The sequence below is a fragment of the Sminthopsis crassicaudata genome, chromosome 3 (genome assembly GCF_048593235.1).
Source record: "Sminthopsis crassicaudata isolate SCR6 chromosome 3, ASM4859323v1, whole genome shotgun sequence".
Lineage (NCBI taxonomy): Eukaryota > Metazoa > Chordata > Mammalia > Dasyuromorphia > Dasyuridae > Sminthopsis > Sminthopsis crassicaudata.
This window is the reverse complement of record NC_133619.1, coordinates 503,093,011-503,165,099: the sequence shown is the minus strand read 5'-3', so window position 1 is coordinate 503,165,099 and position 72,089 is coordinate 503,093,011. Positions and strand designations below refer to the sequence as shown.

The following is a 72,089-nucleotide window of genomic DNA, read 5'->3' as shown; positions in this document are numbered from 1 at the left end:
AATAATGAATAACTGTAAACATTTAAAAATAAATATTGTAAGACGAAGGGAAATATCTGGAATCATTTATGACATAGAAAGTTGTGAATCCACAATAATGAGTATTCCTCAAAAAGAAAGGGAATTGATTGATAATATAAATATCGGTAAAGTGAAGGACAATCTGGGGGAATGGAAATATAATTAAGTAAAGGATGATCTTTAAGATAAGAAGTAAAAATATTAAACTAAATTTCTTAAAAAACATAATCTTGACACTAGCCAAATGCATTGATCTCAAGTACAGGATGTATAGGTACAATTGAAATTTTGCAAACTTTCTAGAATTAAGTTGCAAGTCAAAAAAATGTGAACAAAATATTTTATGTTTTTAGGAAAACAATCTATACTACAAACTCCAAAAAATTAGTAATTAAATTAAACAATTCCAATAACAAATTCTTGAGAATACCAGGAGAAACATCTTCTGTTTTAATATTATGCCTGCAGATTAATTTGCTTGAGCTCTTGGTGGTTTTTTTTAAATTTTTTTCTTGCTGAGATTTTTGGTGGCTTAAATTGTTTTTCTTCTCCCTAAAAGTATCTATTCACTCACATTCTGCCTCTCTTTTGATGGAAAGCTTTTGAGTCAAGGTATCAAACTTTCTCAGCATCCTTGCAGATTGTGAAATTTCTTTTTAGCCAACTTGAATCCCTGTCCCAAGTGACTTTTGGGGAGAATAAAACTAGTTCAAGCCAAATACCAAACCCTTTTCTTCAAATCTAGTGAATTTCTACATTGATGTTGGTGTACTATCCCTTCTGTTCCATAGTTCTTTGGCAGAATATCATTGCCCCAGGCAAAATATTCCCACATTTTCATGCCACTATCACTGCTTTGAAAGTAGATGCCTGTTGCTAAGAAATAGTGGAATAAGGGAAAGATAGGGTGAGCTGGCAGAAATGGCAACCACAGCCAGGAAATTGTTAATCATATATTAGATCACAATTTAGGGGTGTCCAGTTGTTCCTTCTATGAGAGCATGGAGGTGGATGAAAATTGCAGGAATCAGTGTTCTCTGTTGTTACTTCATAAGAATTGTTCCTTGTTAGACTTCTAATTTAGGTTTGCAGAGACAACTATAATTGCTCTCCTTTTTGCACATGATTTCTTTTAGAGTTTTTAAGAATTATTGAGCACTGATGCTAGCTTGTTCAGCTAGCATCATATGGCTGTTTATTATATCTTAAGCTTGAAGATAATAGGATTTTTTAAAAAATCTTTGTTATAAAGGTTAACTTTCTGGAAGTGGAGGAGAGAAAAATATGGGGAACAATTAGATGATATTAAAACAAATACTGCTAAATCTTTTTCTTTAATTTTTCACATTAATTCCCTTGATACTCTTGATCTTTTGTTCTTCCAAATTATTTTGTTATTATTTATAGATCAATAAAATAAGTTTTTTTAGTAATTTGATTGGAATAGCATGGAATAAATAGATTAATTTAGGAAAAATAGTTTACAAATACATATGAATAAGCTATATGCAGGAAAAACAAATAATAAAGGAAAACACTAAAATTAAGAGACAGGAACATGGGGAATTAGACGCTTCATCTAGAATTAAGAAGAGTTGGAAAATATTTCTTGTAGAAAATGGAATTTTAGTTGGGACTTAAAGAAAGTCGGGGATGCCAAAAGGCAGATATGAGGGAGAGTATTTAAGGCATGGGAGACAGCCAGAGAAAATGCCCAGAGCTGAGAGATCTGATACTTATCCAAACAGAAATAATGCCAGTGTCATTGACTACAAGAATGTGATTTGGAGAAGGTGTAAGATATAAAAAAGAAAATGGGGAGTTGAAGATTGTCATAAATTAAAATTAAAAAATGTTAGTTTATACATGTACATTCATTTTTTACATATTTCCCGATAGAAGAGAAAAATCAGAACAAAAAGGAAAAACCAAGAGAAAGACAAAAATAGAAGGGAAAAAAGGTGTAAAGCATATGCTTGGATCTAAATTCAATCTCCATTGTTCTCTCTCTGGATGTTGCATGGCATTTTCCAACAAAAGTTTATTGAAATCGCCTTGGATCATTGAATTGTTTAGAAGAGCTAAGTCTAAGATAGTTGATCATCATACAATCTTGCTGTTGCTCTGTACAATGTCTTTCTGGTTCTGCTCACCACAAAGGGTTTTGAATGCCAAAAAGAATTTACTGAGTTAGATTAGGGAAAAGGGTGAAATGGTTGGACAGGGAGTTTTGAGAAATCATTTTGGCAGCTAAATGGATATTGAATTAGCATGGCGAGAAATTTAATCATTTAACATTTCATTTGGCACAAACCAGGTGCTAATCACTGCTTATGATTGATCAATTATTTGGTAAAAGTCATTGCTCCTAATACATTCTTTCAAAGTATTATAAAGCTGGATTTTATGTTTATGGGTAGACATACTAAGCTCCCACTATCTTAAATATTTATGCAAATCCATATATAGTTATATGTACATATTATTTTGTTTTTTTATAGAAATGCAGTTTTATCTATTTTATACTATACTATCATTTCTGTTTCCTGTTTCTTCAACAGAATCCATGCTTCTTTTCTATTAAATGTTTGAGAATACATTCATGTTTTGAGAATACTTCAACCTGAAGATCTGTAATCATTTACAGGATAAAACTTTGGTGGATTTTTTTGGGGGGGGGAAGAGGAATTAGGGGAGTAAAGAGAACACATTTATATATATAGAGATCCAGTTCTGAGTCACAATACCTATGTGGGTAATAATTTAAATGACTATTACTCCTGGTTGCTATTTAAGACTAGAAATTTCAGGTAAACTGATGATTAAAAATGAGGAATTTCCCAGTGGAAACTCCATACATCAAAAAAAAAATCACAGAAAAATATACACCCACATATACATATGTACTTACACACACACACACACACACACACACACACATATATATATATATATACATATATATGTATATACATAGATACATATGTAAACTTGCATGACACAACATAAATGTATGTGTGAGTGCAAACATACTCATATTCATATATAAGCATATGGTACAATATTAATTGTCCTAATAACTATAAACTTGAAGTTACAGGACCCTAGTTTTAAATGCAGGTAATGCATTGGGCAGAGATTAGATGTAGTGTTAGGAAGACTGAATTTTAAATTAGTGCTAGATATTTACTAAATGTGACCCTAACCAAGTCATTTAACCTCTGCTGCTTCAGTTTCTTCACCTGAAAATAATACCATCTATGTCAAAGACTTGTTATGAAGATTAAATGAAACAAGATAACATAAGTTAAATGCTATATAAAAGTTACTCACTCTAATTACTACCATTAATTATTAGTAGTAATAGTATCAGCTTTTCCACTTACTGTGTGAACCAAATCAAGTCATTTAATCTCTCAGTTTGTTCATGTGAAAATAGGGATAGTAACTGCATTGACTTCAAATGATTTTTATAAAGATGAGAGAAGACATGATAACATTTGAAATATTTTAAAGATATTAAAAATTCTACAGAAATACTAGCCACTGTTGTGAGTGTTGGTGTTATACATCCATGAATTTTGATATTAATTTCAAATATTGAACAACTGATACTTTGCCAAAATGTGAGTTGTAGAGAAATAAAGACAAAAAAAATAATTAAAATAAAAATTATAATTTTACTGTTATGTCTGAGATTTCACCTGAGACTTGTAATAATAAGGATTTTTATTTTTCCTTTTAATCAACAGGTTCTTGCCTTCTTTACTCTCCAAAAAAATGGCTACATCAAATTACTCGCTACTGACTGACTTTGTCCTCACAGGACTCACAGACCATCCAGAACTCCAGCTGCCCCTCTTCCTCCTATTCCTGAGCATATAAATAGTCACTGTGTGTGCGAACCTGGGCATGATCATATTGATTAGACTCAGTTCCAATCTCCATACCCCCATGTACTATTTCCTCTGCAGTTTGTCCTTCATTGATCTCTGTCAATCAACTATCATTACTCCCAAAATGCTAGTGAACTTTGTGTCAGAGAGAAACACTATTTCCTACCTTGAGTGCATGACTCAATTCTATTTTTTTGTCATTTTTGTAATTTCTGAATGCCAAATGTTAGCTGTGATGCCTTATGACCACTATGCAGCTATATGTCATCCCCTTCGTTATAGTATTATGATATCCTATTAGGTGTGCTCTTGGTTGGTAAGTGGAGTCTTTGCATTTGGCCTGGTAGGGGCCATAGCTCATACAGGCTGCTTACTTAGAGTACTCTTCTGTCAGGAAAATGTCATCAATCATTCCTTCTGTGATATTCTTCCACTCTTGAAGCTTTCTTGTTCAAGTACCTATGTCAACGAAATGGTGAATCTGGCCTTCAGTACATTTAATGTCCTTTGCCCAACCCTGATCATTATTTGCTCTTATGTTTTGATCATTGCTAGCCTTTTAAAAATTCAATCCACAGAAGGCAGATCAAAAGCCTTTAAGACCTGTAGCTCTCATATTTCAGCAGTTGGCATTTTCTTTGATTCTGGTACATTCATGTATCTGCAGCCATCTTCAGTCAACTCTATAGATCAGGGGAAAGTGTCTTATCTCTTTTACACTATTAGTGTGCCCATGCTAAATCCCCTCATCTACAGTCTAAGAAATAAGGATGTTAAAATTGCCTTGAACAAAGTGATAGAAAAGACATTTTAGTGAAAGGAGAAAAATTAGAATAATGGGTTAATAGGTTTAATGTGTACTGAGAAGGGGAAAGAGAGACAGACAAACAGGCAGACAGAGAGAAACTTTGCTTTGTACCAATCAGATCTCTATAATAAAACCTGTAATGACAAAGAAGTCCAACTGAGAGCTGCTTTGAAAACATTTCTCAAACCAGCTAAGGCTGGGTTTCTATTCCTACTTTTGTCTTACTATTTACCACTTTTCTAGCTTGTATTCCAAATAAATAGAATAGCTATGGATAGCTATGGAAGTTGATATTGATTAACCTGCTTCTGCTCTTTAAAGAGATAACTTTTCTAATTTCAAAATCTGTGTGGAAATTATTTCTTCTTTGTGACCTTCTTTGGGTCCCTCACTAATACAAATAGTAGTTAAATTCACATATTTTAACAAAATAAATAATGAGAATTTTGAGTGAGAAATTTTACAGTTGTCTAACTCGAACCCACTTGTTTCTCAGTTGAAGAAAGCTGTAGACTCAAAAAGATAAATTACCTGCCCAAAATAACAGAAAAAGTTGATCACAAAATCAGATCAAGAACAAAAATCTTTTGGATTAATGTGACAGTTTACCCAAGATTTAATTCAGAGAAGAGCAGCATTTTGCCTTTGATGCAATATCCTAAATAATAATAACAAACACTATAATATACAGGTTGAATGTTGTTAGAAACCACACTGAATAGAAGCTTGTGAACTATAATTTGAAGAGTACAGACCCACAGATTTGTGTGGGAATATCAGCCCTAAAGGCATGAAATCCATTCGTGTGAGTACCCACTTATAGATGGCCATATCTCTGAAAAAGTATACTTGAATCTAGGTCAGCAAGGTATTTATTGTTAAGCATATACTTAGTATTTAGTATGGTGATGTAATGGTTGTGCACACTCAGTGTGTTGTAGTGATATAATCATACTGAGGTATTTAAGGGAGTCTCAGACACAGAAAACTCTCTCTCAGCCACAGCTCTCAGCCACAGACACAGAGAAGAATTTAGACTCCAGACTTCAGGTGCCAGACTTCATCTTTGACCAGCCTGGTGGTGGCTCTCCTGCCTCATTCACTTCTACACTAAGACTGAGCACTCAGGCTGATCCCAAGGTCCTCCTAAGAGCTAGTCTGGACATTACACCCATTGAAGGGATAAAGCTGCCAATATATAAAAATAGCTGAAACATTTTAAAAATAAATATTATAAGGTGATGGGAATTAAACCTATAATTGATAAGATTAAAAAAAAAACACTAGAGGCAGCTAGGTGGCACAGTGGATAGAGCACCAGCCCTGAAGTCAGGAGGACCTAAGTTCAAATCTGGCCTCAGACACCTAAAGCTTCCTAGCTATATGACCTTAGGCAAGTCATTTAACCCCAATTTCTTCAGCAAAAGACAGATAGATCGACAGATAGATAGATAGATAGATAGATAGATAGATAGATAGATAGATAAAAAACTATATGGATTCCTAAGAAAGCATAAAGCTGTATTACAGAATATATCCAACTACCTTGTAAAAGAGACCAAAGCATTTAAAGAAATTGAACAGAACTGACAAAATGTATGGCCTGCATAGAAGAAATAAATTATCTAGAAAGACTTGAATCCACAAAAATGAATCTTCTCACAAAAGAGAAGGAATTGATTAGGTTTACAAATACATGTGAAGTGAAAGAATGTAAATATACTTTAAAAAATCTTGAAAACAAAACGAAGTGAAGTAAAAAATAACACATAATCTCTATACAAGCAAAGAATATTGATCTTGAGGAAAGAATGGACAGGAATAATTGAAATTCCACAAGCCTTCTAGAACAATATGACAAATTAAAAAGCCTGAATACCATATAATGCAAGAAATAATACAAGAATTATGTTCAAAATTTATGAATATCAAAAATATGACAACTTTAAATTGCTACAAGTCACTTCCACAGGGAGATAATAAAACTTATACTAAAAACTTCATGAAATACAATAACTAAATTCAACCATTCTAATAATAACAAATTGCTTGAGAATACCAGTGGAATTGGAAAGACATTCAGTGCTCTTGGATAGCCCGAGCAAATATAATAAAGATGACAATACTCCCCAAACTAATCTATTTATTTAGTGCTATACCAATCAGACTCCCAAGAAACTATTTTAATGACCTAGAAAAAATAACAACAAAATTCATATGGAAGAATAAAAGGTCGAGAATTGCAAGGGAACTAATGAAAAAAAAGTCAGAGGAAGGTGGTCTAGGTGTACCTAATCTAAAGCTATATTATATAGCAGCAGTCACCAAAACCATTTGGTACTGGCTAAGAAATAGACCAGTCGATCAGTGGAACAGATTAGGTACAAAGGACAAAAAAGGGTACATCTATAGCAATCTAGTCTTTGACAAACCCAAAAATACCAACAATAGGGATAAAAATTCATTATTTGGAAAAAACTGTTGGGAAAACTGGAAATTAGTATGGAAATTAGATATGGATCCACACTTAACACCATATACCAAGATAAGATCAAAATGGGTCCATGATTTAGGCATAAAGAATGAGATCATAAATAGATTAGAGGAACAGAGAATAGTCTACCTCTCAGACCTGTGGAGGAGGAAGGAATTTATGACCAGAGGAGAACTAGAGATCATTATTGATCACAAAATAGAAGATTTTGATTACATCAAACTAAAAAGTTTCTGTACAAACAATACTAATGCAAACAAGATTAGAAGGGAAGTAACAAATTGGGAAAATATTTTTAGAGTTAAAGGTTCTGATAAAGGTCTCATTTCCAAAATACATAGAGAATTGACCCTAATTTATAAGAAATCAAACCATTCTCCAATTGATAAATGGTCAAAGGATATGAACAGACAATTCTCAGATGATGAAATTGAAATTATATCCACTCATATGAAAGAGTGTTCCAAATCACTACTGATCAGAGAAATGCAAATTAAGGCACCTCTGAGATACCACTACACATCTGTCAGATTGGCTAAGATGACAGGAACAAATAATGATGAATGTTGGAGGGGATGTGGGAAAACTGGGACACTAATACATTATTGGTGGAGTTGTGAAAGAATCTGGCCATTCTGGAGAGTAATTTGGAACTATGCCCAAAAAGTTATCAAACTGTGCATACCCTTTGATCCAGCAGTACTACTACTGGGCTTATATCCCAAAGAAATACTAAAGACGGGAAAGGGACCTGTATGTGCCAAAATGTTTGTGGCAGCCCTTTTTGTATTGGCTAGAAACTGGAAGATGAATGGATGTCCATCAATTGGAGAATGGTTGGGTAAATTGTGGTATATGAATGTTATGGAATATTATTGCTCTGTAAGAAATGACCACCAGGAGGAATACAGAGAGGCTTGGAGAGACTTACATCAACTGATGTTGAGTGAAATGAATAGAACCAGAAAATCGCTGTATACTTCAATGTTGTATGAAGATGCATTCTGATGGAAGTGGATATCTTCAACATAAAGAAGATCCAACTCACTTCCAGTTGATCAATGATGGACAGAAACAACTATACCCAGAGAAGGAACACTGGGAAGTGAATGTAAATTGTTAGCACTACTGTCTATCTATGCAGGTTACTTACACCTTTGGAATCTAATACTTAACGTACAACAAGAAAATGGGATTTACACACATATATTGTATCTAGGTTATAATGTAACACATGTAAAATGTATGGGATTGCCTATCATCTAGGGAAGGGAGTAGAGGGAGGGAGGGGATAATTTGGAAAAATGAATACAAGGGATAATGTTATAAAAAAATTACTCATGCATATATACTGTCAAAAAATTATAATTATAAAATAAAAAAGAGAATACCAGTGGAAACATAACATGTTCTGTTTTAATATGGTTCCTGTTGATTTATCTGTTTCTAATCTTGGTTTGTTATTGTTTTCTTCCTGAAATCTTTGTGTAGTTAGTTTTTCTCATTCAACAAATGTGTATTTAGTTTCTACTATGTGGAAGGCACCATACTAGCTACTCAAACTAAAAAAGACCAAAAAAAAGCAGTATCCACCCTCAAATGTCTTATATTCTACAAAGGAATTAAAATCATACAACCTGTCAATAAGCACACATCAACCAGATAAATGAATTCGGTTTCTTGTTCTTCTTCCACTTTTTCCTTTGATATTGTCATTTTTAAAAAATTAAATGTATTTAATGTCTTATTTGCCCCAGATCTTTTGACAATTTTTAACATTTTTGAAAACTTTGAGTTCCAGATTCCCTCCCTTCTTCCATACCAACTATCTTCTCTGTCCACTTCACCCCATCTCACTGAAAAGGTAAGCAGTATGATATAGCTTATACATATGTAGTCATACAAAACATTTACTTAATATTCATGTTGTGAAAGAAAAAACACGAAGAAAAGTAAGTTTAAAAATGTATGCTTTAATCTGTATTCACACACTACCAGTTCTTTCTCTAGTTATGGGCAGAATTTTTCATCGTAATACTCTCAGAGCTGTCTTGAAGGATCATTGTGTTGCTGAGAATAGTTAAATTATTCACAAATGATAATCTTATAGTATTTCTGTTACTTTGTACATAATTTATTTCACTTTATATACATATGGAAATCATTCCAAGTTGTTCTGAAAGAATCTTGCTCATCATTTCTTATAGACAACAATATTCCATAATCACATACCACAATTTGTTTAGCATTTCCTCAATTGATAGGCATCCCTTTAATTTACAGTTCTTTGTCGCCAGATAGTAACTGATATAAATATTTTTATACATATAGGTACTTTTCTTTTATGTTTTCAATGTCTTTTGGGATACAGAACTAATAGTGGCATTGCTAGGTCAAAAAGCATATGTTGTTTTACAGTTTTTTGTGAATAGTTCCAAATTGCTCTACAGAATGGTTGAATCAGTACACAACTCCATCAATAATGCATTACATTTTTCCCACATCCCCGCCATTTGTCATTTTCCTTTTCTGTTATATTAGCCAATTTAATAGGTATGAGGAAACATCTCAAAATTGTTTTAATTTGCATTTCTCCAATCAATAATGAGTAATGGATTTTTTTTCATATCCTTATAGATAGCTTTGATTACTTCATCTGAAAATTTAATATCTTTTGATTATCAATTGGGGAATGGTTTTTATTTTTTATAAATTTGACTCAATTCTCTCAGTTTATAAATTTGACTATGTTTGAGAAATGAGGATTTTATCAGAGAAAAACTTGCTTCAAAAATTTGTTTACAATTACTATTGCTAACTGTAGTTCTATCTGATTTCCTCCCCATTTATTCTATTCTCTTTTCTTTCACCCTTCCTTCCTCAAAACTGGTTTGCTTCTGACTACTCCCTCCTTCAATATGTCTTTTTTTCTATCACACACACTCACGTGTGCACACACACACACACACACATGTTAGGATTACTAAGTGAGAACTCGGGTTGTCTGGATAGTGACACAAGGTGAGAATTCAGGTTGGACAATTACAAGGTGAGAACTCATGTTGACTTGATGGAAGGAGCAGGCTCATTGGCTGAGGTGGTTCTTCCCAGAAGCCCTTGCATTATCCCACGCCCATTCTCTGGGAGAATAAAAGAGAGAACAGTGGGCCTGGAAAGTGAGTCTGCCTGGAGAAGGATAAGAGCTGGAGGAGATTCAGAGCCAGGATTCAAGGAGAAGACTCTGCATTGCATCAGGCTTGACGGGGCTCCCTGCGGAAGGGACACAGCAGATCTCTTCCCAGAGAGTGATCCGGCAGCTTCTAGAGACGACAGCTCGTTACACACACACACACACACACACACACACACACTTCTCTTATCCCCTTCCTCTCCTACTCTTTCTCATTTACCTGTGAACTACAGAATATGGCTATTCCTAGAAGATTATATTCCTGGGAGTTTTGTTTTGGGATAATTTTCAGGAGGTGACCAGTAGTTTCTTTCAATTTCTATTTTATTCTATAGTTGTAAAATATCAGAGCAATTTTCCTTGACAAGTTCTTGAAAAATGATGTGTAGGTTCTTTTTTGGATCATGAATTTCAGGTAGTCCAATAATTTTTAAAGTCTATTCATATATCTATTTTCCAGGTTAGTTGCTTTTCCATTTGGGTATTTCATATTGTACTCTATTTTTTCACTCTTTTGGTTTTGTTTTATTGTTTCTTGATTAATCACAAAGCTATTACTTCCATTTGCTTAATTCTAATTTTTATTATAGCTTTTTATTTACAAAACATATTAATGGGTAACTTTTCAACATTGATCCTTGCAAAAACTTATGTTCCAACTTTTCCCCTCCTTCCCTCTACCCCCTCCCCTAGATGGCAGGTAGTCCCATACATGTTAAATATGTTAAAATATATGTTAAATACAATAGATGCATCCATATTTATATAGTTGTCTTGCTACACAAGAAAAATCGGATTTAAAAAGAAGGTAAAAATAACTGGGAAGAAAAACAAAAATGCAAGCAAACAATAACAGAAAAAGTATAAATGCTATATTATGGTCCACACTCATTTCCCAGTGTTCTTTCACTGGGTGTAGCTGATTCTGTTCATTACTGATCAATTGGAACTTATTTGGAACCACTCATTATTGAAAATAGCCACTTAAATCAGAATTGATCCTCATATAGTATTTGTTGTTGATGTGTATAATGAGAATGTGTCTAACAGCAACAAAAAGAGTGAAAATGTTATATTGTGGTCCACACTCAGTTCACATAGACCTCTCTGGGTGTAGATGGTTCTCTTCATCACTGAACAATTGGGACTGGTTTGAATCATTTCACTGTTGAAGAGAGCCATGTCAATCAGAATTGATCATCATATAGTTTTGTTGTTGCCATTATAATGATCTCCTGGTTCTGCTCATTTCACTTAGCATCAGTTCATATAAGTTAGAGTTAGTTATTATTTCAGGGTATTTGGAGGGAACTGGGGAAGAGCACAGGCAAGTCCCTGCTTTTACTCTGCTTCCTTGGCTCAGCTTCCAGTTAAATATTTTTTTAATTTCTATTATCTAATCACTCACAATCTAAATTATTAAAGAAAACAGAGTAGACATTTTTTTCCTGGTATGATATGAGGGGTACCTGGGAGAATGAACATTATAAATAAGAATGATGTTTACAATGCTATGCTCAAAGGAGAAACAGAAGATAGTTTTGTAGTGATTCAAAATGATTTCATATATTTGAGTGGAATATCTATACTTTTAAAGTGAGACCTATTGAATTTTTGTTTTTTTCTCTTAATGTCTCAGCTATAAAAGCAAACTCACAAACCTAGAACTTTAATCCATACCTTTTTGGTTTTCCTGGGATCAATTTTTTTCCTGAATAAAAGAGAGTTTTCCCCTTGAATCCACCTTTCTTAAGTGTTTCTCCAAAGTGTTGATTTTAAAATCTCATCACCTAGACTAATCTTCACAAAAGTCTGAATTTTCTTCATTACCCATCAAAAGCCCTTTACTAAAATAATGCAAATACCTAGAAAGTGAAAATATGTCAGGAGTCTGTAAACTAACATTTTTATGGGGATGAATTTATAAGTTCTTTCTAATTTCTGCTCTTATTATAACAACTAACTTAAAGCAACAACCTGCTAAAATGGGATACAAAATAGGAGTCCTGAAAAGAAAGGAAGAACTGCTCCCCCACCTCCAAAGCCAAACTCTGTCTCTTTACCATTTTCTCAGGGGGCATGAATATGTTAGGTACTGAGAGAGATACTTTTTTGTTCTCATTGCTCTCAGAATATAGAAAGATGGATAATTCCTGTCCTCATCCAAGTTCATGGGAAACATGGAAGTAGGTTGGAAAGAAGAGAAATAGAAAATAGACACAAAGAGGAAGACAGAGAAAGTTAGGAATAAAAAGACCCGATTCAATAAAATCTATTAAAATTTATTTGCATATTTTTGAATGTAAGATGCTATATATTATCCACGGAGAATAACGTGACAAAGGAAAAATAACTCTTGCATTCAAAGATGTGTCTAAAATACTCTGGCTGTATCCCATAGTAACAGCAGCCATAGGAACAGGCCTCTTTTCCAACAATAGCTCTGGGATTTTGTTCCATGAAAGAAGAGTCAAAATTATGGCCAAAGTTTCATAATAGATACATTAAAACAGTTGCCATTCAAGCTGATATGTGGACAATAGATGGAGTACAGATAGAGTGGGCTCTGAACATTAACCTTTAGCAAAAGACTGATTTGGGAGGTTTCAGTTTCTGCATCTGTAAAGTGATGGGGTTGAACTGAATGTTCTCTAAAATCTCTTCTATTTCTAAATCTGATGAATCTATGAAAAATATCCTATTTCACTGAATGTGAAACAAAGATATAAGGAAGATAGTGGTTTGGAGCTATTAGAAGTAGAACAAAAGTTGCATTCTCCACCAACTCTATTCAACATTTTTGAGTTTTACTCAAAATTATTTTTTGAGTAAAACCCAAAATTATTGGATGGATTTTCTTAGGAATCAAAAGAAGTATGAAGGACTAAAAAGCAGACTCTTCATCCTTCTTTAATCTACTTTCCTTGCAGTTTTATTAAGTAAAGTTCCTAGGATCATTTAAATAAGGCTCTGTCTAGTGACTTATGCATATTACAGAATTTAGAATGAATTTCAAATAACAAATCAGACAACATTTACATGAAAAGATCACAAAGGTGGAATTGGGAGGAAAGGATTTTAAATAAGAGTATTTGGGACCAAAGTACTGCTGACTTATGCTAGTTGTCTGTGTGTGAGTGCCTATAAATAACCCTAGAATACAAAACCGAACTTTTGCTACAAGGGATAGGCTGTCTAGCTACTGCAATTCATAGAATGGTAACAGAGAGCAGCAATAAAGATAATAGAAGTAAAACAATTCCGTGGAAATACAAAAAAAAAATTCAAAGAAGAATTCGGCAAGGTAGAGATGTCCAGCAGAGATCACAGTAGCCAAAAAAAAAAAAAAAAAAAAAAAAAAAACATAGCAGAAAAGGAATCCAAACTAATGCTCAATGGAGAAAGCAACTTAATTGATAAAATCAACCAAAGACATCAATTATTCTGAAAATGGAAGCAATATGAATCATCCTAGAAATCTATGTACTTTCACCACTCAAGTTCTTGGTGCATCTGCCTAACCTCAAGAACTTCTGAATAATATATATATTCCAATACAGTGTTAATCCTTACGTATCCTCCCATTGGATTCATCATTTCTCAATTTGTAGCTTAGAGCTGTGAGAACAAATGGCCAAATAGATTATGAAGTCTTAAAGAATATTAACCCATAAAGTACATTCTCAGTAGGTTGGGCAGAACTCTGAAAGTATAGCTACACAAATTTATTACATCACAAATTAGTAAAAAATAAATTCTTTCTATAAAATTCCCAACAATTGATGATTTGGTCTTTTCTTCAACAGTTCCAAACATGAGGAATATAAATAAAATATAATATAAAATGATGTAATAGTATCACTATTAATTCTCATCATTACAATGCAAACTATTGTTATTTTGGTGCTATGGTTATAATAATATTTTCATAATTTGTAATTTTTGTCTCTGCTAAAGTCTTATAAGACACTTTCTCTAATTTTTTTTTGTTTAATAATCTTCTATCTAGGCAGAAATAGACAAGAATGCCCAAATGAATACTAGCATACAGACATCAGAGTTTTATCCCAGATTCTGACATGTAGGAAACAAACACTTTTTTATCTTTGATTGCAAAATTGGCTACTCAGCCTTTTTTACTCATTTGCTTAGAAAAAAATAGTGATGCATATGCCAGGGCACACCAGGGAACCTTGACATCCACAGCTCTCTACCACTACACATTTGCAGGAACAAAGTCCTCCTAAGGGACTGCTTGAACAGAAGAATAACGAACTTGATACCAAGATCAATAAATATATTTATCGGACAGAAAAATAGTAAGGAAATGTTTCTAGTCACTGTTAACCAAGCCCTAAGCTAACAGAATTTACCACTTTGCATTTTCATGCAGAAATAATCTTTTTTGGATATCCTTTTCAAATCTTTAAGTGCTTTCTCACCTTCTCACATACAGGATCAAGAAAGGAAGCGGTTTTACTTGGCCTTGCCACATTTATGTATTTAATCTATCCCTGTCACTCAGCCACTTTCTTCTTGAGATCCTTATAATTATCAATTAGATAACTTTAGTTCAATATATCTCTTTCCCAATAAGTTCAACATCTGATTTTCACATTTCTTGTACCCTTTCTTCTTCCTCTCATGAACATTCAGGCCTCTCAGATACCCAATTTCAACTATCATGATCTATGAATTCAGGCTGCTTCAACTATATTTCAACTTCTCTAAGACTTCCAAATATCAATTTAAATAAGTTTTTTTCCAGATGACAAAAATTCTAGATATGATCTAGGAGTGTATACATAGAGTGTGAATGAAATTGAAAGAATCAAGAGGTCAAGGAAAATAATAATGACATTTCCCCAGAAAAGGGAAATCCCTAATGAGACTCTTTGGAAGTCTCTCTAGATTACTAATGAGGCAACAGAGATCTTATAAACAGTCATGAAAATCTTAATATACATCATCAGGGGTTCTGTTGACACTGATGAACACTATTTCTCTATAGCTAAATAAGATACTCTGGATAAAGGCACAATTCTAAATAAACATCCACAAATTTAATTAATTCCCAAAGCATTTTGGAGATTGTTTGTGTCCTAATCCCCATGCACATTAAAAAAGGTTAGAAGTCGGGGGCAGCTAGATGGCACAGTGGATAGAGCACCAGCCTTGAATTCAGGAGGACCAGAGTTCAAATCTGATCTCAGACACTTAACACTTCCTAGCTGTGTGACCCTGGGCAAGTCACTTAACCCCAGCCTCAAAAAAAAAAAAAGGATTAGAAGTCTCTACATCTACACTATATTAATTTTTATACAAGACATTGACTTGGAATGAATATGCTTTTCAGGATAAAGAGGCTCTGATATTCAATGCTAGAAGGTAAGTAGCTGATTAAATTTTTCTTCTAAAAAAAGCACTTTAGGACTTTACAAAATTCTCTTCTATGAATCACTTATAATAGTATGGGGTTAAAGATTAGGAAGTGATAGTTTTAAAAATAGATTTTGGAGGCATGATAAAATACAACTGTATTTTAGAGTTAGAAGAGACTTTCCATCTAGTGCAAGCCATACTCTACAATTTTCCACAATACCCATACACCAGTTGGAATCACCCTACTTCTATTTGAAGATATGATATGAGAGGGTCGCTACTACTGTCAAGGCAACCTGTCTCACTTTGGGTTGTGTCAAGATTTTTATCTTTACATTAAATATAAATTTGCCTCTTTGTTACTTTAAATATTGTTCTTTTTCTGTACTTTGAGACAAACTGAACAAATCTAATCACTTTTCAGCATGAGAGCCCTTGGAATACTTGGAAATAATTATTGTGTTCATTTGATTCTTCCTCTCTCCAGACAAAAATTTCAGAAGTAATTAAAATGATCCTTATAAGGTTTTCATTTCATTCATGACTCTCATTGACCTTTTCTGAATGTTTTCCAACTTGTAAATGTCCATTGTAAACCATGGCAAGCAGAATAGGATAAAATGTTCTATGAATGGTTTGACCAATGTGGAATGTGATAGATCAACAGAGCTAAAATAGAAGCATCTGTCTGTGTATTATTAATGAGATCTGGATTATCTTATAAATAGTCATAAAAGTCTTCAGATGCTTCAAGACAAACTCTACTAATATTAATGAATACTGGAAATTAAGACTATCTTCATGCAGACCAAAATTATAATATTTTTTTTCTGATTGCCACATTATACATCTTAGTTATATTTAATATGCTGTCAAATAAAAACCCTGATCTTTGCCAAACAAAATGACTCTTAAACATATCTTTATACTTTTTGAACAAATGAAACACATTTTAACTGCTGTTCACAATTTTACATTTCTGTCTGTATTAAATTTCATCATAAAAAAATTGATCCCAATTCTTAAACTGGGATGATATTTTTAGATCTTATTTAGGGTCAATTGCAAATTTACAGTAACTCAGTTACTCATTTTGCTAAGCTTTGTACAGTATTTGAATTTGATAAGCATATTATCCATGCTTCCACCCAAGTTATTTAACAACAACAAATCAAACAAGAATTCACAATGTACTCTACTGGATACTACCTTTCAAGATGGTTTTTCAAAAATTAAGATAATTCTTTGTGAGGGCACCAAATTGCAATTCTGAGCAATTCATGTCACTTCATTCTTTCTGATTGAAATATTGAAGAGATGAAAGAATTATACCTTTACCTGAATTGCACCAATATTAGACCTTGGGTGATATACTTATTGAATTTCTTGCCTCCAAAGCTTTTTCACAAAAATATTTTTTCAATTAGTTTAATAATTTTTAAAAATATTATTTAAAATTCAAGATAAAACTACTGTAAATGAGAATCATCAAGTGAAAATAATCTTTAGGTTCTATCTTTTATTCTTATCAGTAATAAGAAATAGAACTTCAATAACATCTCAGATTTTTGCAAATGCGCTATTGATTATGAGTAAAGAACTTTGAAACGATGAATGGTTATAAGAATAAAAATAATTATATTATATGAAGTGGTCAGATATTACTTTCAAACAAGCTGGTATACATGCATTATGTAACTGAAAATTAATGGTCAAAAACCATTTGTAGGAAAATGGAATTATGCAAAAAGATTACAGGATTATACATGATTTTATTATGTCTGAGATCAGTTTTGAAACTTAACAAGGACATCCACTTTATTCTTGTTTTTGTTTATCCTTCATGTTTACAGATTCTTGCCTCCTCCTGCTCTACAATCAAAAGTAATGGAGAAAAGAAATTATTCACTAGTCACTGAGTTCATTCTCACAGGGCTGACAGACCAGCCAGAGCTCCAACTACCTCTCTTATTCTTGTTCCTAGGGATTTATGTGGTCACTAGAGTGGGGAACCTGGGCATGATCATATTGATTAGACTCAGTTCTCATCTTCACACTCCCTATTTCCTGTGCTGTTTGTCCTTCATTGATCTCTGTCAATCAACTGTCATCATACCCAAAATGCTGGTGAACTTTGTGTCAGAGAAAAATATTATCTCCTATCCTTCATGCATTACCCAATTCTGTGTTTTTGCCTTTGTTGCAATTTCTGAATGTTTCATGTTGGCTGTCATGGCATATGACCACTATATCGCCATATGCTATCCCCTTCGTTACAGTCTTATGATGTCTTATTGTGTTCATGGTTGGTGAGTTGGGTCTATGCATTGGCCTAATTGAGGCCACAGTTGATACTAGATGCTTGTTTAGAGCATTCTTCTATAAAGAAAATGCCATCAACAATTACTTCTGTGAATTTCTTTCAATCTTGAAGCTCTCTTGCTCTAGTATCTATATCAATGAAGTGGTGCTTCTGGCCTTCAGCATATTTAATATCATTTTCCCAACATTAATCATTATTTCCTCTTATGTTTTCATCATTGATAGCATTTTAAAAATTCCATCTACTGAAGGCAGATTAAAAGCCTTCAGTACCTGCAGTTCCCATATTGCAGCAGTTGGTGTCTTTTTTGGCTCTGCGGCATTCATGTACCTGCAGCCAGCTTCAGCCAGTTCCATGGATCAGGGGAAAGTGTCCTCTGTGTTTTACACTATTGTTGTACCCATGTTAAATCCCCTCATCTACAGTCTGAGAAATAAGGATGTAAAAATTGCCTTGAAGAAAGTAATAAAAAAAGAACATTTTATTGTAAAGAGCAATATCAGAATAATTAGCTTAAGGAAAATAGAAATTCTGAGGAGAAACAAGGATAGGGATAATAGTGATAGGGAAAGGAATGTAGAAAGGAAAAAAGGAAATTGAGAAATCTTTGTACAAACCACATACATGTCTCACATATAATTAACTTTAAACTCAATCCAGAGATGCTTTGGGAACATATTTTAAACTAGGGTGAGGTGCATTTTTCTTTCGACATTTGCCCTTCTCTTACAACTCTGGCTTGCATTTCAAATTAGTAGAATACCTGTGAAATTCAACTATGGAATTGATCTGCTTCTTATTTTTAAAGAGATGAGTCTTATAATTTAAAAAAGATATATAGAAATGTAATTTTCATGGGTAACCCCTCATGGGACAATGATAGCTGCAACTAAAACTTAAATTTCTAAGGTTTCACAACATGAATCAGAGAATATTAAGGGTAGAGAAGCATTTTTTTAATTTCAGTTGTCACCCACGAGTTTTTTAGTTCAAGAAATTGTACCCAAAATAGGACAAATGATTTTTTTGCATGTTTTCATTAATTACCTGATAGCCTTTACCTTTCCTTCTTTCAGATGAATTTTGTTATTATTTTTTTAGCTCTATTAAATTTGTTGGCACTTTGAAGAATTAAATTTTCCCTAACTCCTATTTTGGCTGCATCCCAATGGTCTCTCATTGTTGTTATACTCTTTAATGAAATTATTGTTTCTCTGATTTGTCCTTTGATCCACTTAATCATAAGGATCAAATTGCTTAATTTCTGAATAATTTTAATCTATATTTCCATGGTGCTTTGTTGAAAAAAGAAGGATATGTTCTTTTTTATTCCAGTTCATTTTTTCCAGAGGTCTGTCAGAGCTAACTTTTCTGAAATTCTATTCACTTTCTTAATTTCTTTGTTGTTTATTTATTTGTTTATTTATCTACTTATGACAGGTGACAACTGAAGTTATTTTTCTATTTCTTCCTTAAGTTTTTTTAAGAAGATGTAGTTACTTTCTTTATTCTTTAATTAGATTTATTTTTGCTTCATCTAAAGTCAGGATTGCTACTCCTGCTTTCTTTTTTACTTCAGGTAAACCATAATCAGGTCTGTTGCAGTCCTTTGCTTTAACTCTGTGTATCTTTCTGCTTCAAGTGTTTTTATTGCAAACATATTGTTAGATTTTAATTTTTGATCCACTTCACTGTCTGCTTTAGTTTTATAGGAAAATTCATCTCATTCATATTCACAGTTATGATTATGAACTGTATATGTCCCTTTATCCTATTTTCCTCCTTTTTGTCCTCTCCTTTCATCATTTCCTTTCTCACTAGTGTTTTGATTCTGACCACAGGCTCCCCCAATCTATTCTCTTTTCTGTCATGCCCCTCTTCTGTTTTCTTTCTCTATTCTTACTTCACTGTGGGTAGGATAGATTTCTATACCCAACTGATTATGTATGTTATACTTTCTTTGAGCCAATTCTAAAGAGAGCAATGTTCAAGTTTCAAAGTTCAAGGTTCAAAGTTCACTCTTTCATCTTCCCCCCACTATAAAAATAGGTCTTTAGTCCCTCTTCATTTGAAATGTTACTCTATTTCCTCTCTCCTTTCCTTATATTTCCAGTATAATCTTCCTTATCGCTTAATATATTTTTTTCATGTCATCCCTTCAAATTTACCATATACCTATAATCTCTATATTAATCGGTTGTTCTTCAATCTTGAAGAGGACCAAAATTATATCACTATGTTAAAATCAAATTAATGTGTCATACAGTGACTAATCATCCAAATACAAATTCTCTGCCCGAAGTTGGATACAAATAATCCCTATAAACATTTGGGATAGATTCTCTTTTGCACATCTCATATATCTTTTGAGCTAATTCAATTCTGTTTTGCTCATAGAACATAGTACCTTATCTCATGAAGGCACACAATGCTGGGTGATTCACCAGTATTTCCCATGTTATACAATCAATCCTAAACTTTTCCAGAGAGATCTTGAAAGGGTCATTGCATTACTTTTTCTGACCACCTTTTGAGCACTTATCTTGTGTGAGTTAGCCATAAAATTATCTTTTTGGTAAGCATACATTTGACATTTGAACCATGTGAACAGCACAGCAGAGTTGCATTCAATGCAGTAGAATTTGAATTCTTAGCAGTTTAGTTTTAGAAAGGACCTCAGGGTCTAGTATCTCAATCTGCCTGGTAATCTTCAGAATCTTCCTAAGACAATTTAAATGTTAGCAACTCAGTTTCCTGGCATGGCACTGGTATACTGTTCAGTTTTACAGACAATGATGTTATCATAATGGTTCTATAGACTTTCATTTTGGCAATCAATCTGATACCTCCCCTCTCCAACATTTTCCTTTGAACCCTCCCAAACACTGGGCTAGCTCTGGCAATGCATATATCAACCTCATTACTGATTTGTATATCTCTGGAATTACCTTGCAAAGGTAAGTAAATTTATCCATAGCATTCAAAACTTCTCCATTTGCAATAACTGCTGATTTCACATATGGATGGTATGGTAGCTGATAGAGTACCTATACTTTCTAGGTGTTAATTTTTAGACCAAAATTAGCATGTCATACTTTGTTGTACCTCAGTTTCAGAGGCTACATTAAGTGTACAATCACCTGTAAACAGAAAATCATGCACCCACATTCCCTCCATTTTAGTATGACACAAAGTGCTAGACTGATCATAGACTTACTGTCTCAAACCTGAATATTCACATTCAACAAAAGGGGCAGCCCCAAGGCAAAAAGACTACCAGAAGAATTAATATCAATACTATTGAGCACTTTACTGAGAACCAGTTTAGTAAACAAGATATCTTGGTATTTTGACTTTTAACTTCAAGAAAGAAAACATAGTATTCCATATTCTAACACAGAAAGGGATCTATAAAAGTAGACAAAAACTCTGGGAAGAAGGTGACATAGAGAAGAGAGCATTTCAATCACATTTTATCTCAAACTTAACAAGCTAGAGATTTCAGAGAAATTCTCTTTGAGCAAGATGTGAGATTCTTTTTCTTGGTTCAGTTGAGACAACTTGCTCTCATTGGGAGAAGTCATTTGTTCAGTGTATTAGTTAATATATTCTCATTCATACATCTTCTCTGATTTCTGTTTGCTATCAGCTGAGATAAATAGATTCCTTACAAATAAAACTCCAAGAAATAAAAGTTCTGGTCATAAAATCCAATTTATTAACATCTAGTCAATGATCAATAAATTAATGGTCACTGATTTCACTCAATAATCCAAGGCAAGGGAAACTCAGAAACATCTTAAATCAGGAGTGTTCCTTCTGAGAAAGAACGCCTAACAAGAGAAACTCAATCCTGGCTGGTGAACACTTAAAGAAGAAGTAGGACAAGAGTCCTCAACTAGGGCAAGTGCCCACAGACAAAAAGGTCCCTGCCCTTTGATATAGTACAGCTCAGGGTATTTCTGGTTAGCACAGCTATGCTTGGCATCCCTCAACAGTGGAAGGCCCTTCAATCTTCTACTCAACCATTAAACCCTCCCCACTATCTCTGAGATAAAATTTCATAGCCTCCAGCAATATAGATGAGGAAAATAATTTGAATCTGGATCTGGCTAATTTTCACCTTCATGAACTAGGTTACCCCAAACTCAAATGAAGAGATCAAGGATATAAGTTTATTCATTCACTGGAGAAATCTCACTTAAACTGGGTCCTGTTTCCAAGAAAATCAAACACAGGTTCTCAGTTGCTGTAGAGCTAAGGGTGATCTTTATTAGTCATGTCTTCCATACACTGATTGACTTTTTCAGGAGTGAAGACTTGACCAAAACAGAAGCAGCAAAAGTATATTGTAAAAAAAATCTATAATTTATTGTCAATATAATAGTAGCATGTTAATTTTTCTCAGGTTTATTTGCAATTCACTGTTGTCTTTAAGTAATTGGCATTTAGATATATAATGGAGTAAATCAGAAAACTTTCAGTTCTCCAAATTTCATCCATTATAAAATAAGAGAGATGGTTCAGAGCAATAGAAATAAACATATGATAAAGCAATTATTCTCCTAAAACAATTTGAGAAAATCCCAGGAAAGACCCAGTCTTCAGGGGCAGAGCCTCAATAAAGAGCAAAAACCTCCAGGCTGAGTCTGCAACTTCAACAAACAACATGCCCTAGGGGCAACTGAGTTCAGAAGAAGTCTAAACCCAAGAAATTTTCATCTCAGAGACAATGGGGAGGGTCTCAAGACTGAGTAAGAGAAGATTGAAGGACCTTCCACTATTAAGGGATGCCAAGAACAACTGTGCTAACCAGCAACACCATGGGCTGTGCTAAACTAGGGAGCAGGGATATTTTTGGCTGTGTGCATGGCAATAGAAATTTTTTTTTCTTTCCTCACTTTGTATTTAATTTTAAAATAAATGTTAAACATTTGTGAAATAGAAAAGGAATAGTGGTCAAGAGTGCAACTTGAACTTTCAAATTATTTCTAGTACACTAACATTATTTAAAATTATATATATATATACACATATATATATATATGTATATATATATATGTGTATATATATATACACACACACAAGCATATATATATATATATATATATATATATATATATACACACACACACAAACATCACAAGCATATATATATACATTAGATCAATATATAATTGTAGCCCAGTGCCTTTTTTCTCAGAAGAGGAAATCTACCAGCATCATAGCCCCAGTCTCATGCTATCCTCCTGGAAGAAAGTAAAGTCTTTTTTAAGGAAGAATGGGAGAAAGATAGATCCACTCTAGGCTCCCTATGAGTCACACCTAGATACACCCATGTGAACACTCAATAACTTACATGAATAATACATACACATATATACAACTACGTGTGGTATATTCCATATGCACAGGAATACAGCAATATTTTTAATCATTAATATTTTTAAGAGTGAGAATGTTGTTGTGATCCACACTCAGTTTCCACAGTCCTTTCTTTGGGTGTAGATATTTCTCTTTATCACAAGATCATTGGAACTGGCATCAACCATCTCATTGTTAGAAAGAGTCACATTCACCAGAATTGATCATCATAGAATATTGATGTTGCCAGGTAAAATGATCTTCTACTTCTGTTCATTTCACTTAGCATTAGTTCATGTAAGTTTATCCAGGTCTCTCTAAAATCATCTTCCTGATCATTTCTTATAGAACAATAATATTCTATAACATTCATATACCATAACTTATTCAGCCATTCTCCAACTGATAGACATTCATTCAGTTTCCCGTTTCTTGCTACTCCAAAAAGGGCTGCCACAAAGGATCCCTTTATTTCCTTTAATATCTCCTTGTGATAGAGCCAAGATGGCGGAGAAGATACACGCCACTGTGTAAGCTCCTTTCTTCCCTCACAACCAACTAGATTTAATCAGCCTCAGAAATAGCGTTGGACTGATAGAATCCACAAGGACTGGAAGCACGACTTACCAGCTGAAGAGAATCTGGAGTCTCAGCAGGAAAGGCCAGCTCCCAGGGGAGGAAAGAAGAGAGGCCAGCGCAGACGGTGGGGTAGTGGCACACTGCGCCGGTCGCGCTGGGGAGGGCTCTGGGATCAGAGAATCCACTGACATAAAAGAATCTGGCACAGGCTGTTAGCTCTTCTTTGCTTATAGTGCAGCAGTTCAGAGGAGAAATCTAAGCCACTTTAAAATTTAAAACTAGATTGGATCTTCCCGGATCCCAAGGGTGACTCAGCAGATCTCGGCACCGGGGGTGTGGCCGACATAGGCAATCCAGGCTTTTGCCTCGAGGTAGTTAAGAGATTGAAGAGTGGGCGAGGCGGTAACTCATAGTGCCTGGCTCGGCTAGCTGGAGGCTGTGGAACGGAAGTCCCAGAGAAGTGGAACCTTTGAACTAGGAACTGTGGTTCTTGGCAGACCCTTCCCAGTTTGAGAGCAGGGGCTTTTCACGTCACCTGCTGCAGACATCCATGCCCCACCCGGACGCATAGGCTAGGCTTTGAGTCGCCTTTATTGTTCAGACTCAACCTCAGGGAAGCCGCTAAAACACAGCGCCCTCAGGGCACAGCAGTGCTAGTCACCTCTGAGGCACTTCCAGGGAAAAAAATTCCAACGAAATTGGGCATTTACAAAAAGAACTAAAAACTGTGAAAGAAGAAAATAACTCCTTAAAAGTCAGGATGGAACAAATAGAAATGAATGATTCACAGAGAACCCAAGATTCAGTCAAACAAAACAAAAAAAAAAAAATGAGAAGTTGGAGAACAACGTCAAATACTTACTGGGAAAATCTATAGACCTGGAAAATAGATCTAGGAGAGATAATCTGAGGATCATTGGACTTCCCGAAAACTATGACCAAAAAAAGAGCCTAGATTCTATTTTACAGGAAATTATCAAAGAGAACTGTCCAGAGATAATAGAAACAGAGGGGAAAGAAGATGTTGAAAGAATTCATCGAACTCCTTCTGAAATAGACCCTAAAAAAAGAACACCACGGAATATTGTGGCTAAGCTGCAGAATTACCACACAAAGGAGAAAATCCTGCAAGCAGCTAGAAAAAAAACAATTTAAATACCAAGGTGCCACAATAAGGGTCACACAAGATCTGGCTGCCTCCACATTAAAAGATAGAAGGGCCGGGAACCTGATCTTTTTCCATGGAAGAAGATGGTCATTCAATGTAATAGAGGAATTCCATATGTTTCTAAGAAAAAAACCAGACTTAAACAAAAAAATTGATCTACATCCACAAGACTGAAGAGAAACAGAAAAAGGTACACAGAACCCTTGAGAACTATATCTCTGTTGTGGGTATATAGAAAGAACGCATGAATAATTTGATTTTACTGATATAAAAGAAAAAAAAAAGAGGGGGTGTAGTAAAGGGAAGGGGGTAGTATCAGAAAAAGGGGAGGGTGTAATAAAAAGAGGGAAACTACATCCCAGGAAGAGGCATAGAAAATACACCATATCTGAGGGAATTTAGAGAGGGGGAGAATCATTGTGTAAATCTTACTCTCATCAGAAGAGGCTCAAAGAGTAAATAATTGTCATATTTGTTTTTCAGAGAATTCTCTCTCACCTCATTAAAAGGGGGGAGAGGAAAACGGAAAAGGAAAAGGAGAATAAGGGAAGGGACGTGGAGGGAGGGGGGAGGGATACTAAAAAAAAAAAGGGAGGGCTGTGCGTCACAAGGGGGGTCTATAAATTAAATATTGGGGAAGGGGTTCAGGGGGGTCAAGGGAAAAAGCATAATCTGGGAATTAGTAATTTTAACTGTAAATGTGAATGGGATGAACGCTCTCATCAAACGGAGACAGATAGCAGACTGGATCAAAAATCAGAACCCTACAATATGTTGTTTACAGGAAACACACTTAAAGCAGGGAGATACATATAGAGTAAAGGTAAAAGGTTGGAGCAGAATCTATTATGCTTCAGGTAAAGCCAAAAAAGCAGGGGTAGCTATCCTTATTCAGATCAAGCAAAAGCAGAAGTTGATCTAATTAAAAGAGATAAGGAAGGAAACTATATCCTGCTGAAAGGTAGCATAAATAATGAAGCCATATCGATACTAAACATATATGCACCAAGTGGTATAGCATCTAACTTTCTAAAGGAAAAGTTCAGAGAGTTGCAAGAAGAAATAGACAGTAAAACTATAATAGTGGGAGATCTCAACCTTGCACTCTCAGATTTAGACAAATCAAACCACAAAACAAACAAGAAAGAAATTTAAAAAGTAAATAAAACATTAGAAAAACTAGGTATGATAGACCTTTGGAGAAAACTGAATGGCAATAGAAAGGAATATACTTTATTCTCAGCAGTTCATAGATCCTATACAAAATTTGACCATATATTAGGACATAAAGATCTCAAAATTAAATGTAGGAAGGCAGAAATCCCTTCTTCTCAGACCACAATGCAATAAAAGCTACATTCAGTAAAAAGTTAGGGATAAATAGACCAAAAAGTAATTGGAAACTGAATAATCTCATTTTAAAGAATGGGTGAAAGAGCAAATTATAGAAACAATTAATAATTTCACCTAAGATAATGACAATGATGAGACATCATACCAAAATCTGTGGGATGCAGCTAAAGCAGTAATAAGGGGAAATTTTATATCTTTAGAGGCTTATTTGAAGAAAATAGAGAAAGAGAAGATTAACAAATTGGGCTTGCAACTTAAAAGGCTAGAAAAAGACCAAATTAAAAACCCCCAACCAAAAATTAAACTTGAAATACAAAAATTAAAAGGAGAAATCAATAATATTGAAAGTAAAAAAACTATTGAATTAATAAATAAAACCAAGAGTTGGTTTTATGAAAAAACCAATAAAATAGATAAACCTTTGGTAAATCTGATCAGAAAAAAGAAAGAGGAAAATCAAATTGTTAGTCTTACAAATGAAAAGGGGGATCTTTCCACCAATGAAGAGGAAATTAGAGAAATAATAAGGAGTTACTTTGCCCAACTTTATGCCAATAAATTTGATAACTTAAGTGAAATGGATGACTTCCTCCAAAAATATAGGCTTCCTAGATTAACAGAGAAGGAAATAAATTGCTTAAATAGTCCCATTTCAGAAAAAGAAATAGAACAAGCTATTAATCAACTCCCCAGGAAAAAATCGCCTGGACCAGATGGATTTACATGTGAATTCTACCAAACATTTAAAGAACAATTAGCCCCAATGCTATATAAACTATTTGAAAAAATAGGAAATGAAGGAGTCCTACCAAACTCCTTTTATGACACAGACATGGTACTGATACCTAAACCAGGTCGATCGAAAACTGAGAAAGAAAATTATAGACCAATTTCCTTAATGAATATTGATGCTAAAATCTTAAATAAGATATTAGCAAAAAGACTTCAGAAAATCATCCCCAGGATAATACACTATGATCAAGTAGGATTCATACCAGGAATGCAGGGCTGGTTTAATATTAGGAAAACTATTAGTATAATTGACCATATTAATAATCAAATTAATAAAAACATATGATCATCTCAATAGATGCAGAAAAAGCATTTGACAAAATCTAACATCCATTCCTACTAAAAACTCTTGAGAGTATAGGAATAAATGGATTATTCCTTAGAATAATCAGGAGCATATATTTAAGACCTTCAGTAAGCATAATATGCAATAGAAATAAACTGCAACCTTTCCCAGTAAGATGAGGAGTGAAACAAGGTTGCCCACTATCACCATTACTATTCAATATAGTACTAGAAATGCTAGCCTCGGCAATAAGAGCCGAGAAAGAGATTCAAGGAATTAGAGTAGGAAATGAGGAAATCAAACTATCACTCTTTGCAGATGACATGATGGTATACTTAGAGAACCCCAAAGACTCTGCTAAAAAGCTATTAGAAATAATTCAGAATTTTAGCAAAGTGGCAGGATACAAAATAAATCCACATAAATCCTCAGCATTCTTATATATCACCAACAAAATGCAACAGCAAGAAATACAAAGAGAAATTCCATTCCAAACAAATGTTGAGAGTATAAAGTATTTGGGAATCCATCTACCAAAGAATAGTCAGGAATTATATGAGCAAAATTACAAAGCACTTGCCACAAAAATAAAGTCAGATTTAAATAATTGGAAAGACATTCAGTGCTCTTGGATAGGCCGAGAGAATATAATAAAGATGACAATACTCCCCAAACTAATCTATTTATTTAGTGCTATACCAATCAGACTCCCAAGAAACTATTTTAATGACCTAGAAAAAATAACAACAAAATTCATATGGAAGAATAAAAGGTCGAGAATTGCAAGGGAACTAATGAAAAAAAAGTCAGAGGAAGGTGGTCTAAGTGTACCTGATCTAAAGCTATATTATATAGCAGCAGTCACCAAAACCATTTGGTACTGGCTAAGAAATAGAACGGTAGATCAATGGAACAGATTAGATACAAAGGACAAAAAAGGGTACATCTATAGCAATCTAATCTTTGACAAACCCAAAGATACCAACATTAGGGACAAAAATTCATTATTCAGAAGAAACTGTTGGGAAAACTGGAAATTAGTATGGCAGAAATTAGATATGGACCCACACTTAACACCATATACCAAGATAAGATCAAAATGGGTCCATGATTTAGGCATAAAGAATGAGATCATAAATAGATTAGAGGAACAGAGAATAGTCTACCTCTCAGACCTGTGGAGGAAGAAGGAATTTATGACCAGAGGAGAACTAGAGATCATTATTGATCACAAAATAGAAGATTTTGATTATATCAAACTAAAAAGTTTCTGTACAAACAATACTAATGCAAACAAGATTAGAAGGGAAGTAACAAATTGGGAAAATATTTTTAAAAGGAAAGGTTCTGACAAAGGTCTCATTCCAAAATATATAGAGAACTGACCCTGATTTATAGGAAACCAAACCATTCTCCAATTGATAAATGGTCAAGGGATATAAACAGACAATTCTCAGATGATGAAATTGAAATTATATCCACTCATATGAAAGAGTGTTCCAAATCACTACTGATCAGAGAAATGCAAATTAAGACAACTCTGAGATACTATTACACACCTGTCAGATTGGCTAAGATGACAGGAACAAATAATGATGAATGTTGGAGGGGATGTGGGAAAACTGGGATACTGATACATTGTTGGTGGAGTTGTGAAAGAATCCAGCCATTCTGGAGAGCAATTTGGAACTATGCCCAAAAAGTTATCAAACTGTGCAAACCCTTTGATCCAGCATTGCTGCTATTGGGCTTATATCCCAAAGAAATACTGAGGAGGGGAAAGGGACCTGTATGTGCCAAAATGTTTGTGGCAGCTCTTTTCGTAGTGGCTAGAAACTGGAAGATAAATGGATGTCCATCAATTGGAGAATGGTTGGGTAAATTATGGTATATGAAGGTTATGGAATATTATTGCTCTGTAAGAAATGACCAGCAGGAGGAATACAAAGAGGCTTGGAGAGACTTAAATCAACTGTTGCTGAGTGAAATGAGCAGAACCAGAAGATCACTCTACACTTCAACAACAATACTGTATGAGGATATATTCTGATGGAAGTGGAAATCTTCAACATAAAGAAGATCCAACTCACTTCCAATTGATCAATGATGGACAGAAATAACTACACCCAGAGAAGGAACACTGGGAAGCGAATGTAAATTGTTAGCACTACTGTCTATCTACCCAGGTTACTTATACCTTCAGAAGCTAATAATTAATGTGCAACAAGAAAATGATATTTACACACATATATTGTATCTAGGTTATATTGTAACACATGTGAAATATATGGGATTACCTGCCATCGGGGCGAGGGAGTGAAGGGAGGGAGGGGATAATTTGGAAAAATGAATAAAATATATATATATATAATCCATAGTAGAAAAAAAATATCTCCTTGTGATAGAAGGCCAGTAGAAACACTGCTGGATCAAAGAGTATGCACAGATTGACAACTTTTTAAGATAGCTCCAAATTGCTCTCCAGAAGGACTGGATCCATTCACATTTCTGTCAACAATGTTTTAGTGTCCCAGTTTTCCCACATCCCCTCCAACATTTGTCCTTGCCTTTTTCTGTCATCTTTGTCAATGTGAAAGGTGTGTAGTATAGTGGTATCTCAGAGTTGTTTTAATTTGCATTTCTTTGATCAATAGTGATTTAGAGCACTTTCTCATATGATTAGAAATTGTTTTAATTTCCTCATCTATAAATTGTCTGTTCATATCCTTTGACCATTTATCAACTGGAGAATGGCTTGAATTTTTATACATTTCAGTCAATTCTCTATATATTTTAAAAGGAGGCTTTTCTCAAAACCCTTAAATGTAAAAATGATTTCCCAATTTATTGCTTCCCTTCTGATCTTGTCTGCATTATTTTTGTTTGTACAAAAACTTTTTTAACTTAATATAGTCAAAATTATCTATCTGGTGTTCAGTTATGAGTTCTAGTTCTTCTTTGGACACAAATTCCTTTCTTCGCCACAGATCTGAGGGGTAAACTATCTTTTGTTCTGCTAATTTCCTTATAACATCACTTTTTATGTCTAAATATGAACCAATTTAGATCTTATCTTGGTATCTGGTGTTAGATGTGGGTCAAGCCCTAATGTGTTTCATACTAATTTCCAATTTTCCCAGAAGTTTTTGTCAAATAGTGAGTTATTATCCCAAAAGCTTAGGTCTTTGGGTTTATGAAACACTTAGACTGCTATAGTTATTGACTATTTTGTTCTGTGATCCTAACATATTCCCCTGATAACTACTTTGTTTCTTAGCCAGGACCAAATGGTTTTGATGACCACTGCTTGATACTATAGTTTTAGGTCTAGCACATCTAGGTCATCTTTATTAGCATTTTTTTTCATTAATTCCCTTGAAATTCTTTGGTCATTAATTTTTGAAAGACAAAAAAAAAAGATTCTGTGATTTTTTGGAGGGATGGGCATATTACTTAATTACTTTCCAGGGTTCCACATCATTGATCCACAAGAGAAGCTCATTTCTAAATGATATCAAAGTAGGGCTTTCAACTTAATCAATGGCTTAACTGATTATAAATATTAAATAATCCCAAAGTCCCAGGTGTCTTTTTCAGGTTTATTTAAACTCATGCTTTTTTTGTTTGTTTGTTTAAATTGGATTTTTTTCTAAAAAATTGTGTTATGCAGTTCACATTTCATTGTTCTCCAAGGTTTTGGAAGGAATTTTGAAAGAAGGATTTTTTCAAAAAAAATTTTTTTTCTTTTTTGTGATGGTGATTCCTGAAGCTATCTCCTTTGTTTTCATTCCTTACATAGCACTGCAGTGTGTTGTCTGAAACTAGAACTCTGGCTGAAAGCTTCCTTTGATTGATTTAGGAAGGAAGTTTTAGAAATTTGTGGTATGGCTGGTTTTCCTTAAGAGGATTTAGTCTTTTTTTTTTTTTTTTTTTTTTTGAGGCTGGGGTTAAGTGACTTGTCCAAGGTCACACAGCTAGGAAGTGTTAAGTGTCTGAGGCCAGATTTGAACTCGGGTCCTCCTTAATTCAAGGCTGGTGATCTATCCACTGTGCCACCTAGCTGCCCTCAAAGAGGATTTAGTCTTTACAATAAAACACATTTTGCTTAATTTTTTTTTCTCTCTATCTAGGAATTGTACTTTAATTAGAGGCAAAGTTAAATTCCTTCTTCCTGATTGGATTCTTGGGGGAAAATAGATTTAATACAATTTTTTTCTGTTTTCTTATTCCTTTTTTGAAGGTATTACAAATTTAGCCAATTTACATTGGAATTATTCTACTCTGATACTGGAATGAAAATGTTGTTATGCAATTGCTAAAAACCAGAACCAGTGAAATTGAGAAAAGATAGCAATCAATAGGGTCATCTCCAGGTTTCTCACTATGGGAACCACATAGATTCCCAGGAACAGGAGAAAAAAGGGAACCTGTAGCTCTGGGGGAATACATGAATGATGAGAAGGTAATCTCCATTACGGCAGAGGCATTTCTTCTGGGTATTTTTCAGTAGATTAAAAACAGTGGAGATGGGAGAAAAATCAACTACATTCTATGCAATTCTCCCTTTCCAGAACAAAATTCTACATTCTTACCTGCCCTAGATCTATTTTTGAAAATTGTAAGGAAATTATTAATGGAAGTACTAGGGCATAGGCTTAATAGATATTTCCTAAGAATTTGGTTGATTAGATTCATGTCAAAGTTTAGAAGTTAGAATATATGATATCTAAGGTTATACCCAACTCTAAAGACCTATGATTTCTGCCCATACTGTCTTCTCTATCACTTTATCACTCCTAGGGTGCCTGAGGACTCTGATAAGAACAAATAATAGCTCTGAACACTTTGTTGCATTACATGCTACTGTACTTTTGCTATGTGATAAAGATCCTACATCACTGAATTTAAGTCCCAGGAGAATGCCTTTAAATGCCACACAATTTCAAGTTTAACAGAACCAAAAGGGGCGGGGGGCAGAGCCAAGATGGCAAAGAGGATACATGCTTCATTCTGAGCTCCCCTTCTACCCTCACTACCAATTATCAAATTCAGCCTCTGAAATAATGCTTGACTAGTAGAATCCGCTAACTTTGGGAGTACAACAAATTATCAGCCGAAGATACTTTGGAAGATCGCTAGAAAATGTCTGTTTTAATCAGGCGGGAGGAAATCAGTGCAGGCAGGGAGGCAGAACACAGAGTCTAACACATGCTGAGCAGACTAAGAGTGTGGTGCAGTCTCCAAAGGTGGAGAATTTGCAGGGAGGACTCTACCACATGTTGGCTTCTCTGCTTTGGTTGCAAAGCAGTAGATCAGCAGAGAAACTACACAAATGCCAAAGGCAGAGGGTACCCCAAAACACCAGAGTATCACAGGACCTGGCCACACTCACCACAGCATCAGAGTGGCTCAGTACAACTGTAGCGCAGCTAGCTACACAGCCACATTGTGCAGCATGGGGCTCTTCCCATGAGAGATGGGAATCACACTACCACAACATGGCTGCTCTTTGCATCCTGTTCACAAGCCAGCTACTGTCTATCTGTCTCTGTTCTGTAGAGGAAGCTCCTTGCCCTGAAGACAGAGTCCAAGAGCTTTAAAAAATGAGTAAAAAAGCAAAGTGAGCTCTAATTTTGGATAGTTTCTATACAGAAAAAGAACAAATTTCCAATCCTGAAGAAACTAATAGGAGACAGTCTCCAGACAAAACCTAAAGGGGGATATAACCTGGTCCCCATCACACAAGACTCTCCTAGAAGAAATTATAAAAGATCTTAAAAGAGACCTAGAAGAAAAATGGGGAAAGGAAAGAAAAGTTCTGCAAGAGAGTATGGAAAAGGTATATAACTCATTTAAAGAAAGATTTGATAAAGTGGGAAAAGAAAACAATTTCCTGAAATTTGAATGGGAAAAAGTAAAGAACTCCCAGGGATACAGAAATTGTGAATTGGAAAAGATAAAAAAATTCCAGGAAAATAGGATTTGTGAATTGGAGAAAGAAAATGGCTCATTTAAAAAAATTAGTGAAATGGGAAAAAATTCCATAGAATAAAACAACTCATTTAAAAACTCAATTGGACATATACAAAAAGAAGTAAAAAAAAGTTAATGAAGAAAATAACTCATTAAAAATCAGAACTGAACAAATGGACATGAATGATTCATTGAGACAAAGAATCAGTCAAGCAAAACCAAAAAAATGAAAAAAATAGGAAAAATGTTAAACATCTACTTGGAAAAACAACAGACCTAGAAAATAGATCTAAGAGAGATAATCTAAGGATTACTGGGCTCCCTGAAAACCATAATGAAAAAAACATCTTAGACATTATTTTTCAGGAAATCATCAAAGATACCTGCCCATATGTAATAGAATGAGAAGGTAAAATAGGCATTGAAAGAATTCATCAAAAACTTTCCGAGACCCCAAAATAAAAATTCCAAGGTATATTGTGGCTGAATTTCAAAACTATCAGACTGAAAAAAAATATTATAAGTAGCTAAAAAAAAATTAAAATAGCAAGGAGCAATAATAAGGATCACTCAGGATCTAGCAGCTTCCACATTAAAGGATCAAAGGGCCTGAAATCTGATATTCTGAAAGGCAAAACTTGGAATGCAGCCAAGAATAAACTACCCAGCTAAGCTGAGCATTTTCTTCCAGGGAAGAAGATGGACATTCAATGAAACCAGTGAATTATATTTATTCCTAAGGGAAAAAAAACAGATCTAAACAAACAAACAAACAAAAAATGACCTCCAAATATAGGACTCAAGAGAAGCATAAAAAGATAAAAAGAATTCTTGAGAACTGTATTTTTCTTATGGGCATACATAAAGAATGCTTGTATATATATATATATTATTGTAATATATATATTATTGTATAATATATATATTATTGTTATAAAAAGGGAATTAGAAGTGGAAAAAGGATTGTATCAGAAAAAAGGAAAAGTGGAGGTAAAAAGCGGGACATTACATCTCACAAAGAGGCAAAGGAAACTTCTCATATCAGAGGGAATTAAGAAAGGGGGATGAACATTGAATGAATCTTGCTCTCATCAGATTGGGCTCAAAGAGAAAATATTAGACATATTTGGTTTACAGAAAAACTTCTCTCACCTCTTTAAATAGTGGGAGAGGAAAAGAGAAAAGGAAAAGAATAGACTAATTAGAGGGGAATACAGAAATAATCAGGGAAAGGTATGAGAAAGGGGGAGGGACTCAAAGGGGGTTGGAAAGATTCTAAATAGGGAGAGATGCACAAGGCAACTGGTACCCATAAATTTAATACTGGGGAGGAGTAACATGGGAAAGAAAAAGAAAAGTATAATCTAGGGATAATAAAATGACAGGAATACAGAATTAGTAGTTTTAAGTGTAAATGTGAATGGGATGAACTCTCCCATAAAGCAGAGGCAGATAGCAGATTGGATCAAAAGCCAGAATCCTACAATATGTTGTTTACAGGAAACACATTTAAAGCAGGGTGATACATATTGAATAAAGGTTAAAGACAGGAGCAGAATTTATTACGCTTCAAAAAAGCAAGGGTAGACATCATTATCTCAGATCAAGCAAAAGCAAAAATTGATCTAATTAAAAGAGATAAGGAAGTAAACTATATCTTGCTAAAGGGTAGCATAGACAATGAAGCAATATCAATACTAAACATATATGCAACAAGTAGCATAGCATCTAAATTTCTAAAGGAGAAGTTAAGAGAGTTACAAGAAGAAATAGAGAGCAAAACTATAATAGTGGGAGATCTCAACCTTGCACTCTCAGAATTAGATAAATCAAACCACAAAACAAATAAAAAATAAATTAAAGAGGTAAATAGAATATTATACAAGTTATTAGAATAGAATTAGAATATTAGAAAAGCTATAAAAGTATGATAGATCTTTGGAGAAAACTGAATGGAGACAGAAAGGAGACACATTCTTTTCAATAGTTCATGGAGCCTATACAAAAATTGACCATATATTAGGACATAAAGATCTCAAAATTAAATGCAGAAAGGCAGAAATAGTAAATGAATTCTTTTAAGATCATGATGCAATAAAATTACATTCAAGAAAAAGCTAGGAGTAAGTAGATCAAAAAGTAATTGGAAACTAGATAATCTCATCCTAAACTATGAATGGGTGAAATCATAGACACAATTAAGAATTTCACCCAAGAGAATGACAACAATGAGACAACATACCAAAATTTGTGGGATGCATTGAAAGCAGTAATAAGGAGAAATTTTATATCTTTAGAGGCTTACTTGAACAAAATAGAGAAAGAGAAGATCAATGAATTGGGCATGCAACTTAAGAGCAAATTTAAAACCTCCAATCAAATACTAAACTTGAAATTCTAAAATTAAAAGGTGAAATTGATAAAATTGAAAGTAAAAAAACTATCAAATTAATAAATAAAACTAAGAGTTGGTTTTGTGAAAAAGAACAATAAAATAGATAAACCTTTGGTAAATTTTATTGGAAAAAGGAAAGAGGAAAATCAAATTGTTAGTCTTAAAAATTAAAAGGGAGAACTTTCCACCAATGAAGAGGAGATTAGAGCAATAATTAGGAATTATTTTGCCCAACTTTATGCCAATAAATTTGATAACCTAAGTGAAATAGATGACTACCTTCAAAAATATAGACTCCCCAGATATTTTTAGCTTCATTTTAAAAAATTTTTTTATTAATTTTATAATTATAACATATTTTGACAGTACGTATGCATAGGTAATTTTTACAACATTGTTCCTTGCACTCCTTTCTGTTCCAGATTTTCCCCTCTTTCCCTCCACCCCCTCCTCTAGACGGCAGGTATTCCCATACATATTAAATATGTTACAGTATATCCTAGATACAATATATATGTGCAGAACCAATTTTTGTTGTTGTTGTTGTTGCAAAGGAAGAATTGGATTTGGAAGTAAAAATAACCTGGGGAAAAAAAACAAAAAATGCAAACAGTTTACACTCATTTCCCAGTGTTCCTTCTCTAGGTGTAGCTGATTCTGTCCATCATTGATCAATTGGAACTGTATTATATCTTCTCTTTGTTGAAGATATCCACTTCCATCAGAATACATCCTCATACAGTATCATTGTTGAAGTGTATAATGATCTCCTAGTTCTGCTCATTTCACTAAGCATCAGTTGATGTAAGTCTCTCCAAGCCTCTCTGTATTCATCCTGCTGGTCATTTCTTACAGAACAATAATATGTCATAACATTCATATACCACAATTTACCCAACCATTCTCCAATTGATGGACATCCATTCAACTTCCAGTTTCTAGCCACTACAAAAAGGGCTGCCACAAATATTTTGGCATATACAGGTCCCTTTCCCTTCTTTAAAATTTCCTTGGGATATAAGCCCAGTCGTAGCACTGCTGGATCAAATGGTATGCACACTTTGATAAGTTTTTGGGCATAATTCCAGAGTGCTCTCCAAAATGATTGGATTTTTTCACAACTCCACCAACAATGCATCAGTGTCCCAGTTTTCCCACATCCTCTCCAACATTCATCATTATTTGTTCCTGTCATCTTAGCCAATCTGACAGGTGGGTAATGATATCTCAGAGTTGTTTTAATTTGCATTTCTCTGATCAATAGTGATTTGGAACACTCTTTCATATGAATGGAAATAGTTTCAATTTCATCATCTGAAAATTGTCTGTTCATATCCTTTGACCATTTATCAATTGGAGAATGGCTTGATTTCTTATAAATTGAGTCAATTCTCTGTATATTTTGGAGATGAGGCCTTTATCAGAACCTTTAACTGTAAAAATGTTTTCCCAATTTGTTACTTTCCTTCTAATCTTGTTTGCATTAGTTTTGTTTGTACAAAAGCTTTTTAATTTGATGTAATCAAAATTTTCTATTTTGTGATCAATAATGATCTCTAGTTCTCCTTTGATCTCTAGTTCTCCTTTGTAGACTGCCCAGATTAACAGAGGAGGAAGTAAATTGCTTAAATAGTGCCATTTTAGAAAAAGAAATAGAGCAAGCTATTAATCAGCTCCCTAGAAAAAAATCACCAGGACCAGATGGATTTACATGTGAATTCTACCAAACATTTAAAGAACAATTAATTCCAATGTTATATAAACTATTTGAAAAAAAATAGGGAATGAAGGACTCCTACCAAATTCCTTTTATGACACAGACCAGGTAGGTTGAAAACAGAGAAAAAAATTATAGATCAATCTCCCTAATGAATATTGATGCAAAAATCTTAAATAAACTATTAACAAAAAGATTACAGAAAATCTTCCCCAAAATAATACACCATGACCAAGTAGGATTTATACCAGGAATGCAGGCCTGATTCAATATTAGAAAACGATTAGCATAATTGACTATATCAATAATCAAATTAACAAAAACTATATGATCAAAAAAAGCATTTGATAAAATCCAACATCCATTCCTATTAAAAACACTTGAGAGTACAGGAATAAATTGACATAACATAGTCAGTAGCATCTTTGTTCAATCATCAGTAAGCATCATCTGTAATGGGGATAAATTGGAACCATTCCTGATAAGATCAAGAGTGAAACAAGGTTGCCCATTATCACCATTACTATTCAATATTGTATAAGCAACAAGAATTGAGAAAGAGATTAAAAGAATTAGGGTAGGTAATGAGGAAATCAAATTATCACTCTTTGCAGAGAAGATGATATACTTAGAGAACTCCAGAGAATCTACTAAAAACTATTAGAAATAATCCACAACTTTTGCAAAGTTGCAGGATACAAAATAAATCCACATAAATCATCAGCATTCTTATATATCACTAACAAAATTCAATAGCTAGAGATACAAAGAGAAATTCCATTTAAAGTAACTCCAATTGTATAAAATATTTGGGAATCTATCTTTCAAGAGAAAGTTAGGAACTAAATGGGCAAAACTATAAAACCCTTTCCACACAAATAAAGTCATATCTAACCAATTAAAAAAATATTAAGTGCTCTTAGATAGGTTGAGTGAATATAATAAAAATGACAATACTATCTAAAATAATATATTTATTTAGTACTATACCAATCAGACTCCCAAATTTTAATGACCTAGAAAAAAATAACAGCAAAATCCATCTGGAAGAATAAAGGGTCAAGACTTTCAAAGGAACTAATGAAAAAAAAATCAAATGAAGTCAACCTAGTTGTACCTGATCTAAAACTATATTATAAAATAGCAGTCACCAAAATCGTTTGGTATTGGCTAAGAAATAGACTACTTGATCAGTGGAATAGATTAGGTTCATGGGACAAAATAGACAATAACTATAATAATCTAGTGTTTGACAAACCCAAAGACCCCAGCTTTTGGGATAAGAATTCACCGTTTGATATAAACTGCTGGGAAAATTGGAAATTAGTATGGCAGAAACTAGGCATTAACCCACACTTAACACCATACACCAAGATAAGGTCAAAATGGGTTCATTATCTTGGCATAAAGAATGAGATTATAAATAAACTAGAAGAACATAGGATAGTGTACTGCTCAGACCTCTAAAGGAGGAAGGAATTTGTGACTAAAGAAGAACTAGAGATCATTATTAATCACAAAATAGAAAATTTTGATTACATCAAATTAAAAAGTTTTTGTACAAACAAAACTTATTTAGACAAGATTAGAAGGGAAGCAATAAACTTAAATAACATTTTTTACAGTCAAAGGTTTTGATAAAGGCCTCATTTCCAAAATATATAGAGAATTGACTCTAATTTGTAAGAAATCAATCCATTCTCCAACTGATAAATGGTCAAAGTATATGGACAGACAATTTTCAGATGAAAAAACGGAAACTATTTATAGTCATATGAAAAGACGCTCCGAATCATTATTAATCAGAGAAATTAAGACAACTCTGAGATGCCATTACATATCTCTCAGATAGGCTAGGATGACAGGAAAAGATAAAGATGAATATTGGAGGGGATGTGGGAAAACTGGTACACTGATACTTTGTTGGTGGAATTGTAAATGCATCCAACCATTCTGGAGAGCAATTTGGAACTATGCACAAAATGTTATCAAACTGTACATACCCTTTGATCCAGCAGTATTACTACTGAGCTTATATTGTAAAGAGGTCTTAAAGAAAGGAAAGGGACCTGTATGAGCAAAAATGGTTGTAGCAGCACTTTTTGTAGTAGCTAGAAACTGGAAAATGAATGGACGCCCATCAATTGGAGAATGGCTGAATAAGTTGTGGTATATGATTGTTTTGGAATATTATTGTTCTGTAAGAAATGATCAAGAGGATGATTTCAGAAAGGCATGGAGAGACTTACATGAATTGATGCTGAGTGAAATGAGCAGAACCAGGAGATCATTATACCCTTCACAACAATATTATATGATGATCAATTCTGATGAATGTGGTTCTCTTCAACAATGAGATGAACCAAATCAGTTCCAATTGTTCAATAATGAAAAGAACCAGCTACACCTAGAGAAGGAACTCTGGGAAATAAGTGTGAACCACAACATAGCATTTCCATTCCTCCTATTTTCACCTGATTACATTTTTGTTTTCAAAATAACTGTATGGAGATAGATATAGATATAGATAAATATTGTGTTTAACATATTCTTTAACATATTAAACATGTATTGATTGGTCTATCTGCCATCTAGGGGAGGGGGTGAGGAGAAGGAGAGGAAAAATTGGAACAGAAGGTTTTGCAAGGGTCAATACTGGAAAAATACCTATATATATATATATATATATATATATATATATGTATGTATAAATATATATATGTGTGTGTGTGTGTGTGTACATATACATATATAAAGTAAATAAAAAACTATTAAAAACATTCAATTTTATCTAGAAGTCCTAAAAAAAGATTTTCAGACAAATTACTAACAGAAACAGATACTTATATTTTGGGGGGAAATGTCACTCACAGTGTAATGTCACCCACACTGTAGCTTAATGGCGCTCATAGGATCAGAGGTCCCCAAGGGAAGGAATTCCATTTCCCTTTTACTCTTTATCTCCTCCACAGAACCTATTGGGCAATCCATCCCTTCTTTGATGAATATGCCATATACTGAGACAGCTATTACTTATGTTTTCATTACCCTCAGAATATAGGAAGATGGACATTTCTTCTAAGTCCTTATCCAAGTACATCAGAAAACATGGAGGTGAGGGGGTTAAGAATAAAGAGAGATAGACAGAAAGACAGAGAAAGCTGGGAATTAAAAGACCTGGTCAATTTTCAATTCAATCATATCTACTAAGCATTCATTTGCATGCTTTTTGAATGTAAGATGCTATATACTAGCCACTGAAAATACAGTGACCAAGGAAAAATAGCTCTTACAATCAAAGACATGTCTAAAATACTTTGGCTGTATCCCACAGTAACAAAAGCCATAGAAATAGGACTCCTTTACAGCAATACCTTTGGGATTTTGTTCCATGAAAAAAGAGTCAAAATGATAAAAAGAAAGAGCTGACATTCAATCTGATATCTAGACAACAAATAAAGTACAGATAGAGTTGGAAAGAAAAAAAAACTTGGGTCTGAACATTATTTACTTTCCCTGTAACCTTTAGCAAATGACTTATTTTGAGGGGTTTGCTTCTATAAAATGGTGAGGTTGAACTGCTCTCTGGAATCCTTTCTGATTCTAAATCCAATAAATCTAAGAACACTCTCCTATTTCACTAAATGTGAAACAAAGCTATAAGAAAGGCAGTGATTTGAGGCTATTAAAAGTGGAACAAAATCCCCACCAATTCTTTCTCACCTTTGCAAGGTTTATTCTTGAGCTGATTTTCTTAGGAGTCAGCAGCATTATGAAGAAATAAAAGTAAACTCTTTAGTCTCTCTTCTTTGAACCAATTTCTTTGCAATATTATTAAGCAGAGTCTCTAGAATCATATAAATGGAGCCCTGCTTACTAACTCAGTATATTAGAAAAATTCAAATAAATTTCATATAACAAATCTGACAAGTATTTAGATGAAAGGATTGCAAAGATAGAATTGGGAGAAAGGGGATTTAAATAACAGAGTACTGGTGCCGGAGACTTACTGACATTTGCTGGTTGTGTGCCTGTGGATACTGTAAATAACATTAGAACTATGAATACAAGAACTGAACTCCGTTTCTACAAGGGAGAGCCTGCCCCATTGCTGCAGTTCATCAGATGGTAGCAGAGAACAGCATCATAGATAATCAAAAGAAAGCAGCCCACTGGAAAATACTAGAAAAGAGCTGCAAAGATTATCTCATTAGAGGTGTCCCACAGAGTTAACAATAGTAAAAAAGAACATAGTGGCAAAGGAATCCAATACACTGAGGAAATCAACCAACGACATCAATTATAATTCTGAAAGTGGAAAAAATGTAAATCAACCTAGAAACCTATGTGGTTTTACCACTCAAGTTCCCTGTATGTCTGCTTAATCTAAAGAACTTCTAAATAATAAGTATTCCAACATAGTGTCAGTGGAGTCCTTCCCTGCTGGATTTATCATTTCTCACTTTGTATATTATGGATCCCAGGAAAACAATGTGATAAGAAACAGAGCTATGAAAACTAATGGGCAAGTAAGTAAAGGAAGGCTCAAAGAATATTGACTGATAAAATTGTTCTCAGAGGGTTGGGCAGAGTTCTGAAACCAATAGCTGCATGTATTTATTATAGGTGAACAAATACCTGAAAAAAATCTCTTTATAGTTTCTCAACAATTGACCATTGCATCTTCTTTTCAACAATTCCAAGCATAAAGAATAACTGCCACTGTTGGCATTATCATTATTATGCATCATTATAATGCAAACTATTGTTATTTTGGTGCTGTTATAATAATTATACTTGCATAATTTGTCATTCTACTGAATTTTTCTAAGACATTTTCTCTAATCTTTTGTTAACAATTTTCTGTCTAGTCAAAGGTACACAAGTATACCCAGATGTATACTAGCAGAGACACCAGAGGTTTATCCCAGGTCCTGACATGAAGGAAACAAACACTTTTTTATCTTTGGTTGCAAAATTAGTTACTCAGCTTTCTTACTCATTTACCTAGGAAAAAATGCTGATAAATACTATAAGGTATACCAGGGGACTTTCACAACCACAACTCTCTACTGCTACACAATTGCAGGAACAAAGTCCTCCCAGTATGCTGCTTGAACAGAAGAATCATGTACTAGAGACCAAAAATCAGTAAATATATTTACAGGAGATAAATAGCTAAGGAAATGCTGCTGTTAGACATGCCCTAAGCTATCACGGCTCACCACTTTTCACAGAATACTCAAGAATTCTTCTCTATTATTCCTGTTCATCCTCAACTTGCTTTTCATCATTTCATCAATTTTTTGGTGTTCACTGAAACCTAGCACTCTCCTGCAGAGATAATATCTGTGGATACCATTTTCAAAGCTTTAAGGTTCCTCTCATATACAAGATCCAAAAAATAATTAATATACTCTTTACTTGGCCTTGCCACCCCTGTAACTCAGCCACTAATTTTTTTGAGATCCTTATAGTTATCAACTGTGGAACTCTAATTCAATTTATCTCTTTCTCAGTACATTCAGCATCTGATTTTCAGGTGCCTTATACTCCTTCTCTTTCACATCAACTGCCCAATTTTCTAAACTAATGATCTCTGAATTCAGACTACTTCAAACATGAGGAATGTTTATAACTCAGACACTATCTCAAACTTCCAAATACCAATTCACATAACTTGGTTACAGATACAAGAAATTCTAGATACCATCTAGAGATCATGTTATGAAATGTTCAATGTAAACATAGAGGGTAAATAAAATTGAAAGAATTAAGAAGTTATGGAAAGTATTAATGACTTCTTCAGAAAAAGGAAATCCCTTATGATATGTCTCTTTGGAAGCTCCTGTAATTACTAATGAGATCCCAGGGTTCTTATAAACAGCTATAAAAAAACTTGTAACACATCCTCAAGAGTTATGTTGACACTGATGAACACTATTTATTTTTCTATAGCTGAAGAGGATACTCTGGATAAAGTCACAATTAGGAATAATCATCCAAAAATAAAATAAATTCCCAAAGCATTTCAGAGACAATTTGTGCCCTACTAAAAAGAATTAGAAGCTTCTATACCTAGATAATATCAATCTTCATAGAAAACAGTGACCTGGAAGGACTCTGTGGATGAAGAGCCTGTAGAATTTAATATTAGAGGGTAAGCATTTGATTAATTGTAATTATTTTTCCTTCTAAATAAAGATTAACAAAACCTCAGGACTGTACAAAGGAAAAGATGGATCCTAATCTATTCTCGAATTACTGGCAATAGTTTAAGACTAAAGAGTGGGAATAGGTAGTTTCAAAAGTAGATTTTGGAGACATGTAAAACACCAGGTCAGAATTATAGTACTAAAACATCTTCTTTAAGCCATAAATTACAATTGTCCCAAATATTTATACAGCAGTGATGGTCATCTTTGAAGATCTGTTCTAAAGTAGATTCTCCTACTGCCAAGGCAACCTATTTAACTTGTGTATAATTGTTAGAGATTTTTATCTTCACATCAAACCTTAATTTGCTTCTTTGATACTTTTCATGCATTGCTCTTGGTTCTGGTCTTTGGAGACAAACTGAAAACTCTAATCCCTTTTCAACATGAGAGCCCTTAAAATACTTGAAAATAATTGTGATGTTCCTCTGATTCTCCTTCTCTTTAGGCTAAAGTTTCAGAAGTAGTTCAAATTATCCTTATAATGTACTCATATTCATGACCCTCTTTGCCCATACCTGAATGTCCTCCAGCTTCTCAATCTCTTTCCTAAACTACAGCAAACAGAGCAGAACAAAATGTACTATTTGTGGTTTGACCAAAGTAGAATGTGGTAGAATTCTCAACAGAACTATTATAGAAGCCTCTGACTATGCTTTACTAATGATATCCCCTTAATTTTGGATAAAGGCATAAAAGCTTTCACATACATCAGCAAGAACTGTGCTGACAATGATGAATCCTGGAAGTTAAGAATATCTTCATGTAGACCAGATTTTTTTATTGTTTTATTATATATGTTAGTCATATTGAATTTCCAGTCTACTAAAAAAAACCAAATCCTTGTCAAACAAACTAACTTTTAAATTATTTTATATATATTTTTGGACTAACAAAACACATTTTAGCCGCTGTTTACAATTTTACATTTATGTCTGTATTAAATTTCATCATAAAATTTTGAGCCCAATTTTTAACCTGTAGTGATATTTTGAGATCTTGTTTAGGTAAAATTGCAAATTTACTGGAAGTTATTCATCTCACTAAGCTTTGTAAAGTATTTGGATTTGATAAGCATACCATCTATACTTCAATCCAAGGTATTTAACACACAAACTGAAGAATTCCTAATGCATTCTACTGCAATCATATTGGATATGACCTTCCAAGATAGCATTTTAAAATTAAAATTAAAAATGATGCACAGAATATTAAGTATTTAAAATTACTACTCATTATTTCACCAAATTGGAATTAATCTCCAATCCATATTACTTCATTCTTTCTGTAATATGGTTTTTTTAATGAAATTCTTTGACAAAATTTAGGTTCACTATATATTATAATAGTTCCATAACACTAACATGCCATTCTTCTAAAAACAATCTTGAGCCCCTAAGAACTATTTTCATAGAGCTCCACCATACTTCCATCTTAATTCAATGATTTTCAACTGTTTGCCCTTAGCAGTAACTGTACTGCACTGAGACTCTTTTTCATTATCACAAAAAATTGGAGACAAAATCCACACTCCCCAAGTTGTCAAGTTCCAACAGCGCTTTCTGGAAAGGTGGAGGACTATGAACAAAGTTTTGTGAAATTTCAGACATAGAATGGAAAGGGCACAGGCAAATTGCTAGACTGAAGAAAGGAAAGAATCATATCTCTTCCTGAATTGCCTCATCATTAGATCTTGGGTTATATCTTTATTGCCTTTCTCACCTTCAAAGCCATTTTTAATAATTGTAGAAAACATTTAAAGGTCAAGATAAAACTTGAGAGAATCATATGTTATACTTACTAGCGTTAAGAAATAGAACCTCAATATCATGTATTATTTTTATACATGCAATGCCAATTTCAATATTTGCTGCATACACTATTGGTTATTAATAAAGAACTTTAAAAGCATAGTTATAAATAATTATAAATAAAAATTATATTATATGAGGAGATCAGACATGGCTCTTTCCAACAAACTAATATATAAGCATTATGTAACTGTAAAGGCTGATGTTCAATAACTTTATAGGAAAATGGAATTGGACAAAAGATTAAATGATTATATATAATTTTATTCTGTTTGAGATCATTTTTTGAAACTGGTAATAATGAAGATATCTTCTTTTTTTAATCTATGTTTACAGATTCTTGCTTCCTAGTGCTCTACAATCAAAAAGAATGGAGAAAGGGAATTATTCACTAGTGACTGAGTTCATCCTCACTGGGCTGACAGTCCAAGCAGAGTTCCAGTTGCCCCTCTTTTTCCTGTTCCTAGGGATTTATGTAGTCACTGTGGTGGGGAACCTGGGCATGATCATATTGATTAGACTCAGTTCTCATCTTCACACCCCTATGTATTATTTCCTGTGCTGTTTGTCCTTCATTGATCTCTGTCAATCAACTGTCATCACACCTAAAATGCTAGTGAACTTTTTATCAGAGAAGAACTCCATCTCCTATCCTGAGTGCATGACTCAATTCTATTTTTTTGCCTTTTTTGCAATTTGTGAATGTCAAATGTTGGCTGTGATGGCATATGACCGCTATGTTGCTATATGCCATCCCCTTCATTATAGTCTTACGATGTCTTATCAAGTGTGTTCATGGTTGGTGAGTGGGGTGTATGCTTTGGGCCTTATTGGGGCTACAGTTCATATGAGCTGCTTGCTTAGAGTGCTCTTCTGTAAGGAAAATATCATTAATCATTATTTCTGTGATCTCTTTCCACTCTTGAAGCTCTCTTGTTCTAGTACTTATATCAATGAAGTGTTGGCTCTGGCTTTCAGCACATTTAATATCCTTTTCCCAACTTTGACCATTATTTTTTCTTATGTTTTGATCATTGCTAGCATTTTTAAAATTCGATCCACTGAAGGCAGATCAAAAGCCTTCAGTACCTGCAGTTCCCACATTGCAGCAGTTGGTGTCTTTTTTGGCTCTGCAGCATTCATGTACCTGCAGCCATCTTCAGTCAGCTCCATGGATCAAGGGAAAGTGTCCTCTGTGTTTTACACTATAGTTGTGCCCATGCTTAATCCCCTCATCTACAGTCTGAGAAATAAGGATGTCAAAATTGCCTTGAAGAAAGTGATAAAAAAGAACAATTTATTGAAAAGAGCAATATCAGAATAATTGATTTAAGAAAAAATTGGTTTTCTGGCAGGGGTGGGGGAAACATCAGGGAATGGGGAGAGCAGGGAGAAGCCAATGGAGAGAGAAAAGGAGAAATCTTTGTACAAATCACATATCCCGCTCCACAAATAAAATTAATTTGAGGTCCAACTCAGAGGTGCTTTGGGGATATATGTTAAACCAGGGTAACCTGCAGTTCTCTTAACAGATTTGCCTTTCTCTTACAACTCTGGCTTGTATTTCACATTAGTAGAATATCTGTGGAATTCATCCAAAGATTGATCTGTACCTTATATTAAAAGTGATGATTCTTCTAGTTTAAAAAAGATGTATAGAAACATAATTTTCATGGATAACCTTCTGTGAAACAGTGATCGCTGCAACTAGAAGTTAAATTTCTGAGGTTTCACAACATGAATGATATATAGAATATCAAGGCTAGAGAAGACTTTTAAAATGTACAGTTTCCAACCACTTGTTTTTCAGTTCAAGAAATTGTACTCAAAAAAGTATATAATTTGCCCAAAGTCACAGAGCAAGTCAATAACAAAACAAGGTCTTGAACTTAGTCTCTTCGTTCTTTGTCTTTTATCTTCCCTAAAATATTATGTAGTAAACAATACAAAGAAATTAAAAGGTTGGGGGTAAATTACACAAGAGGATGGTATAGGAAAAATATTAAGTACTTATTCACTAACCCCATAACAATGTGGAAAGAAGCTTTTTATTCATACAAACAGCTTTTAAGATGATCTAATGCAGGTAGGGAGAAATATTTCTGGAAGATGTTGTTCCAGCCATATAGTATTTTTCTTCCTGTGCAACAAAGAACTAAGATTACCTCAGATTAATAATTAAGATTATTATTAACTAATAGGAGCTATTAAAGCTATCAAAGTCCCATGAGTTGTGGGACAGACTGTTGTATCACTTATAATTTTAAAGCTAAGCCTATAGCAGTGGGGAAAATTGCATATATTTTCAAATTTTTTCAAAGAATCTGTTGTATTGGGGTTTTTTCCTCTCTTATTTTTTCTTTCCTTTCTTTATTAAAAAATATTTGTACCACATGAGAGTTTTCTGAGAAAGGAAAATAAAGGAATATTTAGAGAAATTTTGATCATATGAAATTAAAAGCATATCAATAAAATGTATTTAAAATAAGCATGTATGCAGAATGATGTATATGAATTGCAGCAGCAAAGTGGGGTGGCATATATATTGAGGAATTAAGAAGATGGAATTACATTTAGGATAGAAGATGACATAATGGAAAGAGGAATTTAGGAAATTTTGTAAATGCTGCTTTGCCTTGGGTGCAAGAGGCTTGTGGACCTGTTGCTGCAGCCTCAGGACTTGTAGTTTCCTTCCCTTTCACTAATCGAAATAGGAGTGGTGATTATTAAATTTTCAGGTACCAGACCATAAAGCATAATCTCTCTTCCTCCCCCCTTCCACTCCTTTCTAAGTAAGGAAGAAACTGATTCAAAACATTATTCTTTTTTTAATAAATTCTCTAATTTTTGTAAGAATATCTAGATCTCTTTTGCTATCCATATAAATCTTATTGATCTAATTCTTCTTGATCCTTGTGTTGTCATTATGATTCATTGGTAAAGAAGAAACCCAGGCCTAGAGATGGAATCACTCATGGAAAATGAAGAAAAGGGTTTGTCTCTCCTATCCCTTCCCAGTCAGTTATGTTATTTTGAAATATAGTAACTAGACAGAAAGGAGTAATTCAATTGTCAGGAAATTGAGGTAAATATACTCCAGGCAAACATAGATACAAATAAGTAGTGGAATAGAACACATGGAAGAAAAATAAAAAGCTGCCTAGAGACCAAGGAAGAGCTAGTCCTAATAACAGAGAGGGTTATCAGACCTTGAAGTTAAAAAGGTATAAATTGCCTTTGGCACATGCTTTCCTTATACTTGTACTTCATTGCCATTACCCTTTAGACCCTCTAAAAATATGTTTCTGATTATCCCTTCACTCAACCTGCCTTTCTTTCTATTCCCCCTCCGCCTTTCTTTTATCCCTTTCTCTTACATTTTCTTCCCTCTTTTCTAGCCAATCTCTCACTTTTTTGTCCCTCTTGATCCTCTTAATACCCTATAGAATAAGATAAATTTATATACTTGAATAAATATGTAATTTCTTCTTTGCGCCAAAATTGATGAAATTAAGCTTCAGACAATGCACATTCTCCCCCCCACACACACACACACACACTTATTTCCTTCTACTGTAACAGGTCTTTTGGACCTCTTCATGTTGCACAATTTGCACCATTTTATCTCTCCTTTTCTTTTCACCCAGCACAATCCTTTTTCCATATATTAATTTCTTTTTTTATATCATTGCATCAAAATCAACTTATACCCACATCCTCTACCTATGTATACCTCTTCTAATAGCTCTAATAAAAGATACAGTGTTCAACAGTTATAATTATCATCTTCCCATGTAGGGACATAAACAGTTTAACCTTTTAAAATGTGGGGTTTCTATTTACTATTTATCTTTTATATTTCTCTTGATTCTTGTATTTGAAGATCAAATTTTCAGTTTAGTTCTAGTCTTTGCATTAGAAATGATTGAAAGTCCCTCACTTCATTGGATATACATTTCTTCCTCTGAAAAATTACTCAATCTTGTTGAGTAGTTAATTCTTGATAGTAACCCAAGTTCTTTGCTCTCAAGAATATGGTATTCTAGGTATTCTAGGCTCTCTGATCCTTTATTGTGGAAGTTGCCAAATCCTGGGTGATACTGACTGTGTGACTCCTTAATACTTGAATTGTTTCTTTCTGGCAGCTTGCAGTAATTTCTCCTTGATCTTGTAGTCCTGGAATTTTGCTACAATAGTTTTTGAAGTTTTCCTTGTGGGATCTCTTACAGAGGGTGAAAAATGGATTCTTTCAATGACTATTTTGACCTCTGGTCCTAATATATTAGGGCACATTTCTTTAATGATTTTTTGAAAAATGTTATACAGGCTCCTTTTTGAGTCATGGCTTTCATGTAGTTAAAAAAAATTTTAAGCATTTCTCTTGCATCTATTTCCAAGTCAGTTGTTTTTCCAATGAAACATTTTACATGTTCTTATTTTTTATTCTTATTTTTAGTTTATTTAACTAATTTTTGATGTCTCATGGAATCATTAGCTTCCATTTGGCCAGTTCTAGTTTTTAATGTATGATTTTATATTTCCTTTTCTATGCTATTAATTCGACTTCTAAAGGTATTCTGTATGTATTTTGTTGTTTTGGGTTTTGTTTGGGGCTTTTTGGCATTTGGCCATTTGTATTTTGTAAGGAATTGTTTAACTTTTCCAAGCTGTTGACTCTCTTTTGCATACTTCTCTTTTTTTCCCAATTTTTCTTCTACATTTCTTATTTCACTTTTTAAAGCCTTAATAAGTTTTCCCAAGAAGGCTCTTTGTTCACATCCCTTGAGGTTTTGCATGCAGGCATTTTGCTCTCTTCTAATCTGGTGTTTTGGTCTTCCCTCAAGCTCTCTCACCATAGAGCTTTCTTAATAGAAGATTCTTTTTAGTTCTTACTCATTTTCTTTCTTTTTTTCCTATTTTGTGATGTTTAAAGTCAAGTTCTGCATCTGGAGCATAAGGAGTGCTGGGTTCCAAGCTTTCTGTGAAGCTCTGAGCTTTGTCTTTCAACACAGGGTCCCTTAGTGTTTAGTGATTTGCTCACAGTTCTGGGGGTAGCTTAATTTAGTGTTGAATGTTGGTGCTTGCTTTCCCAGGATGGCGATTTGCTTTCTGCAAATTGATATTGGAAGCTATCCCACTGGTCTGCTCTGTTACTATTGACCCATAACTGAGGATCTCGGTTGCTGATGCATACTAGGATTAAGGGCCTCCCTCTGACTATCCAAGACACCGTTAATGTAGGTAGAGCCCTATAAAAACAGAGTCCACTTGTGTAAATAAAAATCGAAAGGAACCCAAATCCCAAGACATTTAAACATCTGGAAATATCTCTAAATAATCATTGGGAATCAAAGTGAATCAAACCTATACATAATCAAAAAGTACCTTGTGGATTCCCAAGAAAATAGAGTAAAGATAATTTTCAACATTTATTTTTGTAAGATTTCGAGTACTGAATTTTTTCTCTCTTCTTACTTCTCCCTCTAAGAGATCAAACAAGCTGATACAGGTTATACATGTACAGTCATTTTGAACATATCCTATATTTGCTATGTTATGAAAGAAAAATCAGAATCAGGGTTGGGAGTAACTACAAGAAAGAAAAGGCAAGCAAACAAACAAAAAGATGAACAAAAGTGTGCTTCAATCTGCACTCAGTATGAACAATCCTCTCTCTGGATGTGGATGACACTTTCTATCCCAAATCTATTGTAATTGCCTGGGATCACTGGATTACTGAGAAGAGTTAAAATCTATCATGCTTCATCATCACAGAATCTTGCTGTAAATGTGTACATTTTTATCCTGAATCTGCTCACTTCACTCAGTATCAGTTCATATAAGCCTTGCCAGGCTTTTTTGAAATCAGCCCACTCGTAAGTTTTTATAGAATAATGATATTCTATTATATTCATATAACATAACTTATTTATCCATTCCCCAATCGATGGACATTCACTCAATTTCCAATGCATTGGTACTACAAAAAGAATTGCTACTAACATTTTTATACATGTAGATTCTATCCTCTTTTTATGATTTCTTTGAAATATAAACCCAGTCATAACATTTCTGTATCAAAGGGTATGCATAGTTTTATAGCCATTTCTAAAACTAACATTTCTGTTAGTTTTGTTATTGATATTGTCAATTTTGCTAATAGTTTTTCTTATATTGAACCAGTCCTCCATTCCTGTCATAAATTCCACTTGATCATATTGTAATATTCTGGTAATCAGTTGTGATATCTTTGCTAATATTTTATTAAACTTTTTTTTCATCAATATTCATTAAGGAAATTTTCTTTCTGTTTTTGGTACTAGAAAGTACCTAAAACAGAATTTTAGGTATCAGTATCATATTAGTATCATGAAAGAAATTTGGTAGAACTCCTTCTTTGTCAATTTTCCCAGTTTATATGACATATGATATTGGAATTTTTCTTTAAATGTTTGGTAGAAATCACTTGTAAATCCATCTAGTCCTAGAAATTTTTTCTTCAATTCATTCATGACTTGTACAGTTTCTTTTTTCTAAGATAAGGTTAAATATTTATTTTCTCTTCTATTAATCTGGGAAATCATATTTTTGTAAGTATTCATCCATTTCAATTAAATCATCAGATGTGTTGGCATATGCTGGGAAAAAATACTTCTAATTATTGTTTCAATTTCCTATTCATGGGTGGTAAATTTACCCTTTCCATTTTTATATTAGTAATTTCATTTTCTTCTTTTTTTTTCTAATTAAATTAACCAAAAGTTTATCTATTTGGGTTTCATAAAACATAAAACATGCTATTTCATAAAAACAACTCTTAGTTTTGTTCATTAGTTCAATAGTTTTCTTATTTTCAATTTTATTAATCTCTCCTTTAATACTCAAAATTTCAAAATTGGTATTTAAATGGAGAGCTTTAATTTTTTTCTGGCTTTTTAAGTTGCATGCTCAATACATTCTTCTTCTCTTTCTCTATTTTATTTATGTAAGCATCTAGAGATATAAAATTTTCCCCTAAAACTGCTTTGACATGTTGTCTCACTAGTCATTCTCTTGGATAGAATTATTGATAATTTCTATTGATAATGTTGTTTGATCTACTCATTCTTTAGGACTAGATTTAGCTTCCAATGAATTTTTGAAGTAATTTCCCATGGTCTTTTATCACACATAATTTTGTGTCATGATCTAAAAAGGATACATTCAATATTTCTACTTTTCTGCATTTTATTGTAAGCTTTTTTATGCCCTAATATATGGTCATTTTTTGTGTAAGTGCCACATTTTGATGAGGTAAATATATATTCTTTCTTACGCTTATTCAATTTTCTCCAGAGGTCTATCACACTTAACTTTTCTAAAATTCTAAAACTTTTAAAATTCTAAAACTTTTAAAATTCCTTCAACTCTTTTTTGTTTATTTTATGGTTTGATTTATAGAGTTCTGAGAGAGGGAGGTTGAGATGCTTCCTCTAATATAATTTAGCTGTCTATTTTTCTTACAACTCATTTAATTTTTCCTCTAAGAATTTAGCTACTTTATTACTTTGTGCATCTATGTTTAGTATTGATATTACTTCATTATTTATAGTACCCTTTAAAAAGATGTAGCTTCCTTTCTTATCTCTTTTAATTGGATCTATATTTCCTTTTGCTCTGCCAGAAATCAGAATTGCTACCCCTGGGTTTTTATTGTTGTTGTTTTGTTTTGTTTTGTTTTTTGCTTCTGCTGAAACATAATATATCCTGCTCTAGACTTTTACATTTACTCTGTATGTAGTTCTCTGTTTCAAATATGTTTCTTATAAACAACATATTATAGCTTTTTGGATTTTAATCTACTCCGCCATCCACTTCCATTTTGTGGGAGATTTCATCCCTATCCCAACCCCAGTTAGGATTACCAGTTCAAATCACAAAATAAATAAGAAAGAAGTCAAAGAGGTAAATAGAATACTAGAAAAGTTTGATATGATAGATCTTTTGTGAAAGCTAAATGAAGACAGAAAGGAGTATACTTTCTTCTCAGCAGTTCATGGAACCTATACAAAAATTGATCATATACTAGGGCATAAAAACCTCAAAATCAAATGCAGTAAGGCAGAAATAGTAAATGCATCCTTTTCAGACCATAATGCAATCAAAATAACATTTAATAAAAAGCCAGGGGAAAATAGATACTTGTATGAAAAAAAATTTCCCCAGTTTTCTGCTTCCTTCCTAATTTTGACTACATTGTTTTTGTTTATATAAAACCTTTTTAATTTAATATAACCAAAACTATCCATTTAAATTTCATAATGCTCTATTTCTTTTTTGGTCATAAATTCCTTCCTTCTCCATAGATCTGAGTGGTAGACTATCCCTTATTATTCTAAGTTGATCAAGGAACCCATTTTAATCTTAGCAGAGAGTGTTAGATGTTGGTCAATCCCTAGTTTCTGCCATAGTAATTTCCACTTTTCCCAGAAATTTTTGTCAATAGCAAATTTTTATGCCAGAATCTGGAGTCTTTGGATTTATCAAAAACTAGATTACTATGATCATTGAATATTGTGTCTTGTGAACCTAACCTATTCCATTAATCCACTATAGTTTTTTAGACATTACCAAATAGTTTTACATCTGGTACAGGTAGGCCACCCACCTTTATTTGCATTTTTTCAATTAAAAATTTCCTTTAAACTCTTCATCTTTTGTTCTTCCAGATTAATTTTGTTATTTTTTCTAGCTCTATAAAGTAATTTCTTGGTAATTTGATTGGCATGTCATTGAATAAGTAGATTACTTTAGATAGAATTTTCATTTTTATTATATTACCTCTGCCTACCTATGAGTACTTGATATACTTCCAATTAGATTCCAATTAGATCCAACTTTATTTCTGTGGAAAGTGTTTTGTAATTGTGGTTATACAGTTATTAGCTTTGTCTTGGAAGGTAGATTCCCAAATATTTTATATTATCCAGTTATTTTAAATGTAATTTCTCTGTTTCTCTTGCTGCTAGACTTTGTTGATAACATATATAGAAATACTGATGATGATTTATGTGGATTTATTTTGTATCCTGCAACTTTGCTAAAGTTGTTTCTAATAGTTTTTAGTTGATTCTCTAGGATCCTCTAAGCATATCATCACATCATCTACAGAGAGTGATAACTTTGTTTCTTCATTACCTACTTTGATTCCTTCCATTTCTATTTCATCTATTATTGTTAAAGCTAATGTTTCTAATACAATATTGAAGAGTAAAGCTTTATTTCACCCTTGATATTATTGGGAATGCGTCTAGTTTATTCCCATTACATATGATGCTTGCTGATGCTTTTATATAGATGCTACTGATCATTTTAAGGAAAACTTCATTTATTCCTATTTTCTCTAGAGTTTTTTAATAGGAATAAATGTTGGAATTTGTTAAATGTTTTTTTTGGCATCTATTGATATAAGAGTATAATTTTTGTTAGTTTAGTTAATGATATAGTCAATAGTTTTCCTAATATTGAACTAGCACTACATACCTGGTATAAATCATACTTGGTCATAGTGTATTATGTTGTTGATAAGTTACTGTAATCTTTCACTAATATTTTATTCAAGACTTTTATCAACATTCATTAATTGGTCTATAATTTTCTTTCTCTGTTTTGACCCAATGTACTTTAGGTATTAGCATCATATCTCTGGCATAAAGGAATTTGATAGGACTTCTTCTTCCCCTATTTTCCCAAATATTTTGTATAGTATTGGAATTAATTGTTCTTTAAATGTTTGGTAAAATTCACTTATAAATCCATCTGGCTCTGAAGATTTTTTTTCTTAGAGAGTTCATTAATAGCTTGTTCAATTTCTTTTTTTATAAAATGAGATTATATAACTAATTTATTTCCTCTTCTGTAAATTTGGATGATCTATTTTTGTAAGCATCCATCCATTTCACTTAGATTAATCAGATTTATTGGTATATAGTTGGACAAAATAGCTCCTAATTTTTGTTTTAATTTCCTTTTCATTGGTGGTAAATTTACTCTTTTCATTTTTGATTGATAGTGGTAATTTGATTTTCTTCTTTCTTTTTTTCTAATCAAATGAACTAAAAGTTTACCTCTTTTGTTATTTTTTTCATAAAACCAATTCTTAGTTTTATTTGCAGTTAAATAATTTTGTTTCTTTCAATTTTAATAATCTTCCTTTTTATTTTCAGAATTTTAAATCTGGTATTTAGTTGGATTTTTTTATAACTTTTTATTGACAAAACATATGCATGGGTAATTTTTTTACAACATTATCTCTTGCTCACTTCTGTTCCGACTTCTCCCTTCCCTCCCTCTACCCTCTCCCCTACATGCCAGGCAGTCTTATACATGTTAAATATGTTATAGTATATCCTAGATACAATATATGTGTGCAGAACCATACAGTTCTCTTGTTAAATAAAAAGAGTGGGATTCACAAGGTAAAAATAACCTGGGAAGAAAAACAAATATGCAAGTAGCCCACATAAATTTCCCAGTGTTTCTTCTCTGGGTGTAGCTGATTCTGTTCATCATTGATCAGTTGGAACTGAATTAGATCTTCTCTTTGTTGAAGATATCCACTTCCATCAGAATACATCGTCATACAGAATTGTTGTTGAAGTATATAATGATCTCCTGGTTCTGCTCATTTCACTCAGCATCAGTTCATGTAAGTCTTTCCAAGCTTCTCTGTATTCATCCTGCTGGTCATTTCTTACAGAACAATAATATTCCATAACATTCATATACCACAATTTACCCAACCATTCTCCAATTGACGGGCATCCATTCATCTTCCAGTTTCTAGCCACTACGAAAATGGCTGCCACAAACATTTTGGCACATACAGGTCCCTTTCCCTTCTTTAGTATCTCTTTGGGACATAAGCCCAGTAGTAACACTGCTGGATCAAAGGGTATGAACAGTTTGATAATTTTGGGGACATAATTCCAGATTGCTCTCCAGAATGGTTGGATTCGTTTACAACTCCACCAATAATGTATCAATGTCCCAGTTTTTCCATATCCCCTCCAACATTCATTATTATTTTTTTCTTGTCATCTTAGCCAATCTGATAGGTGAGTAGTGATATCTCAGAGTTGTCTTAATTTGCATTTTTCTGATCAATAGTCATTTGGAACAACCTTTCATATGAGTAAAAATAGTTTCAATTTCATCATCTGAAAATTGTCTGTTCATATCCTTTGATCATTTATCAATTGGAGAATGGCTTGATTTCTTATAGATTAGAGTCAATTCTCTAAATATTTTGGAAATGAGGCCTTTATCAGAACCTATAAGTATAAAAATATTTTCCCAGTTTGTTGCTTCCCTTCTAATCTTATTTGCATTATTAATTGGGGTTTTTAATGTAATTTTTAAGGTTTGCTGTTGTTTCCATTTTTGGAGGTATAACAAGTTTTATTAACATGAGGACATTGCTATGCAATGTTGAATTTACTGATATAGTATATCCTAGAAGTCTGAATGCTACTATATATACATATGTATTTCTATATCAATATATTTAATAGATATATAATTGCCCTGTTTTGAAACATGAAAAAAATCATTGTCGCTGTTTCCATGATTTGAATTCATGTCCTTGTGATATTTTATTGCTAACACAGTTCTTATTCCAATATTAACTTCTTTTGTTGTGACACTTTACATTTATTAATTGTATTAATTATTGTGTATTACTATCTCTAATCTCTAGAAAAAAAATAAGAACTAATGCAGTTGGGTGATACTGTCTTCCTTTATAGTTTAAAAGCAGAATAGTCTTAATATTGATAGAACTAGACCTTAAGAATTATGATACTTTAAAAATCCATAAAATAAAAGTATAATGACTAGAAGAATATAAAATTAAATTGATTATTGTTAAAGCATATGAGACAACTCAAAGTTTTTGTAGGTCTGCCTAGGAATTTGGACTGTGGAGATATGCCTGAGAAAATGAATTTTTTCTTAGTTGGGAGGTTATTCTTAGGATTTCCATATTCATCCACTTTCCAAGGAAGAATTGCTCAAAGAAGCCAAAACAATAGGTAATTACTTGACTTATTACAACCTTTTGGAATCAGTGGAAGAAGGCTATCATTGATGCATGTTTTCTGATCTGATCCTTAACTTTTTGGGAAATACTGTAATAACTTACTAAGGAAAGTAGCTTGTTAAGAAACCTAGATTTTGGATGATCACTTTATTTCTTCCCATGCACAGGTAAAGAAAACCAGCTTTCTTCTTCAACCCTGTGTCTTGTAAAGGAACAGCCAAAATCTTTTGAAAGAGAAAACTGCCTCAATTTTTCACTTCTCTGCCATGAATGTGATTTTAGTCAAGATAGATTATAAAGGACAAACCAAGAAGCTGCTAGTTTTAATGCAAAATATCCTCAGAGGAGGCATTCCTATAGTCACTATGTCTTAAATCCATCATTTCTGCTTCATCTATGAGTAAGACTGAGATCATACATCTATTACAGACATCATAGCCCTAAATTGGTATATTCTTTGGATGTGAACTATATCCCCAATAGAACAATATTAGGAGATGTTTACTGGCAAGATAAGAGTAATCCTAAGAAACTAGAATACCCTTGAGCCAGATAAAGTGATGACACTGTCAGAAAACTGCAATTAAAAATATCACTGATGCACAGCCAGATGTCATCAACCATAAAACTTTAGCTGACATATATGAGAAGCACAGGACAGGAGATTATTTAATTTAGTCTCTAATTCCATGTTTAACAAAGAGAAAAATATCAAATTTTCTTCAGGGTGGAATAATATAGGTTCAGAGATTAATACAGATAAGCATTGTGAATCCTGACAATGCAGGTAAGGTTACACTGCAGAGATTGAGCTAGGGCTTGCTACATGATTCTAGTGCATCCGATCTCATCATCTGCTGACACAAAAACCATTGTCAATTATATCTGAAGTGAGACAGGTAATCCTGGCAATATAATAAGAAAGGCTCAGTCTCAAATAGCTCTGGCCCTTATCTATTATTTACAGAAGAAAAGAAAGGCAAGAACACAACAATTACTGAATTACAGGAACAAGTTTAGGGACAAGCACATTTCCATTAGGAAATCGTCAGATTAATAGACACAACTTCTATTAAAACTAGGTCTTGACTATCTATACTTGAAGATAATGCAGCATTGGCCCTACAAAAACTATTCTGTATCTTCTTCTCAGCTTTTAAAAATCAGGGTAAATGTGAGAAAGAATACTTAAAACCATTCATCTATTTTCTGAGAAGAATGGACAGAGGAAATGTCTGGGAGTCAGAGATGGAACATGTCTGTTTGGAATAGCCAGTAGGCCTATATCACTATATCAAAGACTAGGGTTATGTGTAGAGGAGAAAATGAATAATAAAGTATAAGGAGACTAAAAAATGGGGAGAAAGCTAGATTATGAAGGGCTTTTAATGCCAATATTATAAATACCTTGAGGGCAAAAACCATATCTACTTTCTATTTCTCAAGGTTCTTAATACTTAAGCATTATTGATCTGTTATCAGAAGCAGACCAGACTATTCCTTCACACTTAAGACAGTCTGGTCAAACTGCCTTCTTACTGTTCCTTATACACAGTGCTCCATTTCTCATCTCCAGTCTTTGTACAAGCTGTGTTCCTTGCCTAGAATGTCTCCCCTCCTTATTTTCAATTCAGAATCCCTAGTTTTCATCAATGCTCAGATGAGCATTTTCTCTAATTTCTCCAGGTGCTTATACCATTCCTCAAATCTTGCATCCATCATGGCAAACTTGACAGAGTTAGTCCTTGAAACTAGAAAGGCCAGGGCTCAGATTCAATCTCTGAGTAATACATTCTGTGACCCTAACTGTCCCTTAACCTTTCAGTACCCCCAAGCAATTCATTAAAATTATAAATTATGAGAAAAGGTGACCATCTACAAGGATAGAGGGAGTTTCTTCTCCTGGAAGTTTTATATCAATAAAATCACATGTGTATACACACACTTGAGGTATTAGCATCCACAGTACTGTGTGTAAAGAACAATAAGAAGGGCAGTTGTTATAATACTATATAATTGGTGGTATATGTGTACAAATTCATGTAGTATTGTACAAGTAAATGATTAAAAACTAGTTTCCCTAAGAGGAAAAAATGTGTGCACAACACACTTTAAAGTTTAATCTATATTATTAACATATTCTCCATCACTTTCTCAAGTCTATACAATCGACAGAACAATAAACCAAGTCCTATTTTGTAGCATTTGTGGCTAATTTGTGAGGTATAAATGCTCACACTGAAATTTTAATCATTAGCTCAGTGCCATTTTGAATTGGCTCAAGACATCCCTACATATATATATGTATATATATATTTGTATATATATACATATATATATGTACAAACATACATACATATCTTTATGTACAATATATTATATACACATGTAAACATTAAAGTATAATACATATTTACATATACATACATGTACATATACAAATGCATAAGTTCCAGAAAGATAAGATAGGTGAGGAAATCCACTTCCAGAATTCAGTCAACTGATCTTCTTAGGCAGTCCATGGTCTTCCTTGAACCTTCTTCAAACTTTCTCCCTGGTCCATATGGGGATCATATATTAGAAACCCAAAGCCATGAATTATTCAAGAGTTTTGAAAAGAGCAGGAGTAAATTACACATTAATCTGAATTTCTGGGAAGAATATCAATAACTACTGAACAGAAAAGAGTTTGAGGGAAATTTTATTTATTTAGCATATTCATTGATTCCTTCAACAAGCATTTATTCACTGTTTATTGAGAACACAACCTTGCAATAGATGCTAAGAAAGTTTTTAAAGCACCTTTATAGTTTCTGATCTCAAGATACTAGTGAAGAAAAGACTCTAATGAATTATAAAAAGAAGCCTAGTTTCTATCAGAAGAAAGAGATTGGCCTCCCAGGAAAGAGATAATACCAGGAAACAAATTTGGAATAGCTTCCCTTTGGACTCATTTTTTTCTACTTCTGGGAAATGACACTCAGAGAAGCTTTAATTCCCAATAACTTTTCTAATGGCATTCTTCACATCCTTATTTCTAAAACTATATATCAGAGGATTAAGCATGGGGATCACTGTAGTGTAAAATACTGAGGATACCTTCTCCTGATCCATGGAGTTGCTAGAAGGGGGCTTGAAATACATGAAAGTGATAGACCCAAAGAAGATCCCAACAGCCATGAGGTGGGAGCTGCAGGTGCCAAAGGCTTTGGACCTGCCTTCAGTAGAACGGATGCGTAAAATGCTGGACAAGATAAAAGTGTAAGAGACAATGACAGCTAGAGTGGGAGCTAAGGTGTTAACTCCCCCAATGATAAAAAGAAGAACTTCGTTAACATGAGTGCTTGAACAGGAGAGGGTTAACAGGGGAAGAATATCACAGAAGTAATGTCTGACAACATGAGATTCACAAAAGGATAGCATTGCCATGCGGCTAGTATGTACTGTGGCACCAAAAAATCCCAAGGAATATACCACAAACATCATTACAGAGCATGCTCTTTGAGACATGAGAACATTATAAAGCAAAGGACTGCAGATGGCAACATAACGATCATAAGCCATTGCTGTCAGAAGGTAACCTTCAGCAATGACAAAAATTAGGAAAAAATATAATTGGGTCATGCACTCCAAAAAGGAGATGACATTCTTTTCAGTGACAAAGTTCACTAACATTTTAGGGGTAATGACAGAGGAATAGCAGAGGTCAATAAAAGATAAATGACCGAGAAAATAGTACATGGGGGAATGAAGTGGAGAACTGATAATAATTAGTAAGATCATGCCCAGATTCCCTACCACAGTAACCACATAGATTCCCAGGAACAAGAGAAAAAGAGGAAGCTGAAGTTCTGGCTTATCTGTGAGCCCCGCGAGGATAAACTCCATCACTGTAGAGTAGTTTCCTGTGGCCATTTTCCTATAATTAAAACTGTAAAGATTGAAGAGTTACATTCTAGGCAATTCTCCCCCCTTAAAATAGAATGTCACATTCCTGTCCATGTTGGGGCTGCTTTTAGACGTCATGAGTGTATTATTGTAGAAGTATTAGGACATGGGTTAAATAAATACCTTGTAGAAATTAAGGAGATTGGAATCCTCTGTGAGGTCAGAAATTAAAAAAGATGTCTCATCCAATTCTAATATTCTGTGATTCCAAACCATACTGACTAATCCTGGATACCCTACTCTCACCAATGTTCTCTGAGAACTTTGGGAAGAATATATAATGGAACCAGAGTATTTGTCCTACAAGATCCTCCTACACTTCTGCTTTTTGAAAAAGATCATATATCACTGTATTTGAGCCCTATAGGAAATGTGTGAAAATTACACCTTTTTTTAGCTTACTAAGAAGCTCCAGAATTCACTTTTAAAATAAAATCCCCATAGAAACACTCAGTGATATCATAGAAACAAAACCTACTGCCTCATTCTGAGCATAGTTTAATGGAATCTATAAAGTCAGAGATTCATAAAGGAGGAGCCTATGCTTCCTTTTTCCTTTTTATCTCCTTCATAGCATCTGGTGGACAATAAAGTAATTTTTGTGAATGAATGATTGTATGTCATGTACTTGGACATAATTTGTGTATCTGTTGCCCTCAGTCTATAGGAAAAAAGGTATTTCTTCTCAGTCCTCAATCTAATCTATGGCAGGCAATATGGCTCCTTTGTCCAATTCAACCCAATCTATCAAATATTTACTATGTACTTAGTGCATGTAAAAGCACCGAGATAGCCACTGGAATACAAAGAATGAAATGAAAAAGACCCCTACTTCAGGGACCTTACACATCTCTGGATATAATTCAAATTAACTGTAGCCTTGGAAATAAAATTCCTCTCAAAAAATGCTCTGGGTTTTCCTCCATGAAAGAACAATCAGAATAATCACCAAAGTTCCATAATATACAAACGAAAGCAGCCAAGCAATGGGAAGGGGAAAAGGGAGATTGTGAATAGACTCTACAGGTGAGAGCTCTAAAGTAGACAAAGACTCTTTTGAAAGTATGATTGGTTGTTAATATCAAAAGTCCCATTGCTTTATAGTTCCCACTTCTTCCTACAAATTGGTGTGCCCTGCTTTTAGTAAAGCCTATCCAGATTGCAAAGAAGCAGATAGACTTACAATTCACCTTGTGGTGACAATTACAGCTAACCTGGATATTTATAAGAGGATCAAGGAAGGAAAAAATCTAGTTCCCACACATAGAAGAATACTTGAACCAAAATATGTAAGGGATTTTAACTACCCACAAAATCAGAGTCACCATGCCGAGAATATAACAGTTTTTCCATGTTTGTAAGACACACTGTCAAAATATTTTTAAAACTCTAGAGAATTACTGCTTCTGCTTCATAATTATACTTTCAGCTAGTATTAAACAATGGGTAAAATATCAGAGAGGAAAAAATTAGTTCAACATCAAAAATACATCTCCAAAGTTTGGAATATAGTAAAAGAAAAATGAGCTATAAACATTTACTTATTGATTTGTTCTCTGAGGATCCCCATGCCAAGAACACCTTTTCTTTTTTACTCCTTTCTATTTATTATTAGGAAACATCCTATTTTCCAGAGTCAAGGCCCAGCAAACAAGCTGTGTTCTGAGTTTGGTATAACAACAATTTGTGCTAACCCTCAGGATGAACTCAGACCAGCAGACAATCCCAAAATAGTTTCACACCAGACCCAGGTGGTTCCTGAACTAGATAAACACCTGTAGTACCCTTGTTCCATTCATAAAATCTTGCTATGAATCAAACTTGTCTATTGTTGCTCTTACCCCTCATTGTCAGAACTACAACTTATTACATAGCCACTAGTTAGTGTATTGAGATTTGCCCACTCTAAATTGTATTTGCTCCTAAAGGAGGTCCCAGAACTTATGTCTACTTTCCTTCCTTCAAAGTGAAGTGGGTTGTGGATCCTTTAAGAACCTGTATTTCCTATTGATTTGTGATTCCTTTCAGATTACTTCCAGCCCCTCCTGGATGATGCATTATCAGTCCAGCAAGCTAGGGTCTTTGATTCACAAATCCTGGTCAAAATCACCCCTTTAAATTCCAATAGGAGATCTGGGCTTGTCCCAGCCCCCACCAGAACCACCCACAGGCCCACTTTAGCTAAATCTCTCACTATAAAAGAGCCAAACTAAAATCCTCTCTTTGCAGAGATTCCAAACATGCTAACTATACCATGCTTGGCACCCCAAGGAGCCTCTACCCACTGGAATACTCTTTTCCAGTGCTATCTTCTCTTTACCCTCACCTACTTCCTTAACTAGATATTTTAACCTTAATTCTAATCCCCATAATAAACCTCTTTTATAAATCTAGGTTTTGGGGTCTGTAAATTCCTTTACAGAGAACTGTGCCACCAGAAGGGAGTCCCCAAAACTCCCTACCCTTGCGCTGAATCCTAAAGGGTTGCTCCATTTGACTCCCTGAATCTGCCACTAGACCTCATTTAACTTCCTGACCACCAGGAACCCTAATTTTATTTGGGTTCACCAAATCTAAACCTCAACAAAAAGAATAAAGAAAGCTGCTTGCTTATGAACTTTGGATTTAATTTTCTTTATTTTTCAATGTTAACTGTGGTTGTGATAGTCTATGTGAGTTGTTCAATATTTTAAAAGTTACAGAAGTTGCAAAACCTCTGTGACTTTTTGGTCATTTGTTTACAGGTTTTCTAGGTTTTTGAATAAAAACTGGCTGACCACTGGACAAGGATATTATGAAGGCAATTCCTTCACAAGGATTAAACAGATGATCTCTGTTATCCTTTTCAAGTCTGAGAGTCTGATTATAGACTTTGGGTGTTTTTAAGGGTGATATCTTTGTAAAGATCTTATCTTCTCTGAGCTTTGATTTCCTCATTTGTAAAAGGAAAATTTTGAACAAGAGAGCCTAGAAGTCCCTTTATTGCTTTAATATGTTATGTTTTCTAAGGCTTCAAATAAAAAATCAAAGAGGAAAGGGACATGAGTTTTTCTTGGCTATAGTGACTATTTATTTCAGTGACAAAGGAAATTGAAATAAAATTTTCTGTCATTAGCAATTAAATGCATACTTAAATTCACTGACAAAATACCTTTATTTTTCTGATTCAAAAATTAAAATGGGAACCTTCTATCAGAAAGACAGCTGAACCAATTGGGAAACACACATACTCTTTTGGTCTAAGACAAAGTTGACATTCATATTGATCCCAACTCCATTTATGGAGAATAGGTGCAATGAGAAAACCCCTAAAGACATAGACCTTGGATCTAAACATTATTTACTTCCTGTGTAAGCTTAAGAAAATCACTATCTTTCTAGGTTGCATTTCCTTCAACTGTAAAATGACACGATTTAACTAAATGATTTCTAAATCCTATTATCCTGTGAATAGTAGTTGGTTTTCATGGGATTTGAAACAAAAATTGTAGAAATGGGCAGATTTTGCTCAGTTGGAAGTAATGCTTCACCAATTCCTTCCCATGGGGTTGGGGGGGAAGGTTGCTCTTGAACTAATTTGTATAGGAGCCAGTGACATAATGGAGAATTGAAAGGAAGTGTAGTTTTATTATGTCAAATTATCAGGATCATTTAAAGAGAACCACAGCTGGTGCCTGGAATATGATAGGAGTTAAAAAGAATTTTCAAACCATAAATCAGATGAGAGTTTAGATGAAAGCATCCCCAAGGGTCAGCAAAAGAATTAAAAAAAAAAAAAAGCAAAACAGAGATTTTAGGCCTGAGGACTTGCTGACTTCTGCTGGTTAATTGGTTAGTGGCAACTATGAAAAACCTTAGAACTAAAGTTAAAGGAAATGAACTTTCTATTTACAAGAGAGAGCTGCTATCTGCTGCTGGTGTCCATCAGATGGTAGCAGAGAACAGATAGGTATAGTCAAAAGAAAGCTGCTCAAAGGAAATAACCAGAAAAGAGCTGCAAATAGGAGCTCAATAGACAGAGATATCCAGCAGAGAGCACTGTTGCAAACAGAATATAACAGCAAAGGAATATAACAGCAAAGGAATCCAATCAATCTAGAAACCCATGTGCCTTGACCACAAATGCTCCCTATGCATCTGCCCCAGCAGATGTGGTGCTTTGTTACTGGTATTCCTATCAGTGTTCCCTTCCTTCTGGTAATATGTAAGAGTGTGCTGCTACGTACATAGTATTGCAAAATAAATGATATCATAAAACTGCTATTTCATTAAATATATTCTACTTTGAGGCAATGTGTCTTTTAATTGGTCTGGCTTTACAAAAAGAAGAAGAAGAAAGAAGAAGAAGAAGAAGAAGAAGAAGAAGAAGAAGAAGAAGAAGAAGAAGAAGAAGAAGAAGAAGAAGAAGAAGAAGAAGAAGAAGAAGAAGAAATAGTGAGAGTTCATTACCTAGAGGTGTGAATAGATTGCTGACCCAAAAAAGCGGCTCAAACTAAGGAGCGCTTTATTGGAAACGACATGAGAGGATAGGATTACATTAAGAGAAATAATACTCTATTGTTTATTAGCAAAGCCTCTGCAAATGACAAAATCTGTTCATAACAAAATGCAAAACTGACCACATATTGGTCAATCAGTTACTGTTTCTTTGTTGCTTTTATTAAATACAGATACTGGGGAGAGTAGGACAACTCTTTTTCTCTTTTGAGGGAATTGCTCAAGTTGACTCTCCTTTATCCAACTCAGAAAGCCCCTAATCTTTCCACCAATTAGAATCAGTTTACCTAATCTTGGATCCTGTCTTATATCTTGTTAAGTGTGTGTGTGTGTGTGTGTGTGTGTGTGTGTGTGTGTTTGAGTGTCTCTCTGTATTCAGCATCTTGAGACAAAACTGAATAAGTCTGATTCAGATTTGTTATGCAAGCGGTATGCACTGCTTAATAAATCAAATGCTAGGAAGCTTAACTCTTTATTTTCTCAGCTACTTCAGATTTCATCTACCACATTAGCTACAACTGGAGCTGAACAAATTAATCTTGGAGCTTCAAAGGATGAAAGTATTCTAGTGGTCCAGGGTCTAAAACTTAATTACTAGACTAACAATACATTGGATATCTGTCTCCTATGTTCACAAATGTCATTGGTAACTGTGCATTATAAAGTTATAAGTAAATAGATGACCTTACTGGATCTGTATCTATATTCCTGAGAAGACTTTTGAGAAACCTAAATCCACATTGAATATATCCAGGGAACTGAGAATCAAGTTGGTTACAAATGAAAGGAAAAGGAAAGAAAAGGAATGATTCATACTTACAATTTACCAGATAATCAATTTTAGAGAGGTCAGGGGGCTTTTTTTTTCAGAATTTGTTGTTGGTAGATAGGACATTTTAAGTATGAGCACATTGGCACATTTCTTCCAGAAGAATATTTTGAATTAATATGTAAGTCACTAAAAATCATTTAAGTAAAAACAGCCCCCCAAGATAAATCATGATTTTTCTCTGACCTTTCACGAAGTTCAAGTTGATTTTGCTGAAGACATTTACTTCCCAGGACATAATGAGAGGAAGATGGGAAACAAGTTATTTTAATGTATTGAGATGGGGAATTAGACATACACAAGTCCCTGATTCCCATGGGATGATACATCTTTGGAGACTAGATTCTTGGAAGAAGACACAATTAACATTAAAGCAATTAAAGACTTTAGGAAATATCCCAAGAGATCAGAATCTATGAGGAATAAATAAACATGGGGTCAGAAATAAGTACCAATGGTTGCTGAATACAAATATTCACAATGACCTTTCCAAGTAATTACTTAGTGGAAAACACTGTATCCAAGGAAACTTCATGAATGCCTGCCCAACTTTGTCTTTGGAACCAGAGTTGGAAGTTACATCAATCTGAGTTCCAGGACCAAAACAAAGACAATTCCTACTGCCACCATCTTAGTTTATCCTTTGTTAACATTAACCTGAATCTATGATAGCTTCCTAACTTACTTTTCTTTCTTCCTTCTTTCATTTCTTTCCATTTTTTTCTTCAATTGTACCTCAAATCACTGCAAAACACTTGGCTTATGGATAACTCAAGTCTTGTCAATCCTCTGCCAAAAATCTTTCAATGAATCCTTAGTGATAAAGTTCAAATGCTACCTGGCATTCAAAACTCTTCACACTCTAATACTACCCAACTTTTCTACACTTAACCTGTTTCTGTTCTGTTTTGCTCTCTGGTTCTATAATATCCAGGCAGTTTTCCTTTATAATTTCTTGAAATGTGATGTTTAGGCTCTTTTTTATTATGTCCAGTAATTCACAAGCTATCTTTCCTCAATCTATTTTCTAGGTCAGTCATTTTCCTATGAGATAGTTCACATTTTCTCCTTTTTTTAATTCTTTGAGTTTTGTTTTATTGTATCCTCATGTCTCATAGAATCATTGGCTTTTATTTGATCGATTGCCATTTTTAAGGAGCTCTTTTCTTCAGTGATAGTTTGTATCTATTTTGCCATTTGACCAATTCTGATTTTTAAAGAGGTGTTTTGTTTAGCATATTTGTGCTTCAAGCTACTAATTCTCTTTTCACAATTTTCTTTCGTTGCATTTGTTTCTTTCCACAATTTTTCTGTGCCACTTTCATTTGATTTTTAGAATCATTTTAAACTTTTTTAACCTCCTTATTCAATACTTCTAGAGATTCATCTTGTATTTATGTTCAGTCTGCATTTTTTTCAGGCTTTACTTGTAAATATTTTTCCTGTAACCATAGTAGCTTTTTTGGTTTTTTGTTCTTTGTTTTGTTTAATTTTTTGTCATTTGCTCATTTTTTGGCCTATTTCTTCACTTTGGACTTCATGTAAAAGTTAGGTTCTATTACTTTGTGGATGTGGGGGTAATGTTTAGTCTGACCTTCTGTCTTTAATGAGCTTCTGTTACTTTCAAAGTTCAGTGCATACAGTAAATATTTGGTGGTTCCAAAGTGATGATCTATGGAGAAATCTAATCACTGCCTTCCTTATCTATTATTTGATCTTTGCACAAACAGAACCAATTTTTTTTGTATCTTAGAATTATAGCCCACAACTAAGTAAATGAGTGGCAGAGCTGCCAGGTGATGGTTCACATCATGTTACCGGTATTAGGATAGTAGAAGGGTCACTTGAAATCTTTTTTTTTTTTTTTCTGAGGCAATTGTGGTTAAGTGACTTGCCAAGATCACACAGCTAGGAAGTATTAAGTGTCTGAGACTATATTTGAACGTTGACTTCAGAACTGGTGCTCTATCTACTGCGCCACCTACCGCCTCTGAAATCTTTTTTCTAACCAAGTGTTAAGTTTCTTTACATCCTTTGGTTCTGGGCACTCCTGTTACTGAAGTCATTGCTGCTGTGATTCTCTAAGGACCTTATCTGACAGCCATACCATGCTTCCAGTCAGCCCCTTCCCAGGGTATAGAATGTTTTCTTCTGTCTTCCTAAGCTGCCTTGGGCTGGAAAATGACTCACTGTGACTTCTTCCTTAGTTTTCCATCTCAAAATTTTTAGAAGGTTATATTGGGAAATCTTGACAAAAATGCTCATTTCACTCCACCATTTTGAAAACATTTTTAATGTAAGTTCTTTGATAACAGGTATTGTCTGAATATTTTTTGTTCTTTACAATCCCAGAACTTAGTATAGTTCTTATCACTTTTCAGAAATGATTTTCACTCATTCTTCCCAACTGATTAGACACAAGTTTTATGCTGATTCTTCTCTGTACGTTCCCTTTAAAAATTATAATATATTAAACTTATTATTATCTCTGCAAAGTAGAACTAAGCATAGTTTTCAAAAAAAATTTAAAAATAAATGAAAGTAAAATATCTTATTTTTTCAATATATAATATTAATGGACATGTATAATCACTCAATATACATGGTAGACATTCAGTCATATAGCTCCAATGAAAACATATTAAAGAGCTCCTTCAGTTTATAGGATATTTTTTTCCAATGGTATACGAATCTAATTTCAACTCAATTTAATATAAATTGATTTGAAAAAGTTGAGGTTGAATTCAGAGGCTATATACATACAATCTATGAAACCAATAATTACAAATTCCTTCATCTCTGAGCATAAAGATATAAAGGAGAAAGCTATGTCTAAATGTTTTAGGTTACTGACTCCCAAAATCAACACTGATAGGAAGAATACATTTAGAGCAGTTAATGTCTCAGGTCCTCCTGAGTTCAGGGCTAATGTTCTATCCACGGTACCACCTAGCTGCCCCCTGCATTCTGAATTTTAAAATAGATCATAACAGCTTTTGAATTATCACAAAAACTATACAATTACAATGAAAAAACAATGATCCTTATTCTATAGCAGTAATAGAAAGATTAAGATTTGTGTGTCAAAAATAGGAGTAAGAAGACTGACAGACATTCTTAAAGTACGTAATAAACAGGTGAAAAAGCTAGAAAAATAAATTCAAAAAGACAAGATTCATCAAGTAATAAATAACAAAAAATAATGTGAAATAAATTCTATTACATTTGTTGGATTATTGCAATTGAAACCTCCAGACAAAACTTTGAAAGAGCTCATTCAAAAGCTTTCTAATAATGGAAGCAAAAGATCTTCTATGTAAAACATACACATAAACTCATCTAAAGACATACCTACAAATAAGCATTGAATAAATAGCTGTCATGTGCATTTATATATGGAAAGAGAAGAAAATTCAGGACTGCATCATTATTATGAAAAATTGCATAAGGACTATGCCCAAATGAAAAATGCAAATTATGAGAGGAAATAGTGAAACCTGTGAAATGCATCACTACAAAATTTAAAAGTTTAGTATTTTTAGAATAATTTAAAAAACAAGACCTGGTAGATAGAATTATATGTGAAAGGTTCAGTTCTTTTCATATACTGAAAAATGACAAATCTCTATTCTATAGAGACTTCAAATGGGAGAATGTAATCAACTAACTGTAGCAAAGTTGAAGAGTCACATTTGCCCAGACAGGGTTTTGAGCACACCCCAAAATAGATATTGCTCTATTAAATTCACATAATTTCCAACCAAAGGAAACAAAAATCTTAAATTTTAAATGCCTAACAGTGGAAATTAATTAATTAATTAATGATTTTTCTCAATGCTGTTTTTATTTGATCCCTATTGAAAAAGATGAAAAAAATTAATCCACAAATAGACAAAGAATAATTGGAATTTATAGAGATTTAATGTTTGTCAAAATTTTTTATTTTATTTTATTACTTGATTCTCATGACAACTTTTTGAAGTACTGGCATTATCCCTATTTTATTGATAAGGAAATTTTGGCTATGAAAAGTTATTTGCCAATATCAATTAATAATAAGATATCTTAGGATTTGAGATGAAATATTAACACACTATACCATGCTCCTTGACAACAACAACAAGAAAAAAGTTGAAATCTATATTGCTCCTCCGAAAATATTCAATTCTTCAAATAAGACTCTTCTTCTTACTACCTATATCACCCTGGAAAAGTACTTAACCTCACTGTAAAATGACAGTGTTGGAATTGATGGAATCTAAGATGTTTTAGAATATAATTCTCTCCAAACTTTTTGTTATTATGTGACTGCAATAAAATATTTTGAGTATGTATCTCCAAATATTCAATATTAGCATATTAATATATTATTATCTCTAGGTTTTCCCACAGACACTACAGATATTGTTACATATGTTTAAGAGCCAAATGTAACAATGTTGCAAAAAAGGAAGCTTCACTTGTAATATGGGGTTTAGATTGCAAATGACTTCCTAATAAACTCAGGGAAAGTTTGGGGCTTAACTTTGTGAAGATCTAAAGGGGATTTATGGATAATAAACAAAGAAATAAGGTTCTTTTATAAAGAAAATTTTATAAGAAGGCTTGACGTGTTAAAAATTAAACTATATTCTGAAGAAATTGTTATCTGTGATAGCTGGAGAAAGGACTTGAAAAAAATAAATACTTGCTGGAAAACTAAATTTTGCTTTATCTCATTTATTGAAAAAATGAAAGAATTCAAATAAACAATTTATGCTCAGGATAAGTTATCAGACAAGACTAAAGAAATCATCTAACAAGGCAATTTAGATGAAAAATACTTCTGTATAATTAAAAGGAAAAACAAAGTAGTGCAGGTATACTTTCATATACATCATATATACAAAATACAAAAATACAAGATGTTTTTGTGGAGAAAAGGTACCAATTGCTTTGGAAATTAGGAATGGATTCATGAAAAATGAAG

General features: G+C 33.6%; 2 protein-coding genes and 2 pseudogenes across 2 annotated transcripts; 3 read left to right on the top strand and 1 right to left on the bottom strand.

Moving 5' to 3' along the window:
- Positions 1-3,801: 3,801 nt before the first annotated feature.
- LOC141559746 (olfactory receptor 8G50-like) lies at positions 3,802-4,731 on the top strand (annotated as a pseudogene).
- Positions 4,732-17,678: 12,947 nt separating this feature from the next.
- LOC141562259 (olfactory receptor 8G17-like) lies at positions 17,679-18,714 on the top strand (annotated as a pseudogene).
- A 27,420-nt stretch (positions 18,715-46,134) lies between these two features.
- Positions 46,135-47,091, top strand: LOC141562258 (olfactory receptor 8G50-like). The gene has a single exon (XM_074302232.1). It carries the CDS (start codon positions 46,138-46,140, stop codon positions 47,089-47,091), a length of 954 nt encoding a protein of 317 aa, XP_074158333.1. The 5' UTR covers positions 46,135-46,137.
- Positions 47,092-59,721: 12,630 nt separating this feature from the next.
- Positions 59,722-61,764, bottom strand: LOC141562257 (olfactory receptor 8D2-like). The gene is made up of 2 exons (XM_074302230.1): positions 60,850-61,764; positions 59,722-59,754 (listed from the first exon to the last, which is right to left on the bottom strand). The coding sequence occupies exons 1-2, from the start codon at positions 61,759-61,761 to the stop codon at positions 59,722-59,724; spliced, it is 945 nt and encodes a 314-aa protein (XP_074158331.1). The 5' UTR covers positions 61,762-61,764.
- Positions 61,765-72,089: the final 10,325 nt, after the last annotated feature.

Bases quoted from the DNA above. Each gene is read 5' to 3' on its own strand.
- LOC141562258 (XM_074302232.1), top strand. From the start codon at position 46,138: ATGGAGAAAGGGAATTATTCACTAGTGACTGAGTTCATCCTCACTGGG.
- LOC141562257 (XM_074302230.1), bottom strand. From the start codon at position 61,761: ATGGCCACAGGAAACTACTCTACAGTGATGGAGTTTATCCTCGCGGGG. The intron at 59,755-60,849 runs ATTGGGAATTAA...TTGATATAAAAC, and splicing joins AGAATGCCATTAGAAAAGTT to TTCCAGGAGAAGAAACTCCC.